The sequence below is a fragment of the Triticum dicoccoides genome, chromosome 4A (assembly GCF_002162155.2).
Source record: "Triticum dicoccoides isolate Atlit2015 ecotype Zavitan chromosome 4A, WEW_v2.0, whole genome shotgun sequence".
In the NCBI taxonomy this organism is placed as follows: Eukaryota; Viridiplantae; Streptophyta; class Magnoliopsida; order Poales; family Poaceae; genus Triticum; species Triticum dicoccoides.
The window spans coordinates 511699344-511771432 of record NC_041386.1 but is presented as its reverse complement, the minus strand read 5'-3'; positions in this window follow the sequence as shown (position 1 = coordinate 511771432).

The following is a 72089-nucleotide window of genomic DNA, read 5'->3' as shown; positions in this document are numbered from 1 at the left end:
GTACACGTAATGTCGGTCTGAGCCGCTTGATCCAACAATACCGCTGAATCAAGAATCAATTAGTGACGGCAAGCAATATGTATATACCCACGCCCACAACTCCTTTGTGTTCTACTCGTGCATATAACTTCTGCGCATAGACCTGACTCGGATGCCACTGTTGGGGAACGCAGTAATTTCAAAGAAATCCTACGCACACGCAAGATCTATCATGGTGATGCATAGCAACGAGAGGGGAAGAGTGTTGTCCATGTACCCTCGTAGACCGTAAGCAGAAGCATTATGACAACGCGGTTGATGTAGTCGTACGTCTTCACGATATGACCGATCCTAGTACCGAAAGTATGACACCTCCGCGATCTGCACACATTTGGCTCGGTGACGTCCCACAAAATCTTGATCCAGCTGAGTGTCAAGAGAGAGCTTCGTCAGCACGACGTCGTGATGACGGTGATGATGATGCTACCTACGGAGGGCTTCGCCTAAGCACTATGACGATATGACCGAGGTGGATTATGGTGGAGGGGGGCACCACACATGGCTAAGACAGATGTCTATTGTGTGTTCTAGGGTGCCTCTGCCCCCGTATATAAAGGAGCAAGGGGGAGGCCGGCCGGCCCTAGGGCGCGCCAAGGAGGGGAGGAATCCTCCTCCTAGTCTCTACTCCTAATGGAGCAGTTGGTAGTCTCGCTTCCAGGTTTTTTTGTCCCACCTCCCATGGTTTTTTGGTACCTCCTCCCACCTCACACTGAGCCGCCACGAATCAAAAAAACCTCGTACCGAGGCCCCCACACGCCCCCACGCACTCTAGGGCCTAACCTCCGACCGCACCCAAGACAGATGAAGTAAATAAAATCTACGAAAAAAACCAACGAAAATTAACGGGCGAAAAAACCTAAACCAATCGCCCGCACGAGAGGCCACCCATCCCATCGTTTGTACTTTGTTTCATTCGCTCGTACCCTCCCCCTCCCATCAAACGAGAGGCCACCCCTTGATCCCATCCCACTTCCACCGATTTTTTTGATTTTTTATTAACCAAGACAATCCCCAAATAAACCCCACAAAGGCCAAACAATATTAACCGATGGCATAATTTCCAAACAATATTATCCTTTCAAAATAATACTTTCCATACACAACAGGAATCAAATATTAACCGATAGCATCCTTTACAAATAATACTTTCCATAGACAATAGGAATCAAATCGCATCGCAATCGCAAACAGATATACAACACCAATCAATATTTCTGTTCTTTCCATCTTACACCTCCCTTGCACAAAAAAAAACTTCCATACAATATGATCCTTTCCATCTCACACCTCCATGCCCAAAAATAGCTTCCATAGCGGATCCCTTCGCCGCCACCGAGGTCCTAGAGGAGTCACCACCGCCTTCATTGCGGACCTCCAGGTTGCCGTTGTCCGCCGAGGTCCGAGAGGGGGCTGCCGCCACCTTCATTCCAGACATGGAGGTCTGCGCCAAACCCCAGGGAGATTTGCATGTCCATACATCCATTAACCCCAGGCAAAGCGGCGTTAGGTATTTTCACGCACGCGTAGGTTTCTCGCTGCCTTCATTATGTGATCCATCAGCCATTAACCACAGTACATCTGGAACATCTGAAACTGGCTGGGTGCTGATGTGTTGTGTTGTGAGACCTGCTGGCTATTGTGTCGACCATTTTGTCCACTTGATCCATTCTCAATCTGATAAGTCTACCTGGAGATGAGAGTACCAAAAACTGTATCAGTAGGTAATACACTCTTTTTGTAAATAGCATAAAGTCTGTTGGGGACTTTAATTTGCAACAAAGAGCATGTATCAATCCATTAGGGTACAACTTTATTTTGTTTCATATATCAAGCAATGTTTTTTGGTCTCATGGAGCTTCAATTGATAGGTAGGTATGGGGAATTCAAAAGGCAAGGCAACTGAACATACAACATCCTCAGATATACCTACAGGTATATGTTCCGCTATCAGATTTTGCTATACATGGCAAACATCATGCCCTTCTCACAATGGCATTGTGTATACATAATGTGTTGCAGGCCATATGGATGGGACAAATGTTGGCGAATACAACACAGAGATTATACCCGTAGCTGGCAATGTTGACAAGAGTTACCCAATGGTCCAGGTATAAGTCTCTATAAATATTGTCAACATACTTTTTTACCTGTATCAAAGACTTTGTATGTGATCAATCATACCTTGCAGACTTGGAGGGGGGCAACAACACATCAGATGGATCAAGCGTGCTACATGTAGGAATGCATAGTACTGAAGGAAATATGCCCCAGAGGTAATAATAAAGTTATTATTTATTTCCTTATATCATGATAAATGTTTATTATTCATGCTAGAATTGTATTAACCGGAAACATGATACATGTGTGAATACATAGACAAAGAGAGTGTCACTAGTATGCCTCTACTTGACTAGCTCGTTGATCAAAGATGGTTATGTTTCCTAACCATAGACATGAGTTGTCATTTGATAAACAGGATCACATCATTAGGAGAATGATGTGTTTGACTTGACCCATTTCGTCAGCTTAGCACTTGATCGTTTTAGTTTACTGCTATTGCTTTCTTCATGACTTATAAATGTTCCTATGACTATGAGATTATGTAACTACCGATTACAGGAGGAACACTTTGTGTGCTACCAAACATCACAACGTAACTGGGTGATTATAAAGGTGATCTACAGGTGTCTCCGATGGTACTTGTTGAGTTGACATAGATCAAGATTAGGATTTGTCACTCCGATTGTCAGAGAGGTATCTCTGGGCCCACTCAGTAAAGCACATCACTATAAGCCTTGCAAGCATTGTAACTAATGAGTTAGTTGCGGGATGATGCATTACAGAACGAGTAAAGAGACTTGCCGGTAACGAGATTGAACTAGGTATTGAGACACCGACGATCGATTCTCGGGCAAGTAACATACCGATGACAAAGGGAACAACGTATGCTGTTATGCGGTTTGACCGATAAAGATCTTCATAGAATATGTGGGAGCCAATATGAACATCCAGGTTCCGCCATTGGTTATTGACCGGAGACGTGTCTCGGTCATGTCTACATAGTTCTCGAACCCGTAGGGTCCGCACGCTTAAAGTTCGGTGACGATCAGTATTATGATTTTTTGTGTTTTGATGTACCGAAGGTGGTTTGGAGTCCCGGATATGATCACGAACATGACGATGAGTCTCGAAATGGTCTAGACATAAATATCAATATATTGGACGACTATGTTCGGACACCGGGAGTGTTCCGGGTGATTTCGGAGAAAACCGGAGTGCTGGAGGGTTACCGAAACCCCCGGGAGAAATAATGGGCCTTATGGGCCTTAGTGGAGAGAGAGAGAGGGCTGGTGAGGGAGTCCTGGATTAGGGGGTGTTCGGGTAGCCGGACTATACCTTCAGCCGGACTCCTGGACTACGAAGATACAAGGTTGAAGACTTCGTCCCGTGTCCGGATGGCACTTTCCTTGGCGTGGAAGGCAAGCTTGGCGATGCAGATATTCAAGATCTCCTACCATTGTAACCGACTTTATGTAACCCTAACCCTATCCAGTGTCTATATAAACTGGAGGGTTGTAGTCCGTAGGCAATCAACTCCATACACAACAATCATACCATAGGCTAGCTTCTAGGGTTTAGCCTCCTTGATCTCGTGGTAGATCTACTCTTGTACTACCCATATCATCAATATTAATCAAGCAGGAGTAGGGTATTACCTCCATCGAGAGGGCCCAAACCTGGGTAAAAAACATCTTGTCCCTTGTCTCCTGTTACCATCCGGCCTTGACGCATAGTTCGGGACCCCCTACTCGAGATCCGCCGGTTTTGACACCGACATTGGTGCTTTCATTGAGAGTTCCTCTGTGTCATCGCCTTTAGGCCCGATGGCTCCTTTGATCATCAACGACGATACGGTCCAGGGTGAAACTTTTCTTCCCGAACAGATTTTCGTCTTCGGCGGCTTCGCTCTGCGGGCCAATTCACTCGGCCACCTGGAGCAGATCGAAAGCTACGCCCCTGGCCATCAGGTCAGGTTTGGAAGCCTAAACTACACGGCTGACATCCACGGGGACTTGATCTTCGACGGATTCGAGCCACAACCAAGCGTGCCACACTGTCTCGATGGGCATGATATAGCTCTGCCGCCGAACAGCGCCTTGGAGGCCGCATACGCATCAGTTTCGACCATTGATTCGGAGCATATTGCGCCGATCGAGGATCAGCGGTTAGACGCTGCCTCAGGGGCTGCAATCTCAGAGGCGATCAAGCCGAACTCCAGCCCCGCACTCCGCATGGCCCGTGACTCCGAGGATCCGGACTCCTCCCCGGACTCCGAACCCCCCGCGCTCCTGCCAATCGAATCCGATTGGGCGCCGATAATGGAGTTCACCGCCGCAGACATCTTTCAGCATTCGCCTTTTGGTGACATCCTGAACTCTCTTAAGACTCTCTCTTTATCAGGAGAGCCCTGGCCGGACTACGGTCAGCGAGGGTGGGATACGGACGATAAGGAAATTCAAAGCCCACCCACCACCCACTTTGTAGCCACTGTCGATGATCTAACCGACATGCTTGACTTCAGCTCCGAAGACATCGACGGCATGGACGACGATGTAGGAGACAAACAGGAACCAGCACCTGTAGGGCGCTGGAAGGCCACCTCGTCATATGATATATATATGGTGGATACTCCAAAAGATGGAGATGGCGATGGAATAGTGGGGGATGACGCCCCCAAGAAACAGCCGAAGCGCCGGCGTCAGCGGCGCCGCTCTAAATCCCGCCAAAGCAAAAATGGTGATTCCGGCACGGGAGATAATACTACCCCGGATAACGCCGAAGAACACCCACCTCAGCAAGATTCGGCACAGGAAGATGGAGAAGCCAGCCCTCATGAGAGAGCGGCAGACCGAGAGGTCGAGGATGATAACTATACGCCTCCCTCCGAAGACGAGGCAAGCCACGATGATGACGAATTCGTCATACCATCAGACCCCGCCGAACAAGAGCGTTTTAAACGCAGGCTTTTAGCCACGACAAGCAACCTCAAGAAAAAGCAGCAACAACTTAAAGCTGCCCAAGATTTGCTAGCTGACAGATGGACTGAAGTCCTTACGGCCGAAGAGTATGAACTCGAACGCCCCTCCAAGAGTTACCCGAAGCGCAGGCCGCTACCCCGATCAGAGGAGGAAGCACCTACATCACCAGCGCATGACATGGTAGACCGGCCACCTCGCGGCCGCGACAGAGAGGCCTCTCGGCCCTCCACCCAAGCCATGCCCCGAAGCCGCTCAACTAAGGCACGGGAAAATGCGCCCGACCTGCGAGACATACTGGAGGATAAGGCAAGACAAACAAGATCGATCTACGGATCGCGCAGGCGCCCTACGGCATGTGACAATGACCTTCACTCTGGATACAACAAATCCGGCCGGGCCGAACACAACAGACATAGCGCTTCCGAGCTACGTCGTGATATAGCCCAGTACAGAGGCGCCGCACACCCGCTATGTTTCACGAATGATGTAATGGATCATAAAATCCCAGAGGGTTTCAAACCCGTAAACATCGAATCATACGATGGCACAATAGACCCGGCGGTATGGATCGAGGATTATCTCCTTCACATCCACATGGCACGCGGCGATGATCTACACGGCATCAAATACCTCCCGCTCAAACTTAAAGGACCGCCCCGGCATTGGCTTAACAGCTTGCCAGCAGACTCAATCGGTTCTTGGGAGGACCTGGAAGCCGCATTCCTCGACAACTTCAAGGGCACTTACGTGCGAGCGCCGGATGTCGACGACTTAAGCCACATAATTCAGCAGCCAGAGGAATCGGCCAGACAATTCTGGACACGGTTCCTAACAAAGAAAAACCAAATAGTCGACTGTCCGGACGCAGAGGCCCTAGCAGCCTTCAAGCATAACATCCGCGACGAGTGGCTTGCCCGGCACCTGGGACAGGAAAAGCCGAAATCCATGGCAGCCCTCACGACACTCATGACCCGCTTTTGCGCGGGAGAAGACAGCTGGCTAGCTCACAGTAACAACTTATCAAAGAACCCTGGTAATTCAGATACCAAGGACAAAAGTGGCAGGACACGTCGGAATAAGCAAAAACGCCACGTTAACAGCGATAACAATGAAGACACGACAGTCAATGCCGGATTCAAAGGCTATAAATCCGGTCAGCGGAAAAAGCCATTAAAAAAGAATACTCAGGGCCCGTCCAGTTTGGACCGAATACTCGATCGCTTGTGCCAGATACATGGCACCCCCGAAAGGCCAGCCAATTGCACTAATAGGGATTGTTGGGTGTTCAAGTAGGCAGGCAAGTTAAGGGCCGAAAACAGAGACAAGGGGCTGCATAGCGACGACGAGGAGCCCAAGCCGCCGAACAACAATGGACAGAAGGGCTTTCCTCCACAAGTGCGGACGGTGAACATGATATACGCAACCCACATTCCCAAGCGGGAGCGGAAGCGTGGGCTACGGGACGTATACGCGATAGAGCCAGTCGCCCCAAAGTTCAACCCATGGTCCTCCTGCCCAATCACTTTTGATCGAAGGGACCATCCCACTAGCATCCGCCATGGAGGCTTCGCCGCATTGGTTCTCGACCCAATCATCGACGGATTTCATCTCACAAGAGTCCTCATGGATGGCGGCAGTAGCCTGAACCTGCTTTATCAGGATACAGTGCAGAAAATGGGCATAGATCCCTCAAGGATTAAGCCCACAAGAACGACCTTTAAAGGCGTTATACCAGGTGTAGAAGCCAACTGTACAGGCTCAGTAACACTTGACGTGGTCTTCGGATCCCCGGTCAATTTCCGAAGCGAAGAGTTAATCTTCGATATAGTCCCGTTTCGCAGTGGCTATCATGCCCTGCTCGGACGAACCGCATTTGCAAAGTTCAATGCGGTGCCGCACTACGCATATCTCAAGCTCAAGATGCCAGGCCCTCAAGGAGTAATTACGGTCAACGGAACCACCGAACGCTCCCTCCGTATGGAGGAGCATATGGCGGCTCTCGCAGCGGAGGTACGAAGTAGCCTTCTCAGGCAATTCTCCAGTCCGGCCATTAAAAAGCCAGACACTGCCAAGCGCGCCCGGAGTAACCCACAACAGGACCACCTGGCACACTCTGAGCAAGCGTAGCAATGCGGCCCCAACCCCAGCTGTCGTGACATAGCGAAACCAGTACCTCACGTACATAACTACGCCCTTGAAATACCATGGGCACAGGGGAAGGGGCACAATAACGGCACGCCCGGAATACGACTTAAAACGTACTAGGGGCTGCCGGATTCTCTTTTTAATTTTTCCTTACCTTCAGGACTCCATACTTCGGACGACCTGTTCGGCAATTTGACTGCCGCACAAACGATGCAAGATCCAGGGAGGCAGACAAGCCATGCTGCACTATGGAACTCCCAGGTGGTCTTTGTTACGAGCGGTATACCTGTTTTAAATACAATTCCGTGGCCTGCCCCCGGTCAGGACATACTGAATAGTCCAATATCTTTTGCTTACCGCACTATTTGTATCATTCGGCTTTGATAAATAGCCTTTATATAAACAATGCATAGCTTTTGTCTATTTTCTGCATTACTATCTTTTATATATGTTCATTAATGACATGTTTCACCCGTACACTGTGGTACGACAAGTACGCCAGGGGCTTCAGTACCCTTTAATATGGTGTGAGAAGTCCGTACACTTTCACAAGTGCGGCACCCCGAACTTATAACACTATATGCATCGGCTCCGAATCATGATTTGGGTCAATAGTTGGGTTTGCCCGGCTCCTATGTTTTGGTGCCTTACGTTCCGCTATATCGGCTAAGGTAGCACTAGGAGGACCACTGCGATTGTGCCCCGGTTGAGCTGGGTTAAGCACCTCAGTGGAGAAAGCTAAAACTGACTGTCATGATGAGGCGAGAGACCGGTCGCTGTTCGAGAGGTTTTTTTGAGTCCCTAATGACTTATGCCGCTTCGAGCGAGGAGCCGGATTTGTCCGGCCAAGGCGTGGATAGCGCCCCGAACTCGGTCTTCCGAACTAGGGGCTTCTCCGAAATTTAAAATTATAAAGTTCTATGGCTAAGTGAGAGTGTTCAAGCATTATAGTCCGATTGCCTGGTTCGTTGTGCTGAGCGCCTCCCTCGAAGGACCCAACTATGGGAAAAAGAGCGCTCAGGTTTATCCCGAACACCCCAGCACTAATGGCGTGGGGGCAGAAGCCGACGACTGGCCATCTCTCAATTTTTTGATAAACGGCCGCATAGAAAATAATATTTTAAATTCAACAAGCATTGATTAAGCGCCTATGCACAAGTTTTCAGCGCACAGGATAAAAACGAGCGAGTTTATTCAAAAATTACATCCTTGGTACATTCATCCGCCACAAGGCGGGAACCCGCAATAACATCCTTGTAATAGTTCTCGGGCTTGCGATGCTCCTTCCCCGGCGGCGGCCCGTCCTTCACAAGCTTCTCACCGTCCAGCTTACCCCAGTGCACCTTTGCACGGGCAAGGGCCCGACGGGCACCTTCGACGCAGAGGGAGCGCTTGATGACCTCGAGCCTTGGACAGGCCTCCACCAGCCGTCGCACCAGCCCGAAGTAGCTCCCAAGCAGGGCCTCTCTGGGCCACAGCCGAACTATGAAGCCCTCATGGCCTGTTCGGCCGCCTTGTGGAGCTCGACCGGCTGTTTCAGCTGGTCGCTCAAGGGCACAGGGTGTCCGGCCTCAGCATACTGAGACCAGAACACCTTCTCCGTCGAGCTGCCCTCTTCAGCTTGATAGAATGCGGCGGCGGCGGATACGCTGTGGGGAAGATCTGCGAATGCCCCTGGAGAACTCCAGATTCGGGTAAGTAACAAGTAGTTTACTTTTATATTTCTGCTTTGCACAAAGAATGCCTTACCCGCTGCTATCTTCTTAATCTCCTCCAACTCTTGGAGGGCCTTTTGGGCTTCGGCCTTGGCAGACTTGGCAGTCTCAAGGGCCGCCGCGAGCTCGGACGCTTGGGTCTTTGACTCAAGCTCCAAACTCTCATGTTTTTTCATGAGAGCCTGAAGCTCTTGCTGCACCTCGCCGACCTGAGCCCCAAGTTTCTCTCGCTCGGTGCGCTCCGCGACCGTTTTCTTTACGGCCTCGGACAGCGCCTGCTTGAGGGTCGCCACCTCAGTCGTGGCCCCTATAATAAGAAGTGCAATCCTGTTATTTTTTGCAATCACGCCTCTCTATAGGAACTTTTTCTGTAAGGTATTTCCTACCTTCTTTTTCCTTGAGCTGCCGCTTGGCAAGGCCGAGCTCTTGCTCGGTCCGCTTGAGGTCCTGTTTCAGGACACCCACCTCCACAGTCAGTGCGGCGGTGGATAGCAGCGAAGCCTGCACACGCATATTGACTCTTTATTGTTAGACTCCTGCGAAATTTACTAGATCCTCTATTCGGCTTTTCTTTCCGGACGCCAAACAGAGCATCAGGGACTACTATCTATGCGGTTATATTTTTACATATTTTTACTTACCTCGAAGCCCGTTAGGAGGCTAGCGCAAGCTTCACTCAGTCCGTTCTTGGTGGACTGAACCTTCTGGATCACCGTACTCATAATAGTATGGTGCTCCTCATCGATGGAGGCGCCGTCAAGCACCTCGAGCAGATTGTCCGGCACCTCCGGTTGGACGGAGGCCACCGACTCAGAAGGCTTGCTCCTCTTGGAAGGAGTTCACCTACCGCGGTCTGGAACTGTTGAAGATTCCAGCGCGGTGTCCGGCAAAAAGCCGGACTTGGAGCCCTGGGGGGTCTTGTCCCCTTTACTCCTGGGGTCCGGGAGGTCGCCCTGCGGCTCCTCCAGGACCACCTCCTCCTGCCCCAGAGCTTGTTGCGACGCCACTTCGGCGTCGTCCGCAGTGCGGGGGGAGACAGCAGGCGGAACTGAGTTCACGTCCGATGAATCCAGGGAGCCGCTCGACGACTCATTGAGTTCGGCCCGGGGCGGGCTGCATAATTATGTTCGACATCAGGGAAAGCTGTGCAACAAAGGAACATCATGAGTTATTCTGATATCCGACCTTACGATTTCGCCGGACGCTTGGCCCTGTTTGGCCACTCCTCTTTTCCCTCTTCGGTGTTGGGGGCGTAGTCCGGCGGAGGGGTCTTCCTTTTCCTAGACCGCTCGGCCTCCCCCGTTGGGGCGGCCTTCCTCTTCTCTCCTCCCCCCGCTGGGGGGGAAGAGATTTCTTCTTCCTCCTCCTCGTCTTCACGGGGGGAGTGCGTCTCGGACTCGTCGGACGACGAGTCCGACACCACCATATGCCGGGAACTCTTTCGAGTCCCCGTGGCCTTCTTCTTCTTGGCCTTCTTCTTAGGCACCACATAAGGTGCCGGAACCAGCAGCTTCGCTAGTAGAGCATGGGCTGGGTCTTCGGGCAAGGGAGCCGGACAGTTAATCGATCCGGACTTCGCCCGCCAAGCCTGTCAAAGGTAAGGGAGCTTAGATCCCGCATAGAGTCAAACTATGAAAAAACTTAACATCCTGTAAAAGGTGAAAATAGCTTACCTCGCTAGCGTGACGCTGCGAGCTGTATCCGCGGTCCTCAGAAGCGGATGTGGGAGCCTCGGCGCCTTTGGTTAGCACCTTCCAGACATCTTCATACGTAGTGTCGAAGAGCCTGTTAAGGTTTGGTGCTGCGCCGGGTTGAACTCCCACAGATTAAAGCCCCGTTGTTGACACGGGAGGATCCAGCGGACGAGCATAACCTGGACTACATTGACGAGCTTGATCGGCTTGCTCACCAGGGACTGGATGCATGTCTGCAGTCCGGTCACCTCTTTTTCGTCACCCCACGACAGGCCCGTCTCTTTCCAGGACATAAGCCGCGTGGGGGGTCCGGATCGGAACTCGGGGTTTGCGATCCCTTTCGGATCGCGCGGCTCGGTGATGTAAAACCACCACGATTGCCACCCCTTCAGGGTCTCCACGAAGGAGATCTCGAGCCATAGGACATTGGCCATTTTGCCCGCCATGGCGCCTCCGCATTCCGCCTGGCTGCCGCGCACCACCTTTGGCTTGACGTTGAAGGTCTTGAGCCAGAGGCCGAAATGGGGGCGGATGCGGAGGAAGGCCTCGCACACGACGATAAACGCCAAGATGTTGAGGACGAAGTTTGGGGCCAGATCGTGGAAATCCAGGCCATAGTAAAACATGAGCCCCCGGACAAATGGGTGGAGTGGAAAACCCAGTCCGCGGAGGAAGTGGGGAACGAATACTACCCTCTCATGGGGCCTTTGTGTGGGGAGAAGCTGCCCCTCCTCGGGAAGCCGGTGCGCGATGTCTTTGGACAAGTATCCGGCCTTCCTTAACTTTTTGACATGGCCCTCCGTGACGGAGGAGACCATCCACTTGCCTCCCGCTCCGGACATTGCTGGAGAAGGTTGAGGTGGGAAGTGCGGGCTTGGGAGCTGGAGCTCGAGTGCGCAGGAGATGGATAGGCAAAAGAGGAAGAAGGCGTAGGTAAAAGGGTGGATCCTTATCCCCTTATATGAGCGGATGCGGTTGTGCGTCCCCACCAGCCTAGTAAAACTCGCTTGCCCCCCAAGCGCCATGGTAAATGGCGTGGTTGGGTTACCCACGTCCGTATTGATGAGAATCCCGTAAAGGTGGTACACGATCTCTGCTTTAACAAGACGTGCCAAGGAAACCGCCTCGCAAAACATGCTGAGGTGGAAAAGTAAAAACGATTCGAGTAAAGGACTTGGCCGTAGTGTGATGACGCACTGCGGAATACGTCGACATATTTGATTTGTGTCAATATTATTCTCTCTATGGCAATATGTGGAAACTTATTTTGCAGAGCCGGACACTACTCTTGGTGTTTACAATCTTCTACAAAGTACTTGGAGGAGGAACCCGCCTTGCAATGCCGAAGACAATTTGCGCACCAGACTCATCGTCATTGAAGCCTGGTTCAGGGGCTACTGAGGGAGTCCTGGATTAGGGGGTGTTCGGGTAGTCGGACTATACCTTCAGCCGGACTGCTGGACTACGAAGATACAAGATTGAAGACATCGTCCTGTGTCCGGATGGGACTTTCCTTGGCATGGAAGGTAAGCTTGGCGATGCGGATATTCAAGATCTCCTACCATTGTAACCGACTTTATGTAACCCTAACCCTATCCGGTGTCTATATAAACCGGAGGGTTGTAGTCCGTAGGCAATCAACTCCATACACAACAATCATACCATAGGCTAGCTTCTAGGGTTTAGCCTCCTTGATCTCGTGGTAGATCTACTCTTGTACTACCCATATCATCAATATTAATCAAGCAGGAGTAGGGTATTACCTCCATTGAGAGGGCCTGAACCTGGGTAAAAAAACATCTTGTCCCTTATCTCCTGTTACCATCCGGCCTTGACGCACAGTTCGGGACCCCCTACCCGATATCCGCTGGTTTTGACACCGACAGCTGGCGTAGGGCAGGCCGCACGCCCCTCCCCCTCTGGTTCGAATTGGACTAGGAGAGGGGGGCGGCGCCCCCCTTTCCTTCTCCCTCTCCCCCTTCCTTTCCCCCTCCTAGTAGGAGTAGGAAAGAGGGGAGTCCTACTCCTACTAGGAGGAGGACTCCTCCTCCTGGCGCACCATAGAGGGCCGGCCGGCCTCCCCCTTGCTCCTTTATATACGGGGGCAGGGGGGCACCTCTAGACACACAAGTTGATCATTGATCCCTTAGCCGTGTGCGGTGCCCCCCTCCACCATAATCCACCTTGATCATATCGTAGCGGTGCTTAGGCGAAGCCCTGCGTCGGTAGCAACATCATCACCGTCAACATGCCGTCGTGCTGACGGAACCCTCCCGTGGAGCTCTGCTGGATCGGAGTTCGTGGGACGTCGTCGAGCTGAACGTGTGCTGAACTCGGAGGTGCCGTACATTCGGTACTTGGATCGGTCGGATCGTGAAGACGTTCGACTACATCAACCGCGTTCTCATAACGCTTCCGCTTACGGTCTACGAGGGTACGTGGACGATACTCTTCCCTCTCGTTGCTATGCATCACCATGATCTTGCGTGTGCGTAGGATTTTTTTTGAAATTACTACATTCCCCAACAGTGGCATCCGAGGCAGGTTTATGCGTAGATGTTATATGCACGAGTAGAACACAAGTGAGTTGTGGGCAATACAAGTCATACTGCTTACCAACATGTCATACTTTGGTTCGACAGTATTGTTGGATGAAGCGGCCCGGACCAACATTACGCGCACGCTTACGCGAGACTGGTTCTACAAACGTGCTTTGCACACGGGTGGCTGGCGGGTGTCAGTTCCTCCAACTTTAGTTGAACCAAGTGTGGCTACGCCCGCTCCCTGAGAAGGTTAAAACAACACTAACTTGACAAACTATCGTTGTGGTGATCGGACATGGTTTAGTTGATATGGATCACATGATCACTTAGATGATTAGAGGGATGTCTATCTAAGTGGGAGTTCTTTAATAATTTTATTAACTGAACCTTAATTTATCATGAACTTAGTACCTGATAGTATTTTGCATGTCTATGTTGTTGTAGATAGATGGCCCGTGCTGTTGTTCCGTTGAATTTTAATGTGTTCCTTGAGAAAGCAAAGTTGAAAGATGATGGTAGCAATTACACGGACTGGGTCCGTAACTTGAGGATTATCCTCATTGTTGCACAGAAGAATTACGTCCTGGAAGAACCGCTAAGTGCCAAACCTGCTGTAGGAGCAACACCAGATGTTATGAACGTCTGGCAGGGCAAAGCTGATGACTACTCGATAGTTCAGTGCGCCATGCTTTACGTCTTAGAACCAGGACTTCAATGACGTTTTGAACGTCATGGAGCATATGATATGTTCCAGGAGTTGAAGTTAATATTTCAAGCAAATGCCTGGATTGAGAGATATGAAGTCTCCAATAAGTTCTACAGCTGCAAGATGGAGGAGAATAGTTCTGTCAGTGAACATATACTCAGAATGTCTGGGTACCATAACCACTTGACTCAACTGGGAGTTAATCTTCCTGTTGATAGTGTCATTGACAGAGTTCTTTAATCACTGCCACCAAGCTACAAGAGCTTTGTGATGAACTATAACATGCAAGGGATGAATAAAACAATTCCCGAGCTCTTCGCAGTGCTAAAGGCTGCGGAGGTAGAAATCAAAAAGGAGACTCAAGTGTTGATGGTTAACAAGACCACCAGTTTCAAGAAAAAGGGTAAAGGGAAGAAGAAAGGGAACTTCAAGAAGAATAGCAAACAAGTTGTTGCTCAAGAGAAGAAACCCAAGTCTGGACCTAAGCTTGAGACTGAGTGCTTCTACTACAAACAGACTGGTCACTGGAAGCAGAACTGTCCCAAGTATTTGGCGGATAAGAAGGATGGCAAGGTGGACAAAGGTATATGTGATATACATGTTATTGATGTGTACCTTACTAATTCCCGCAGTAGTGCCTGGGTATTTGATACTGGTTCTGTTGCTAATATTTGAAACTCGAAACAGGGACTATAGATTAAGCGAAGATTGGCAAAGGACGAGGTGACGATGCGCGTGGGAAATGGTTCCAAAGTCGATGTGATCGCAGTCGGCACACTACCTCTACATCTACCTTCGGGATTAGTATTAGACCTGAATAATTGTTATTTGGTGCCAACGTTAAGCATGAACATTATATCTGGATCTTGTTTGATGCGAGACGGTTATTCATTTAAATCAGAGAATATTTGTTGTTCTATTTATATGAATAATATCTTTTATGGTCATGCACCCTTAAAGAGTGGTCTATTCTTTTTGAATCTCGATAGTGGAGATACACATATTCATAATATTGAAGCTAAAAGATGCATAGTTGATAATGATAGTGCAACTTATTTGTGGCACTGCAGTTTAGGTCATATTGGTATAAAGCGCATGAAGAAACTCCATTCTGATGGACTTTTGGAATCACTTGATTATGAATCACTTGGTACCTATGAACTGTGCCTCATGGGCAAGATGACTAGAACGCCGTTCTCCGGAACTATGGAGCAAGCAATAGATTTGTTGGAAATCATACATACTGATGTATGTGGTCCGATGAATATTGAGGCTCATGGCGGGTATCATTATTTTCTCACCTTCACAGATGATTTGAGCAGATATGGGTATATCTACTTGATGAAACATAAGTCTGAAACATTTGAAAAGTTCAAAGAATTTCAGAGTGAAGTGGAAAATCATCGTAACAAGAAAATAAAGTTTCTACGATCTGATCGTGGAGGAGAATATTTGAGTTAAGAGTTTGGTCTTGATGACCCACAAGTATAGGGGATCTATCGTAGTCCTTTTGATAAGTAAGAGTGTCGAACCCAACGAGGAGCAGAAGGAAATGATAAGTAGTTTTCAGCAAGGTATTCTCTGCAAGTACTGAAATAAGTGGTAACATATAGTTTTGTGATAAGATAAATTGTAACGAGCAACAAGTAACAGAAGTAAATAAAGTGCAGCAAGGTGGCACAATCCTTTTTTTAGCAAAGGACAAGCCGGAACAAACTCTTATAATAGGAAAAGCGCTCCCAAGGACACATGGGAATATCGTCAAGCTAGTTTTCATCACGTTCATATGATTCGCGTTCGATACTTTGATAATTTGATATGTGGGTGGACCGGTGCTTGGGTGCTGTTCTTACTTGAACAAGCATCCCACTTATGATTAACCTCTATTGCAAGCATCCACAACTACAACAAAAGTACTAAGGTAAACCTAACCATAGCATGAAACACGTGGATCCAAATCAGCCCCTTACGAAGCAACGCATAAACTAGGGTTTAAGCTTCTGTCACTCTAGCAACCCATCATCTACTTATTACTTCCCAATGCCTTCCTCTAGGCCCAAATAATGGTGAAGTGTTATGTAGTCGACGTTCACATAACACCACTAGAGGCTAGACAACATACATCTTATCAAAATATCAAACGAATACCAAATTCACATGACTACTAATAGCAAGACTTCTCCCTTGTCCTCAAAAACAAACGTAATTACTCACAAAGCATATTCATGTTCATAATTAGAGGGGTAATAATATGCATATAGGATCTGAACATATGATCTTCCACCAAATAAACCAACTAGCATCAACTACAAGGAGTAATCAACACTACTAGCAACCTACTAGCACCAATCCCAGACTTTGAGACAAGAACTGGATACAAGAGAGGAACTAGGGTTTGGAGATGAGATGGTGCTGGTGAAGATGTTGATGGAGATTGCCCTCTCCCGATGAGAGGAGCGTTGGTGATGACGATGGTGATGATTTCCCCCTCCTGGAGGGAAGTATCCCCGGCAGAACAGCTCTGCCGGTGCTCTAGATTGGTTCCGCCAAGGTTCCGCCTCGTGGCGACGGAGTCTCGTCCCGAAAGGTTCCCTCTTGATTTTTTTCTCACCGAAAGACTTCATATAGCAGCAGATGGACGTCGGAGAGCCACCAAGGGCGCATGAGGTAGGGGGGCGCGCCCCCACCCTCGTGAGCTGGGTGTGGGCCCCCTAGCCTTCATCTTTGGCGAGGATTTTTCTTTATTTATTTGAAGATGTTCCGTGGAGTTTCAGGACTTTTGGAGTTGCGCAGAATAGGTCTCTAATATTTGCTCCTTTTCCAGCCTAGAATTCCAGCTGCCGGCATTCTCCCTCCTTATGTAAACCTTGTAAAATAAGAGAGAATAGCCATAAGTATTGTGACATAAAGTGAAATAACAGTCCATAATGCAATAAATATCGATATAAAAGCATGATGCAAAATGGACGTATCAACTCCCCCAAGCTTAGACCTCGCTTGTCCTCAAGCGAAAAGCGGATAACAATAAATATGTCCTCATGTTTAGAGGTAGAGGCGTTGATAAAAATAAAATACGGACATGAAGGCATCATGATTAATCTCATAACATCAACATATATAGATTTTGTCATATGATTACTTATGTTCAAGTGATGATCTATTCACAATGCAAAAGTATAAATTATAAACCTTATTGGGCTTCGACAAAATATAATCTCAGTCATTGATGCAATTGCAATTTATTATAACATCAGAAAGAGTCTATGTTAGAGCTAAAAAGCAAGTCCACATACTCAACTATCATTTAGTCCTCCATAATTGCTAACACTCATGCAATACTTGTGGTTACGGAGTTTTAATCAGACACAGAGAAAGATAGGGGCTTATAGTTTTGCCCCACAACCTTTTACCTCAAGGATAATGTCAACAATAATGGTTCATGCTCCCCTACATCGAATTAGATATATATCATGTTCTTTCCAACATGCTGAGCTTGCCAAAGGATAAAATGAAAAATAAAAGGTGAAGATCACCACGACTCTTGCATAAGGTAGAAGATAATAATAAAAGATAGGCCCTTCGCAGAGGGAAGCAGAGGTTGCCATGCGCTTTTATGGTTGGATGCACAAATTCTCAATCCGAAAGAACGTCACTTTATATTGCCCCTTGTGATATGAACCTTTATTATGCAGTCCGTCGCTTTTATTACTTCCACATCACAAGATCGTATAAAGCTTATTTCTCCCACACCAATCAATCATACATATTTAGAGCATTTTTTATTGCTTTGAACCGATGACAACTTATTTGAAGGATCTTACTCAATCCATAGGTAGATATGGTGGACTCTCATGGCAAAACTGGTTTAAGGGTATTTGGAAGCACAAGTAGTATTTCTACTTGGTGCTGAGAATTTGGCTAGCATGAGGGGGAAAGGCAAGCTCAACAAGTTAGAGGATCCATGACAACATACTTTATCTCAGATATAAGAAAGACATAACTCATTACGTTGTCTTCCTTGTCCAACATCAACTCTTTAGCATGTCATATTTTAATGAGTGCTCTCAATCATAAAAGATGTCAATGATAATATATCTATATGTGAAAACCTCTCTTTCCTTATTACTTCCTATTAATTGCAACAATGACCAAAGCTATGTGTGCCAACTCCCAACAACTTTTAATCATCATACTCTTTCTATGTGAAGTCATTACTCTCAATAAGATCAATATGAACTCTTTGTTTCTTTTTATTTTTTTTCTCTTTTCTTTTATTCACCCAAGATCATGGAAAAATAATCAAGCCCTTGACTCAACACTAATCTTTATTATATATAACTCACGGACTTGATTACATAGAGAGATCAAAAAGCAAAACTCAAAACTAGATCATGCCATAAACTTTATTCTACTAGATCAAGATACTACTAATAGGATCAAACTAAGAAAAAAACCGGTAAAGATAGGAGTTGTGATTATGATACGATACCGGGGAACCTCCCCCAAGCTTGGCAGTTGCCAAGGGGAGTGCCCATACCCATGTGATCATATCTCCTTTGTCGATGAAGAAGGTGGTGGTGATGTTGGTGATCCGGGCCTTGCGTCCATCTTCCAAGGCATAGGTTCTCCATCATAGAAAGATGATCGAGTCTCCGGGATCCTCAAATCTACAGCCAAACTCATCCTTTTGAATCTATATTCATACTCACAGTTTTGGTTTTGCAGGTCATAGATTTGGGCTTGGATGTGCTCGATCTTCTCATGAAGCTTGAAGATAGTCTCCCCGATGTTGTCAGCATCCAACTTGTGGTTGATAGTAAACTCCGCGATCATCATGTGGTTAGAGTTGAGTCCATGTTCCACCATCCCTTGGCACTTGAAAACTTGTTGCTCCATTGCTTCGAGCCTCGTCTCCATGCTTCCGGTCCCCTTTGGTCCCTCTTCATCACGGATGTGCAGCAACCCATCATGCAACTCAATGGTTTGAGGGTGTCGCAACACCTCCGTGAGGTAAGGGTTGATGACCTTCTTGAAGAACTTGTCCTTGGAGGCGCTTGGGGCCGTCATGATAACCTAGATCTGTCAGAAAACAGCTCGAAACAAGAACAGAGGAGGTTTGCGTGATACAGGAGTCAAAACCTTCCGGAGGTTATATAATGAATTTCTACTAACCAAAATACGTATTGTGCAAGAAAACGGAGTCCAGAAGGCACACGGGGTGCCCATGAGGTAGGGGGGCGCGCCCAGAGGGGTAGGGCGCGCCCACCACCCTCGTGGGGCCCTCGTGTCCTTCCCGGACTGCTACTTTTTTTCTATTTTTCTAAATATTCCAAAACAGAGAGATATTGGCTTAAAAATTGTTTTGGAGTCGGTTTACTTACCGTACCACATACCTATTCTTTTCGAAGTCTGAAACGGTCTGGAAGGTGTCCCTTATGTATTCCTCCGGGGTTACGGTTTCAATAATATTAGTTTCAACATTTATGGGATTACCCAAGATATATTGTTTGATTCTTTGACCATTTACCACCTTCGGATTTGTGCCCTCGAAGTTGTTGATTTTTATGGCACCGGAACGATAGACCTCCTCGATAACATAGGGGCTTGCCCATTTAGAGAGAAGTTTCCCTACAAAAAAAATCTTAAACGAGAGTTGTATAGAAATACATAATCACCTACATTAAACTCATGCTTTTGTATACTTTTGTCATGCCATCTTTTAACTTTTTCTTTAAACAACTTGGTATTTTCATAAGCTTGGGTTCTCCATTCATCAAGTGAGCTAATATCAAATAACCACTTTTCACCGGCAAGTTTGAAATCATAGTTGAGCTCTTTAATAGCCCAATTTGCCTTATGTTCTAGTTCGAGAGGTAAGTGACATGTTTTTCCATAAACCATTTTATACGGAGACATACCCATAGGATTTTAATATGCAGTTCTATAAGCCCATAATGCATCATCAAGTTTCTTGGACCAATTCTTTCTAGACCTATTAACAGTCTTTTGCAAAATTAATTTGAGCTCTCTATTGCTCAACTCTACTTGACCACTAGACTGTGGGTGATAAGGAGATGCAATTCTATGATTAACATCATACTTAGCAAGCACTTTACGGAAAGCACCATGAATAAAGTGTGAACCACCATCAGTCATTAAATATCTAGGGACTCCAAACCTCGGAAAAATAACTTCCTTAAGAATTTTAATAGAAGTGTCATGATCAGCACTACTAGTTGGAATAGCTTCTACCCACTTAGTAACGTAATCAACAGCCACTAGAATATGTGTGTATCCATTAGAGGTAGGAAAAGGTCCCATATAATCAAAGCCCCAAACATCAAACGGTTCAATAACAAGAGAATAATTCATAGGCATTTCTTGACGTCTACTAATATTACCAATTCTTTGACATTCATCACAAGACAAGACAAACTTACGGGCATCCTTAAAGAGAGTAGGCCAATAAAAACCAGATTGCAATACCTTATGTGCAGTTCTATCTCTAGCGTGGTGTCCTCCATATAAGCCTCGGATTGACACTTGCGTAGGATCTGTTCCTGTTCATGCTTAGGTACACAACGTCTAATAACACCATCTACTCCTTCTTTCTAAAGATGTGGGTCATCCCAAAAGTAATGTCTCAAGTCATAGAAAAACTTTTCTTTTGTTGGTATGTGAAGCTAGGTGGTATAAATTTAGCAACAATATAATTAGCATAATTAGCATACCAAGGAGTACTATGAGAGGTACTTATAACATTTAATTGTTCATCAGGAAAGCTATCATCAATAGGTTGTGGGTCATCAAGAATATTTTCTAACCTAGACAAGTTGTCTGCAACGGGGTTCTCAGCTCCTTTTCTATCAGCAATATGCAAATCAAATTCTTGTAGCAAGAGAACCCATCTAATAAGTCTAGGTGTAGAACTTTCTTTTCCATAAGGTATTTAATAGCAGCATGATCAGTTTGAATAGTTACTTTAGAATCAACAATATAAGGTCTGAACTTATCACAAGCAAATACAACTGCTAAAAGCTCTTTTTCACTAGTAGCATAATTTCTTTGAGCATTGTCTAGAGTCTTACTAGCATAATGAATAACATTTAATTTCTTATCAACTCTTTGCCCTAGAACAACACCTACAGCATAATCACTAGCATCACACATAATTTCAAAGGGTAAATTCCAATCAGGTGGCTGAACAACAGGTGCAGAGACTAATGCTTTCTTAAGTATTTCAAATGGTTCTACACAATCATCATCAAAGCAAATGGTATATCTTTTTGCAATAAATTAGTCAGAGGCCGGGAAATTTTTGAGAAGTCCTTAATGAACCTCCTGTAAAATCCATCGTGACCAAGGAAACTTCTTATACCTTTGATGTCCTTGGGACATGGCATCTTTTCAATAGCCTCGACCTTGGCTTTATCAACTTCAATACCTCTTTTAGAAACTTTATGCCCCAAGCCAATATCTTCATTAACCATAAAGTGGCACTTTTCCCAATTCAAGACAAGATTAGTTTCTTCACATCTCTGCAAAACTCGATCAAGATTGCTCAAGCAATCATCAAAAGAGGAACCATAGACGGAAAAATCGTCCATGAAAACCTCACAAATCTTTTCACAAAAGTCAGAGAATATAGCCATCATGCATCTTTGAAAGGTAGCAGGTGCATTACATAAACCAAAAGGCATACGTCTATAAGCAAAAGTACCAAAAGGGCATGTAAAAGTAGTCTTTGATTGATCTCTAGCCGACACAGGTATTTGAGAGAAACCAGAATAACCATCTAGAAAGCAATAGTGTGTATGTTTGCATAATCTTTCTAGCATTTGATCAATAAAAGGTAAGGGGTAATGATCTTTCTTAGTAGCTTTATTTAATTTGCGGAAATCAATTACCATCCTATAACCTGTAATAATTCTTTGTGGAATCAATTCATCTTTATCATTAGGAACAACAGTAATACCTCCCTTCTTAGGGACACAATGGACAAGACTTACCCACTGACTATCAGCAACGAGATAAATTATACCTGCCTCTAGAAGCTTGAGTATTTCTTTTCTTAGCACTTCTTTCATTTTAGGATTTAGACGTCGTTGAGGATCACGAACTGGTTTGGCATCTGCTTCCAGATTTATTTTATGTTGACATAGTGGGACTAATGCCCTTAAGATCATCAAGAGTATATCCAATAGCAGCACGATGCTTCTTTAGAGTTTTCAATAATCTTTCTTCTTCATGCTCTAAAAGGTTAGCACTAATAATAACAGGATATATCTTCTTTTCATCAAGATAATCATATTTAAGATTACCAGGCAAGAGTTTAAGCTCAAACACGGGATCACCCTTGGGTGGAGGAGGATCCCCTAAAATTTCAACAGGCAAATTGTGTTGCAGAATAGGTTCCTGTTTAAAGAATACTTCATCTATTTCCCTTCTTTCATTCATGAACATATCATTTTCATGGTCTAGCAAATAATGTTCTAAAGGATCACTAGGAGGTACGGCAATAGAAGCAAGACCAATAATTTCATCCTTACTAGGTAATTCTTCCTCACGATGTTATTTACTAAATTTAGAGAAATTAAACTCATGAACCATATCACCTAAGCCAATAGTAACAACATTCTTTTTGCAATCTATCCTAGCATTAACAGTGTTCAAGAAGGGTCAACCAAATATAATGGGACAAAAGCTATCTTGCGGAGAAGTAAGAACAAGAAAATGAGCAGGATATTTAGTTTTCCCACACGAGACTTCAACATCTCTAACAATTCCAATTGGTGAAATAGTATCTCTATTGGCAAGTTTAATTGTGACATCAATACCTTCTAACTCAGCAGGTGCAATTTCATTCTTAATTTCTTCGTATAAAGTATGCGGTATAACACTAGCACTCGCACCCATATCACATAAGCCATGATAACAATGATCTCCTATTTTAACAGAAATAACAGGCACGCCTACCACAGGTCTATGTTTATCTTTAGCACAAGCTTTAGCAATTCTAGCAGTTTCACCTTCGAACTGAATAACATGCCCATCAATATTATCAGACAAGAGATCTTTAACAATAGCAATATTAGGTTCTACTTTAACTTGCTCAGGAGGTGTATAAGTTCTAATATTGCTTTTATGAACAACAGTTGAAGCTTTAGCAGGATCCTTTATTCTAACAGGGAAAGGTGGTTTCTCAATATAAGAAGTAGGAACAATAGGATCATTATAAGTGACAGTCTTTTCTTCAACTTTAATAGGTGCAACTACTTTTACTTCTATGGGAGGATGATATTTAAACCACTTCTCCTTAGGGAGATCAACATAAGTAGCAAAAGATTCACAGAAAGAAGCTACTATCTCAGAGTCAAGTCCATATTTAGTGCTAAACTTACGGAAAATATTGGTATCCATAAAAGATTTAACACAATCAAACTTAGGTGTCATACCTGACTCCTTACCTTCGTCGAGGTCCCAATCTTTAGAGTTGCGTTTAATTCTATCCAATAAATTCCATCTGATTTCAATAGTCTTCATCATAAAAGAGCCAGCACAAGAAGTATCGAGCATGGTTTGATTATTATGAGAAAGCTGAGCATAAAAACTTTGCACAATTATTTCTCTCGAGAGCTCATGATTGGGGCATGAATATAACATTGATTTAAGACTCCCCCAAGCTTGAGCGATGCTTTCTCCTTCGCGAGGCCAGAAATTATATATATATAATTGCGACCACGATGAACAAGATGCATAGGGTAATACTTTTGATGAAATTCCAACTTCAATCTTTTATAGTTCCATGATCTCATATCATCACATAGCCTATACCATATCAATGCGTCTCCCTTCAAAGATAAAGGGAAGACCTTCTTCTTAGAAACATCATCGGGTATACCTACAAGCTTAAATAATCCACAAACTTCATCCACATATATCAAGTGCTCATTAGGATGCTTTGTTCCATCTCCTGTAAAAGGGTTAGCTAGCAGTTTTTCCATCATACCCGAAGGAAATTCAAAAGGAGTTTCATTTTCAATAGGTTCAGTAGGTTGAGGAGCAAGTCTTTGCTTTACTGGACGGGGTGAAGATACCCCGAACAAGCCCCTCAGAGAATTACTTTACATAGTAACAAGTGACAGTAAATTTCAGCACACTATATAAATTTTTCCTTACCAAATTCCACCTACCAAAGGCGCTACACTCCCCGGCAACGACGCCAGAAAAGAGTCTTGATGACCCACAAGTATAGGGGATCTATCGTAGTCCTTTCGATAAGTAAGAGTGTCGAACCCAACGAGGAGCAGAAAGAAATGATAAGCGCTTTTCAGCAAGGTATTCTCGGCAAGTACTGAAATAAGTGGTAACATATAGTTTTGTGATAAGATAAATTGTAACGAGCAACAAGTAACAAAAGTAAATAAAGTGCAGCAAGGTGGCCCAATCCTTTTTGTAGCAAAGGACAAGCCAGAACAAACTCTTATAATAGGAAAAGCGCTCCCGAGGACACATGGGAATATCGTCAAGCTAGTTTTCATCACGTTCATATGATTCACGTTCGATACTTTGATAATTTGATATGTGGGTGGACTAGTGCTTGGGTGCTGTTCTTACTTGAACAAGCATCCCACTTATGATTAACCTCTATTGCAAGCATCCACAACTACAACAAAAGTATTAAGGTAAACCTAACCATAGCATGAAACATGTGGATCCAAATCAGCCCCTTACGAAGCAACGCATAAACTAGGGTTTAAGCTTCTGTCACTCTAGCAACCCATCATCTACTTATTACTTCCCAATGCCTTCCTCTAGGCCCAAATAATGGTGAAGTGTTATGTAGTCAACGTTCACATAACACCACTAGAGGCTAGACAACATACATCTTATCAAAATATCAAACGAATACCAAATTCACATGACTACTAATAGCAAGACTTCTCCCTTGTCCTCAGGAACAAACGTAATTACTCACAAAGCATATTCATGTTCATAATCAGAGGGGTAATAATATGCATATAGGATCTGAACATATGATCTTCCACCAAATAAAGCAACTAGCATCAACTACAAGGAGTAATCAACACTACTAGCAACCTACTAGCACCAATCCCGGACTTTGAGACAAGAACTGGATACAAGAGATGAACTAGGGTTTGGAGATGAGATGGTGCTGGTGAAGATGTTGATGGAGATTGCCCTCTCCCAATGAGAGGAGCGTTGGTGATGACGATGGTGATGATTTCCCCCTCCTGGAGGGAAGTATCCCCGGCAGAACAGCTCTGCTGGAGCTCTAGATTGGTTCCGCCAAGGTTCCGCCTCGTGGCGGCGGAGTCTCGTCCCGAAAGGTTCCCTCGTGATTTTTTTCTCACCGAAAGACTTCATATAGCAGAAGATGGACGTCGGAGAGCCACCAAGGGCCCATGAGGTAGGGGGGCGCGCCCCCACCCTCGTGAGCTGGGTGTGGGCCCCCTGGCCTTCATCTTTGGCGAGGATTTTTATTTATTTATTTGAAGATGTTCCGTGGAGTTTCAGGACTTTTGGAGTTGCGCAGAATAGGTATCTAATATTTGATCCTTTTCCAGCCCAGAATTCCAGCTGCCAACATTCTCCCTCCTTATGTAAACCTTGTAAAATAAGAGAGAATAGCCATAAGTATTGTGACATAAAGTGAAATAACAGTCCATAATGCAATAAATATCGATATAAAAGCATGATGCAAAATGGACGTATCAGGTCTTCATTTGAAACAATGCGGAATAGTTTCGCAACTCACGCCACCCGGAACACCACAGCGTAATGGTGTGTCTGAACGTCGTAATCGTACTTTACTCGATATGGTGCGATCTATGATGTCTCTTACTGATTTACTGCTATCGTTTTGGGGTTATGCTTTAGAGACGACTGCATTCACGTTAAATAGGGCACCATCTAAATCCGTTGAGACGACTCCTTATGAACCGTGGTTTGCCAAGAAACCAAAGTTGTTGTTTCTTAAAGTTTGGGGTTGCGATGCTTATGTGAAAAAGCTTCAACCTGATAAGCTCGAACCCAAATCGGAGAAATGTGTCTTCATAGGATACCCAAAAGAGACAGTTGGGTACACCTTCTATCACAGATCGGAAGGCAAGATTTTTGTTGCTAAGAATGGATCCTTTCTAGAGAAGGAGTTTCTCTCGAAAGAAGTGAGTCGGAGGAAAGTAGAACTTGATGAGGTAACTGTACCTGCTCCCTTATTGGAAAGTAGTTCATCACAAAAACCGGTTCCTGTGACACCTACACCAATTAGTGAGGAAGCTAATGATGATGATCATGAAACTTCAGATCAAGTTACTACCGAAACTCGTAGGTCAACCAGAGTAAGATCCGCACTAGAATGGTAGGGTAATCCTATTCTGGAGGTAATGTTACTAGACCATGACGAACCTACGAACTATGAGGAAGCAATGATGAGCCCAGATTCCGCAACATAGCTTGAGGCCATGAAATCTAAGATGGGATCCATGTATGAGAACAAAGTATGGACTTTGGTTGACTTGCCCGATGATCGGCAAGCCATCGAGAATAAACGGATCTTCAAGAAGAAGATAGATGCTGATGGTAATGTTACTATCTACAAAGCTCGACTTGCTACGAAAGGTTTTCAACAAGTTCAAGGAGTTGACTACGATGAGACCTTCTCACCCGTAGCGATGCTTAAGTCCGTCCGAATCATGTTAGCTATTGCCGCATTTTATGATTATGAAATTTGGCAAATGGATGTAAAGACTGCATTCCTGAATGGATTTCTAGAAGAAGAGTTGTATATGCTGCAACTTGAAGGTTTTATCGATCCAAAGGGTGCTAACAAAGTGTGCAAGCTCCAGCGGTCCATTTATGGACTGGTGCAAGCCTCTCGGAGTTGGAATAAATGTTTTGATAGTGTGATCAAAGCATATGGTTTTATACAGACTTTTGGAGAAGCCTGTATTTACAAGAAAGTGAGTGGGAGGTCTGTAGCATTTCTAATATTATATGTGGATGACATATTGTTGATTGGAAATGATATAGAATTTCTGGATAGCATAAAAGGATACTTGAATACGAGTTTTTCAATTAAAGACCTCGGTGAAGCTGCTTACATATTGGGCATCAAGATCTATAGAGATAGATCAAGACGCTTAATTGGACTTGCACAAAGCACATACTATAACGCCTTCGATGCGGCTATATCTCCCACGTGTCGAAGCACGACTTAGAGGCATAACCGCATTGAAAGCAATGTCGCAAGTGAGGTAATCTTCACAAACAACCCATGTAATACAATAGGGTAAAAGATACATAGTTGGCTTACAATCGCCACTTCACACAATTACATGAATAAAGCATTACAACATAAAAAAAACAATCAAGGTCCGACTACTGAACCAAAATAAAATAAGAACCCCAAATGCGACAAGGTCCCCGATCGACCCCAACTGGGCTCCACTACTGATCAACTAGAACGAAACAACACAAAGGACAAGATATTCATCGAGCTCCTCTTGAGCTTGGTTGCGTCATCTGCACGGACTCATCGGCACCTGCAAGCTGGTTTTGGAAGTATCTGTGAGTCACGGGGACTCAGCAATCTCACACCCTCGCGATCAAGACTAATTTAAGCTTATGGGTAAGGTAAAGGTATGAGGTGGAGTTGCAGCAAGCGACTAGCTTATATGGTGGCTAACTTATTCACAAAAGAGAGCGAGAAGAGAAGGCAAAAGCACGATCAAACAACTATGATCAAGAAGTGATCCTAGAACAACCTACGTCAATCATAACTCCAACACCGTGTTCACTTCCCGGACTCCGCCGAGAAGAGACCATCACGGTAACACACGCGGTTGATGTATTTTAATTAAGGTTAACTTCAGGTTTTCTACAACCGGACATTAACAAATTCCCATCTACCCATAACCGCGGGCACGACTTTCGAAAGTTCAAATCCCTGCAGGGGTGTCCCAACTTAGCCCATCACAAGCTCTCACGGTCAACGAAGGATATTCCTTCTAGCGGGAAGACCCGATCAGGCTCGGAATGCCGGTTACAAGACATTTTGACAGGTAAAAACAAGACCAGCAAGACCGCCCGATGCGCCGACATCCTGATAGGAGCTGCACATATCTCATTCTCAGGGAAACGCCGGATGAGCGCTCCGTACAACTAAAACTAGCCCTCAAGTTTCCCTGAGGTGGCGCTGCAAAGGACTCTAGTTCGGACCAACACTTAGACAAGCACTGGCCCGGAGGGGGGTTAAAATAAAGATGACCGTTAGGATGCGCGACTCCCAAGGGAAAAAGGCTAGGTGGCGAATGGTAAAACCAAGGTTGGGCCTTGCTGGAGGAGTTTTATTCAAGGCGAACTGTCAAGGGGTTCCCATTATTACCCAACCGCGTAAGGAACGCAAAATCCGGGAACATAACACCGATATGACGAAAACTAGGGCGGGAAGAGTGGAACAAAACACCAGGCATAAGGACGAGCCTTCCACCCTTTACCAAGTATATAGATGCATTAATTAAAATAAGAGATATTGTGATATCCCAACAAATATCCATGTTCCAACAAGGAACAACATCTCCATGTTCCAACAAGGAACAAACTTCAATCTTCACCTGCAACTAACAACGCTATAAGAGGGGCTGAGCAAAGCGGTAACATAGCCAAACAATGGTTTGCTAGGACAAGGTGGGTTAGAGGCTTGGTTTAACAATATGGGAGGCATGATAAGCAAGTGGTAGGTATCGCAGCATAGGCATAGCAAAAGAGCGAGCAACTAGCAAGCAAAGATAGAAGTGATTTCGAGGGTATGGTCATCTTGCCTGAAATCCCGCAAGGAACAAGAACGAGTCCATGAAGAAGATACACAGACGTAGTCGAACGGATCCTCACACACACGACGTTATCAGAACCAACCCGAAGAAGCAACACCGGAAAGAAGCAAACAACATAGTAAACAACCAACACATCAACATGTCATGATGCACAATCGAGTATGATGCATGTCCGGTTTAATGAAGCATGGCATGGCAAAGTGCACAAACAATCCTACAAATTAAGTGGAGCTCATTATGCAACGGAGTTGCATATTAAAGAAAACACCACATGACTTATTTAGTTCGATCTTGTTTATGTACCCAACAATATTAAATGTTGTTAAACATGGCAAGAGGGTGAAGCAAATGAAAACTACCTATCTAGGCAAGTTTAAATGAGGCCGGAACAACAAGCAACAAGTCCGGAAAAATCCTCATGTGCATATTTTGGTTATGGTACTGTTCTGCCCTAAACCATATTTTAGAGTTGTTTAACATGCAAAGTGATGCCACCAAGTTAAACTAGGCATTTTTCTACCCCATTTACATATAAAGTTCATTAGATTCCGAGCTACGGTTGCTTAGTTATGAAGTAAAGCATTTTAACATGGCATAGGGGCAAATTTTAAAAAAACAGCATTTTAAACATTTCAAACATGCATGAAAGTTGCATATTATGAAACTAGACGAAAATCTAAGCAACTTTCATGTTAAGTTTGTCTTAATCCGATGCACGGTTATTGAGTTATTATATGCATGATCTACAAGGTTTTTTTTTGCAAATCTGCATTCTCTAAAAAAATAGCTAAAACGTTCTGCGAAAAAAACACATCTTGGACCGAATCTGGCTGGCCCGATAAAGAGAAAAGGCTGCTGCTTACATGGGCCAAGCCCAGTCGGTGGAGATGCTGGTTGCTGGAGCCGGACAGGGACGAGGCCAACAAGGCCGGGTCAACGGGTGCAGGGACTTGGCGCTGCGTGCGTTCCAGGAAGGCGAGCTGGCGAAGCAGGGGACGACAGCCAGCGAACAGGAGGGCACCAGCGGTGGGGATGGGGCCCCGCCGGCGGCATCCGGCCGTGAACGGGCAAGGGCAGCGGAGGCCGGCCGGATCTGGTGGGTGGCCGTGGTGGGACTTGGCGAGGAAGCGACCCGCCGGAGCTTCTGCGAGGCTTCCATGGTGGCGCTGCTTCCAAGAAAAGAGAGATCAGGGAAGGAGAGAAATGAGGCAGGAGGGAAGGAAGGATAGGGGAGGCGCGGTGGGGCTCATCTTGCTAGCTGGTTCGATCGGTGGCGAGGACGGGCTTGGGGGGAGTTGGGCCGGATCGAGGCAAAGAGGCAGGCCATCGCAGCGCTCCGGTCAACGCAGGCGAGAGGAGGCGCTGGCTGCGTGCGTTCCTCTCCTGCTCGATGCAGGATGCAGGGGAGGCCGGCGATGGCGCGAAGACCGGCGAGGGCTCCGACGAGGACCGGCCGGAAGGGACTGGGACGGCGGGATCCGACGGATCTGGGCAGGGGAATGGAGCTCCAGCGGCACGGCAGGGAGCTCGGCGGGGCGCAGAATCCTGGCGGACGATGACGAGCGGCATTGGGCATTCAGATCCACAGGATCAAGACGAGGAAAGTGGCTCATCCTCGTCCTCGAGGTCTCGCATAACCAGGGGAGATGGAGGCGGGATGAGGCTGGAGATTCCAGCAGAGGAGGCCGGCAATGGGGACGAGCTTGAGGCCGTCCATGGCGTCGGACGACGTCCTCCTCGTTCCCTACAGGCAGACGACGATGGAAGAGCGGGTGAGCACGGGGAAGGAGAAAGGGAAAGAGACGACCGAGGAGAAGGGAGACAAGGCCGGCCTGGGGGTGCTGGTCACCGGCGGCGACGTCTGGTTGAGGGAGAGGCGAGGAGAAGGATAAGTCGATCGATGGGGTGGGTGGGACAGAGAGGATCGGGAGAAGCTCTGGTTGGTGGGTGCGCTGTGGGATCCAAGGAGGAGCACTGGTTGGTTGGATCGGGCAGGGGGAGGTTTCGAGGGGGATTTGGAATGTGGCGGCGGCTGAATTGGACTGATGGGACACGCCTCCTAATTTCTAGGGTTTGCCCAAAATAGGCTATTGGTTGATCTATATATAGCAAAAAAGGCTAAGTTTAGGGGCATTTGATCCCTCCGATCTTAATCGGACGGTCGAGAAAAATATATGCTAGGAAGTCCAATTAACAAAACGGAGACATTTTGTAGATGTTTGGGGATGATCCGGACCCAAGGGTGATGACTACCCGGGTCGGGTTCGGGACAATTTTCGGACGCGTGTGAGGAGGGCCACAGGCTGACAAGAGAGCTTCGGCTAAGCCTGGCAGTAGGTAGTGGACTGTGCAGAAGGCCTCAGGCTGAGAGAAGAGAAGAGAGAGGCCCGGCGACTGTTTCCGGAGACCGAAAACGTCCGATGATAGACCGACTATATTGTCGCTATAGTTAACGGTTGGGCTATCAAACGAACTCCGAATGCGATGAAACTTGACAGGCGGTCTATCTACACTGTAATAAGACCACACGCCAACTTTCATCCCATTCCGAGAACATTTTCCGGCCACTTATAAAATACTATTTCGGACATGCCGCGGGCGCGTGCAAGTGTGGTTGGGCTCAGAACGGACAACAGACGGAACTGGGGGAACCCGGACGGATGCAGGTTTTAAAACATGATGATGCAATGCACATGATGACATGATAAGATGCAACACGCAAGCAAAAGACATGACAACGGCAGTGAATAACTGGAAGACACTTGGCACAACGGTCTCGGGGCATCACACATACCTTGACAAAGTTTTGAAGAAGTTGAAAATGGATAAGGCAAAGAAAGGATTCTTACCTGTGTTACAAGGTGTGAAGTTGAGTAAGACTCAATGCCCGACCACTGCAGAAGATAGAGAGAAAATGAAAGATGTTCCCTATTCTTCGACAATAGGCTCTATAATGTGTTGTGTACCAGACCTGATGTGTGCCTTGCTATTAGTTTAGCAGGGAGGTACCAAAGTAATCCAGGAGTGGATAACTGGACATCGGTCAAGAATATCCTGAAATACCTGAAAAGGAATAAGGATATGTTTCTCATTTATGGAGGTGACAAAGAGCTCATCATAAATGGTTACGTTGATGCAAGCTTTGACACCGATCCGGACGATTCTAAATTGCAAACCGGATACGTGTTTATATTGAACGGTGGAGCTGTCAGTTGGAGCAGTTCTAAACAAAGCGTCATGGTGAGATCTACGTGTGAAGCGGAGTACATTGCTGCTTCAGAAGCAGCAAATGAAGGAGTCTGGATGAAGGAGTTCATATCCGATCTAGGTGTCATACCTAGTGCATCGGGTCCAATGAAAATGTTTTGTGACAATACTGGTGCAATTGCCTTGGCAAAGGAATCCAGATTTCACAAGAGAACCAAGCACATCAAGAGACGCTTCAATTCCATGCGCGATCAAGTCCAGGTGGGAGACATAGAGATTTGCAAGATACATATGGATCTGAATGTTACAGACCCGTTGACTAAGCCTCTCTCACGAGTAAAACATGATCAACATGAAGACTCCATGGGTGTTAGAATCATTACTATGTAATATAGATTATTGACTCTAGTGCAAGTGGAAGACTGAAGGAAATATGTCCTAGAGGAAATAATAAAGTTATTATTTATTTCCTTATATCATGATAAATGTTTATTATTCATGCTAGAATTGTATTAACCGGTAACATGATACATGTGTGAATACATAGACAAACAGAGTGTCACTAGTATGCCTCTACTTGACTAGCTCGTTGATCAAAGATGGTTATGTTTCCTAACCATAGACACGAGTTGTCATTTGATAAACGGGATCATATCATTAGGTGAATGATGTGATTGACTTGACCCATTTCGTCATCTTAGCACTTGATCGTTTTAGTTTACTGCTATTGCTTTCTTCGTGAGTTATACATGTTCCTATGACTATGAGATTATGTAACTCCCGATTACCGGAGGAGCACTTTGTGTGCTACTAAACGTCACACCGTAACTGGGTGATTATAAAGGTGCTCTAAAGGTGTCTCCGATGGTACTTGTTGAGTTGACATAGATCAAGATTACGATTTGTCACTCTGGTTGTCGGAGAGGTATCTCTGGGCCCACTCGGTAATGCACATCACTATAAGCTTTGCAAGCATTGTATCTAATGAGTTAGTTGCGGGATGATGCATTACAGAACGAGTAAAGAGACTTGCCGGTAACGAGATTGAACTAGGTATTGAGATACCGACGATCGAATCTCGGGCAAGTAACATACCGATGACAAAGGGAACAACGTATGCTCTTATGCGGTTTGACCGATAAAGATCTTCATAGAATATGTGGGAGCCAATATGAACATCCAGGTTCCGCTATTGGTTATTGACCGGTGATGTGTCTCGGTCATGTCTACATAGTTCTCGAACCCGTAGGGTCCGCATGCTTAAAGTTTGGTGATGATACGTCTCCAACGTATCTATAATTTTTGATTGCTCCATGCTATATTATCTACTATTTTGGACATTATTGGGCTTTATTACCCACTTCTATATTATTTTTGGGACTAACCTATTAACCAGAGGCCCAGACTAGAATTGCTGTTTTTTGCCTATTTTAGGGTTTCGAAGAAAAGAAATATCAAACAGAGTCCAAACGGAATGAAACCTTCGGGAACGTGATCTTCTCACCGAACATGATCCAAGAAACTTGGACCCTACGTCAAGAAATAAAGGAGGAGGCCACGAGGTAGGGGGGTGCGCCTACCCCCCAGGCGCGCCCTCCACCCTCGTGCCCCCTGTTGCTCCACCGACGTACTCCTTCCTCTTATATATACCTACGTACCCCCAAACGATCATATACGGAGCAAAAACCCTAATTCCACCACCGTAACTTTCTGTATCCACGAGATCCCATCTTGGGGCATGTTCCGGAGCTCCGCCGGAGGGGGCATCCATCACGGAGGGCTTCTACATCAACATCATAGCCCCTCCGATGAAGTGTGAGTAGTTTACCTCAGACCTTCGGGTCCATAGTTATTAGCTAGATGTCTTCTTCTCTCTTTTTGGATCTCAATACAATGTTCTCCCCCTCTCTTGTGGAGATCTATTCGATGTAATCTTCTTTTTGCAGAGTGTTTGTTGAGATCGATGAATCGTGGGTCTATGATCAAGATTATCTATGAACAATATTTGAATCTTCTCTGAATTCTTTTATGTATGATTGGTTATCTTTGCAAGTCTCTTCGAATTATCAGTTTGGTTTGGCCTACTAGATTGATCTTTCTTGCAATGGGAGAAGTGCTTAGTTTTGGGTTCAATCTTGTGGTGTCCTTTCCCAGTGATAGTAGGGGCAACAAGGCACGTATTGTATTGTTGCCATCGAGGATAACAAGATGGTTTTTTATCATATTGCATGAATTTATCCCTCTACATCATGTCATCTTGCTTAAGGCGTTTCTTTGTTTTCATGAACTTAATACTCTAGATGCATGCTAGATAGCGGTCGATGAGTGGAGTAATAGTAGTAGATACAAGCAGTAGTCGGTCTACTTGTCTCGGACGTGATGCCTATATACATGATCATACCTAGATATTCTCATAACTATGCTCAATTCTGTCAAATGCTCAACAGTAATTCGTTCACCCACTGTAAAATACTTATGCTCTTGAGAGAAGCCACTAGTGAAACCTATGGCCCCCGGGTCTATCTTCATCATATTAATCTTCCAATACTTAGTTATTTCCTTTGCCTTTTACTTTGCTTTTATTTTACTTTGCATCTTTATCACAAAAACACCAAAAATATTATCCTATCATATCTATCAGATCTCACTCTTGTAAGTGACCGTGAAGGGATTGACAACCCCTTATCGCGTTGGTTGCGAGAAGTTATTTGCTTTGTGTAGGTACGAGGGACTCATGTGTAGCCTCCTGGATTGATACCTTGGTTCTCAAAAACTGAGGGAAATACTTACGCTACTTTGCTGCATCATCCTTTCCTCTTCAAGGAAATCAAACGCAGTGCTCAAGAGGTAGCAAGAAGATTTCTGGCGCCGTTGCCGGGGAGTCTACGCAAAAGTCAACATACCAAGTACCCATCACAACCCTTATCTTCCGCATTATAATTGCCATTTGCCTCTTGTTTTCCTCTCCCCACTTCACCCTTGTCGTTTTATTCGCCCTCCCTCTCTCTATCCTCCCTCTCTTTCTCTATTCGCCTCTTTTCAGTTTGCTTGTCGCTATGGCTAGTCCCTTGTCCACTCCGTTGTCCCCTAAGTTTGAAGTCTTTCACTTCAAACAAAGACAAGGAGAAAACTTAAAAGATGTCTGGTTGAGGATAATGGAGTCTTATCGTAATTGTACCTTTGAAGTGAACCTGAGAATTTTGCTTCGCAATTTCTATGTTGGATAAAATATGTCTCATAGACAACTCTTGGATTGTGTTGCCGAAGGCAATTTTGTTGAAATTGATCCCCATATTGCACTTGAAATTATAGAAGGTATAGTGGGAACACTACCTCAACAAAAGGGGCCTCATCCTACCCAGGAAGAGACACAACTTTTTGAATTTTTTTGTGAAGTTACTAAGATTTTACAGAAGTCTCTTGAACCTCTTAAGAACGTTAGCGGAAATATTCACCACATGAATATGTTGATTACTCCTTGCAATAAGTGGTTGGATTCTTTAGATCTAAAAATTTCAGAATATGAAGGGAAACGTAAAGAACCTCCTGGATTCAAGCTTGATTCCGCTAAAAAGTTGAAAATCAAAGATGGCAATACCTAGATCTATCCTCGTTTTTATGCCTAGCTAGGGGCGTTAAACGATAGCGCTTGTTGGGAGGCAACCCAATTTTGTTTTTATTCCTTGCTTTTGCTCCTGTTTAGTAATAAATAATTTACCTAGCCTCTGTTTTGGTAGTGTTTTTTTGTGTTTAATTAGTGTTTGTGCCAAGTAGAACCGTTGGGAAGACTTGGGGAAAGTCTTGATATCTTGCTGTAAAAAACAGAAACTTTAGCACTCACGAGAAATGCTGCCATTTTTATTTGGGAAGTGCTATTTAGTTGATTCTTTTTGAATATGATTAATAGATAAATTCCTCATGTCCAGCAATTTATTTTAGAATTTTTGGGGGTCCAGATCTTGCGCTAGATACAGATTACTACAGACTGTTCTGTTTTTGACAGATTCTGTTTTTCATGTGTTGTTTGCTTATTTTGATGAATCTATGGCCAGTAAAATAGTTTATAAACCATAGAGAAGTTGGAATACACTAGGTTTAACACCAATATAAATAAGTAATTAGTTCATTACAGTACCTTGAAGTGGTCTTTTGTTTTCTTTCGCTAACGGAGCTCACGAGATTTTCTACTTTAAGTTTTGTGTTGTGAAGTTTTCAAGTTTTGGGTAAAGATTTGATGGATTATGGAACAAGGAGTGGCAAGAGCCTAAGCTTGGGGATGCCAATGGAACCCCCAATATAATCTAAGGACACCTAAAAGCCAAATCTTGGGGATGCCCCGGAAGGCATCCCCTCTTTCGTCTACTTCTATCGGTAACTTTACTTGGAGCTATATTTTTATTCGACCACATGGTATGTGTTTTGTTTGGAGCGTCTTGTATGATTTGAGTCTTTGCTTTTTAGTTTACCACAATCATCCTTGCTGTACACACCTTCTTAGAGAGCCATACATGATTTGGAATTTGTTAGAATACTCTATGTGCTTCACTTATATCTTTTGAGTTATATAGTTTTGCTCTAGTACTTCACTTATATCTTTTAGAGCACGATGGTGGATTTGTTTTATAGAAACTATTGATCTCTCATGATTCACTTAGATTATTTTGAGAGTCTTAAATAGCATGGTAATTTGCTTAAACAATCCTAATATGCTAGGTATTCAAGATTAGTAAAAAAATTCTTATGAGTGTTTTGAATACTAAGAGAAGTTTGATGCTTGATGATTGTTTTGAGATATGGAGGTAATAATATCAAAGTCGTGCTAGTTGAGTAGTTGTGAATTTGAGAAATGCTTGTGTTGAAGTTTGCAAGTCCCGTAGCATGCACGTATGGTAAACGTTATGTAACAAATTTGAAACATGAGGTGTTCTTTGATTGTCCTCCTTATGAGTGGCGGTCGGGGACGAGCGATGGTCTTTTCCTACCAATCTATCCCCCTAGGAGCATGCACGTAGTGCTTGGTTTTTGATGACTTGTAGATTTTTGCAATAAGTATGTGAGTTCTTTATGACTAATGTTGAGTCCATGGATTATATGCACTCTCACCCTTCCATCATTGCTAGCCTCTTCGGTACCGTGCATTGCCCTTTCTCACATTGAGAGTTGGTGCAAACTTCGCCGGTGCATCCAAACCCCATGATATGATACACTCTTTCACACATAAACCTCCTTATATCTTCCTCAAAACATCCACCATACCTACCTATTATGGCATTTCCATAGCCATTCCGAGATATATTGCCATGCAACTTTCCACCGTTCCGTTTATCATGACACATTCATCATTGTCATATTTCTTAGCATGATCATGTAGTTGACATAGTATTTGTGGCAAAGCCACCATTCATAATTCTTTCATACATGTCACTCTTGGTTCATTGCATATCTCGGTACACCGCCGGAGGCATTCATATAGAGTCATATTTTGTTCTAGCATTGAGTTGTAATCATTGAGTTGTAAATAAATAGAAGTGTGATGATCATCATTTTCTAGAGCATTGTCCCAAGTGAGGAATTAAAAAAAAAGAAAAAGAGAGAAGGGACAATGTTACTATCATTTGCCACACTTGTGCTTCAAAGTAGCACCATAATCTTCATGATAGAGAGTCTTTTGTTTTGTCACTTTCATATACTAGTGGGAATTTTTCATTATAGAACGTGGCTTGTATATTCCAACAATGGGCCTCCTCAAGTGCCCTAGGTCTTCGTGAGCAAGCAAGTTGGATGCACACCCACTTAGTTTCTTTTGAGCTTTCATACATTTATAGCTCTAGTACATCCGTTGCATGGCAATCCCTATTCCTTGCATTAACATCAATCGATGGGCATCTCCATAGCCCATTGATTAGCCTCGTTGATGTGAGACATTCTCTTTTTTGTCTTCTCCACATAACCCCCATCATCATATTCTATTCCACCCATAGTGCTATGTCCATGGCTCGCGCTCATATATTGCGTGAAAGTTTATAGGTTTGAGATTACTAAAGTATAAAACAATTGCTTGGCTTGTCATCGGGGTTGTGCATGATGAGAGCATTCTTGTGTGACAAAAATGGAGCATGACTAAACTATATGATTTTGTAGGGATGAACTTTCTTTGGCCATGTTATTTCGAGAAGACATAATTTTTTAGTTAGTATGCTTGAAGTATTATTATTTTTATGTCAATATGAACTTTTATCTTGAATCTTTAGGATCTGAATATTCATACCACAGTTAAGAAGAATTACATTTAAATTATGCCAAGTAGCACTCCGCATCAAAAATTCCGTTTTTATCATTTACCTACTTGAGGACGAGCAGGAATTAAGCTTGGGGATGTTTGATACGTCTCCAACGTATCTATAATTTTTGATTGCTCCATGCTATATTATCTACTGTTTTGGACATTATTGGGCTTTATTATCCACTTTTATATTATTTTTGGGACTAACCTATTAACCGAAGGCCCAACCCAGAATTGCTGTTTTTTTTGCCTATTATAGGGTTTAACCTTCGGGAACGTGATTTTCTCACCGAACATGATCCAGGAGACTTGGACCCTACGTCAAGAAATAAAGGAGGAGGCCATGAGGTAGGGGGCGCGCCTACCCCCCAGGCGCGCCCTCCACCCTCGTGGGCCCCCTGTTGCTCCACCGACATTGTTGGAGTAACTGGACACGAATACCCCGAAGACGGTGAGACGATATTTCAAGACATCGGGGCTAGCAAAGCCCCTCAGTCCGACTGCCCGGCCGCTTCTGCCGACTCCCCATCTGACTGCTCTGCCCAACCAGCTGCCGACTGCAGCCCGAACCAACATCGACAAGACACCGACGAGACGATCGTACCCGAGCACTATTCACATGTCATCTCAGCCATCATGTATAGTGTCACTTGTCCCCTAGCACTATTTATGAAGTGACCCAAGGGACAAGGATGACATGCACCATGCCTTATCCATGCCCACTACAAGGCTTACATCCTAAGCTACCCTCTCCTATATAAAGGGGCATCCATCCATCCATCCAGGGGATGGACTCTCACGCACACACACAAGCAACTAGCTAGCAAGCTAGCTAGCTATCCATCCATCCATCCATCCACATGAGCACACATGCTCACGGACATGAGCATGGCCGGCCACTAGCATGCCTCATATAGGCATATACAAAGCCAGATGCTGATGGCACTGAGCTCAGATACAGGTCCAGGAACACTCTGTACCAGATATACTCGGACATGCAGGAGTAGGAGTGTTATCTCTCCGGAGAGCCCCGAACCTGGGTAAACTAGCGCGTGCTACTCGCATACCCACTCCCGGGCCTATCAGCAGCAGTCTTACCCTCACACTAAGCCCTTGTGGCATCTGTCGACTCGCAAGCCCCCTGTGAGAATACCACGACAGTTGGCGCCCACCATAGGGCGGTACTATGCTACCGCGCTGCTGCTGGTTTCGCTGTCCGGGCGGGACCCTTTTTTCTTCATCGCCTCCACCGCGGCGTCGCGCCATCTCTCCGGTAGCGCTCGGGGGCTCGACATCGACCCGCCCCTGGAGCGGCCGCGAGGGGTGGCGCATCCTCGCTGTCAGCCTCTTCTTCACCACCACCGCAACGCCGACCGTCCGTCCGCGCGCGTGCCGTGCGCGGGGCCTCGTTTCGGTCGGCCGTAGCCACCCACGCGCCGCTCGCGTTTGCTCCTCTCTGTGCTACGCCTTGCTCTCGTCGGAACGCGCATTAGCTTCTCCACATGCCATCTTTGCGAACTAGCTAGATGCTAGTCAACAATGGTCAAACCATTAGCCATACCACTACCCAGATACTAACCATACATTAGCCATACACTACGTCGTACACTAGTCAGATAATGCCCATAATCTGCCTGTACAGTTGCCGGATGCATTTGCCAAATGCAAGTCGGACGCTGCCCGGACACTAGCCATGCAGAGGCTCTCTCCGGCCAGCGGCTCTGCCTTCGCGAGCTCCGTCACGGCCATGGCGTCCGCCCTGAGCTCCCTCCATGCTGCTCCACCCGCCGCTACGGCTCCGTCCTCTCGCAACTCCTCACCATCTTCGCCTCATCATGCTGCTGCTGCAGTCCATGGCGTGCCTCGTCCACACCAACGCCGGGTGGCTCCTCCGCCCGCCGGCTCTGGCCTCCCGCTCACTACGTTGGCTCCTCTCGCGAGCACGCCCGCGCCGGCTACGCCCGGGGCGCTCTCCCGCTCCGCTCCGCGCCGCCTCCCCCGCACATCCAGGTGTGCCCCGACGCGGGTTGGCTCCCCTACTTCGACCGCGAAGACACCAAAGATCGCCTGCACGGACCTACCTCATCTGGCTGCCCGTCTGCCTCATCGCCGCTCTGGACCGCCCCCGAGCCCGGCCTCTTCCTGCGCATGCCGGCTCCCGCCCGCTCGACCGGCTCCCGCAAGCCGGCTTCGCCTCGCCTCGGCCTCCTTCGCGCCGACCCGGCCCCCGTTCCGGGCCTCCTCGGCCGCGCAGTCATGCACCGACCTGGCGCCTGCTTCCCCGCCACCTGCTCCCCCCGCGCGCCCGCCGGCTCGCCGTCGTCCCGCCTGTCCGGCTCGTCGCTGGCCGGGTCCTCTACACCGGCTCCAACACGCGTCGGGTCCCCCAGGACGGGTCCTCCGCCCCGGCTGACCGCACGCTGGTCCTCCGCTCCGGCTCGCCGCTGGCCGGCCCGCCCGGTCGTCGGGTGAGCCGTCCCGCAGCCCGGACTCCGCGCGTCTGCGCCCCCGCGTCAAGCCGCCGTCTCCGCGCAACTCCCTGTGCCGTCCTCGCAATCCCGTCCCTCTCTGCCTCCGCCCGTGGCCAGGTCGCGCCTGCCGGGTCCGGCCCTGCATCGGCTCCCCGTGCCCATGCGCGTCCCGGCGCCACCTGCTTCCCCGCTGCCGGCCTCCCCTGCCTGGCCGCGTCCGACCTCATCCGGCTTCCCCGCCGTCCCGGCCGGCCTCTGCTGCCTCGCCCCTGGCCGGCTTCGTCCAGCGTGTCGCGACCCGGCCGCCGGCACCCAGTGCCCATCCGGCTCGCCTTTTGCCGTGCCCCGGCCGCTGTCTTGCCCGCAACCCGGCTGCCGGCTTGCCCGCAACTCGGCCGCCGGTTTCTGCCGCGACCCGGCCGCCGGCTTCTGCCGCGTCCCACTCCTGCCTGCTGCTCGTGCAGAGAAGGAAAGAGAAAGAACCCGGCTGGTCAAGCCGGATGTGTAAAAAAAGGGTGACCGGTTGAGATGGCCGGCTACCCGAGAGTCGGCTGCCCGAGAGTCGGCTGGAATAAAAGAAAATATGAAAGAAATGTGTATCTGACTGTCAGATGTGTGTTCGACCGCTGGCTGCCTGGCCGGCTGTAAAAATTCTGACTGCTGTGTTGGAGTCCACCTGCCCAGCCGGCTGAAGAAGAAAAAGAAGAAGACAAAGTAGTCGCCGGGAGATCCGGCCCGACTGCTCAGCAGTCGGCCCGAATCTCGGGGGCTACACCCAGCGGGTGCGCTGGCGCGCCCCCGCGAAGATTGCAGACAAGAGAAGAGTTTTTTCCGGCTGTCAGCAGCCAGCAGAAGAGAAAAAGAAGAAAAAGGGCGTTGCAAGCCGCCTCGCCACCTAGCCGGTCGAGCCTGATCGACCGGGACCCCTTCGAGCACCCTGAGGCTCGAAGACTACACCCAGCGGGTGTGCCGGCGCACTCAGCAAGCGTTGAGCCGCGCTGGCTGTCTTCGGCAAACTCCGCCTCGGCTACACGAAAATCAATGTGAGCTATTCACCCGCATATTTTTGCACTGCGCAAGCACGGATAACCCCGAGCGATGCTCGGGGAACTATCTCCGCATTTTATTACACTTGCATCACTGTTCGCCCCGGCGCCAGCCAGAGTTGGCCCTGGGGCTGGCCGCTTGGCCTGAGTTTGTTCCCGCAGACGGCTTAGTAGCGTGCGCAGTACCAAAGGCCCACTCTTAGCCACAGACCGCAGAGCGGCTGTCCGGCTAGCAAGAGTGAACGCTGGAGGGCACCCACGCGAAAAAACGTCCGGGAAGAAAAACGGTTCGGGCGACCCGGCCGTTTTCCTTTACAAGTATCTACTCGGTTGAATCTTCTCCAAGACTCTGAGTACTGTACACTCCGCTTCACGGCCACTCTCAGCCACAGACCGTAGAGCGGCTGTCCGGCGAGCGAGAGCACAAGCCAAAAAGCGGAGGGAACATGAAAAAGATTAAGGGGGCTCGGACGAAACCGAGTCGGTACCCTCCGCATAAAACTTGCAATGCTAAAAGCAAACATTTGATATATCTGCATGGACTAACTTTGTCTTTTTTCATGATCATTTCCATGAACACTCGCCTAAAAAACCTCCGCCCAAATTTGCCAAGTTGCCCGGAGGCTTGGGGCCTACTATCGGAGTAATTGGACACGGATACCCCGAAGACGGTGAGACGATATTTCAAGACATCGGGGCTAGCAAAGCCCCTCAGTCCGACTGCTCGGCCGCTTCTGCCGACTCCCCATCCGACTGCTCTGCCCAGCCGGCTGCCGACTGCAGCCCGAAGTGACATCGACAAGACACCGATGCGACAATTGTACCCGAGCACTATTCACGTGTCATCTCAGCCATCATGTATAGTGTCACTTGTCCCCTGGCACTATTTATGAAGTGACCCAGGGGACAAGGATGACATGCACCATGCCTTACCCATGCCCACTGCCAAGCTTAGATCCTAAGCTACCCTCTCCTATATAAAGGGGCATCCATCCATCCATCCAGGGGATGGACTCTCACACACACACACACAAGCAACTAGCTAGCAAGCTAGCTAGCTATCCATCCATCCACATGAGCACACATGCTCACAGCTATGAGCATGGCCGGCCACTAGCATGCCTCATATAGGCATATAGAAAGCCAGATGCTGATGGCACTAAGCTCAGATACAACTCCAGGAGCACTCTGTACCAGATATACCAAATATACTCGGACATGCAGGAGTAGGGGTGTTATCTCTCTGGAGAGCCCCGAACCTGGGTAAACTAGCGCGTGCTACTCGCATACCCGCTCCCGGGCCTATCAGCAGCAGTCTTACCCTCACACTAAGCCCTTGTGGCATCTGTCGACTCGCAAGCCCCCTGCGAGAATACCACGACAGACGTACTCCTTCCTCCTATATATACCTATGTACCCCCAAACGATCAGATACGGAGCCAAAAGCCTAATTCCACTGTCGTAACTTTCTGTATCCACGAGATCCCATCTTGGGGCCTGTTCCGGAGCTCCGCCGAAGGGGGCATCCATCACGAAGGGCTTCTACATCAACATCATAGCCCCTCCGATGAAGTGTGAGTAGTTTACCTCAGACCTTCGGGTCTATAGTTATTAGCTAGATGGCTTCTTCTCTCTTTTTGGATCTCACTACAATGTTCTCCCCCTCTCTTGTGGAGATCTATTCGATGTAATCTTCTATTTGCGGTGTGTTTGTTGAGACCGATGAATTGTGGGTTTATGATGAAGATTATCTATTAACAATATTTGAATCTTCTCTGAATTCTTTTATGTATGATTGGTTATCTTTGCAAGTCTCTTCGAATTATCAGTTTGGTTTGGCCTACTAGATTGATCTTTCTTGCAATGAGAGAAGTGCTTAGCTTTGGGTTCAATCTTGCGGTGTCCTTTCTCAGTGATAGTAGGGGCAACAAGGCACGTATTGTATTGTTGCCATCGAGGATAACAAGATGGTTTTTTTTATCATATTGCATGAATTTATCCCTCTACATCATGTCATCTTGCTTAAGGCGTTACTCTGTTTTCATGAACTTAATACTCTAGATGCATGCTGGATAGCGGTCCATGAGTGGAGTAATAGTAGTAGATGCAGGCAGGACTCGGTCTACTTGTCTCGGACGTGATGCCTATATACATGATAATACATAGATATTCTCATAACTATGCTCAATTCTGTCAATTTCTCAACAGTAATTCATTCACCCACCGTAAAATACTTAGCTCTTGAGAGAAGCCACTAGTGAAACCTATGGCCCCCAGGTCTATCTTCATCATATTAATCTTCCAATACTTAGTTATTTCCTTTGCTTTTATTTTAATTTGCATATTTATCACAAAAACACCAAAAATGTTATCCTATCATATATATCAGATCTTACTCTCGTAAGTGACCGTGAAGGGATTGACAACCCCTTATCGCGTTGGTTGCGAGGAGTTATTTGCTTTGTGCAGGTACGAGGGACTCGCCCGTAGCCTCCTACTGGATTGATACCTTGGTTCTCAAAAACTGAGGGAAATACTTACGCTACTTTGCTGCATCATCCTTTCCTCTTCAAGGAAATCCAACGCAGTGGTGACGATCAATATTATGAGTTTTTATGTTTTGATGTACCGAAGGTAGTTCGGAGTCCTGGATATGATCACGAACATGAGGAGGAGTCTCGAAATGGTCGAGACGTAAAGATCGATATATTGGACGACTATATTCGGATACCAGAAGTGTTCCGGGTGATTTCGGAGAAAACGTGAGTGCCGGAGGGTTACCGAAATCCCCCGGGAAAAATAATGGGCCTTATGGGCATTAGTGGAGAGAGAGAGGGCTGGCCTAGGGCAGGCCGCGCGCCCCTCCCCCTCTGGTACGAATTGGACTAGGAGAGGGGGCAGCGCCTCCCTTTCCTTCTCCCTCTCCCCTTCCTTTCCCCCTCCTAGTAGGAGTAGGAAAGAGGGGAGTCCTACTCCTACTAGGAGGAGGACTCCTCCTCCTGGCACGCCATAGAGGGCCAGACGGCCTCCCCCTTGCTCCTTTATATACGGGGCTGGGGGGCACCTCTAGACACACAAGTTGATCATTGATCCCTTAGCCGTGTGCGGTGCCCCCCTCCACCATAATCCACCTCGATCATATCGTAGCGGTGCTTAGGCGAAGCCCTGCGTCGGTATCAACATCATCACCGGCAACACGCCGTCATGCTGACGGAACTCTTCCATGAAGCTCTGCTGGATCGGAGTTCGTGGGACGTCATCGAGCTGAACATGTGCTAAACTCGGAGGTGCCGTGCGTTCGGTACTTGGATCGGTCGGATCGTGAAGATGTTCGACTACATCAACCGCATTCTCATAACGCTTCCGCTTATGGTCTACGAGGGTACGTGGACGATACTCTTCCCTCTCGTTGTTATGCATCACCATGATCTTGCGTGTGCGTAGGAATTTTTTTGAAATTACTATGTTCCCCAAAAAGTACTCCCTTAGAACGGATGCTAATTGGACAGACCAAACAGGCAAATCTACCCCGACACACAAATTTACATCAACCTTCACATCTGCTTTCAGGTAAATATGTTTTGTTTTTTACATCATTGTCAAATGTATGAATATTAAGGAATAAAGTGCCTCATTTGGTCCAATCTCCTTCATACATAATGATGTTTTGTGGTTATTCTGGTTTGTATTAAGTTGGTTTAGCGTTAAACTGCCTCATTTGTCCAAGATTTGTTATTTTTACATGATGCAGACAACCAGGGAATCTCATTCATGCATGATGATGCTTCGTTGTCGGCTCCCAGTAATCTCACACTGGTTTATGCCACAACTGTACCACAAAGTTCAAATGGTATTACCTGATCCTCTTTCATATGAACTAACTTGTGCTTATGGGGGTTCATCTTCATATATTTAGATAGCTTATGGCTTTTCTGTTGTCGCATTAGCTGTAGAATATCCCATATCGATGTGGGAAACCACGTAGGGCCTAATGCTCGTGCTCATGAATGTTCAGTGTCTATCCCAGCATACGAGCACCAGACAACAGGAGCTATCTTGACTTACGAAAAAAGGTTGCAGGTAAACGCCCAGAGGCGAGCTGATTATCAGAGGAAAATAGAGGGTATAGTCAAGCTCCAAGATGAAAATCATCATTCCCTTATGATGTCTGGTAAGGTGGTTTAATGTTTAAGTGCTAAGATGAATAATGAATACATATAAAGTAATTTTTACATAAATTAAATTGATTTCACAGACTTCATTATTGTTTAACAATTATGTAGAGAATATGTTTGAACATTATTGTTGAACTAGCCAACCCAACTACATCCCGCTAGACATCCTTCTCACATGATGATTCATACTTTTCCTGCTTCAACTACTCTCTAGGTAGGGTTTAATGCGTATAATTAGTATTACCTCTGTAGACTAATATAAGAGGTTTGCTAAGACATTTTAGATCACTAAACGTCTGATACGTCTCCAATGTATCTATAATTTTTGATTGTTCCATGCTATTATATTATCTGTTTTGGATGTTAATGGGCTTATTTATACACTTTCATATTATTTTTGGGACTAACCTACTAACCCAAGGCCCAGTGCAAATTGCTGTTTTTTTGCCTATTTCAGTGTTTCGCAGAAAAGGAATATCAAACGGAATCCAAACGGAATAAAACCTTCGGGAGAGTTACTTTTGGAACAAACGTGATCCAGGGGACTTAGAGTGGACGTCAAGTAATCAACGAGGAGGCCACGAGGCAGGGAGGCACGCCTACCCCCTGGGTGCACCCTCCACCCTCGTGGGCCCCTCGTGGCTCCACCGACCTACTTCTTCCTCCTATATATACCCATATACCCCGAAAACATCCAGGAGCACCACGAAACCCTATCTCCACCACTGAAACCTTCTGTATCCAAGAGATCCCATCTTGCGGCCTTTTCCGGAGCTCCGCCAGAGGGGGAATCAATCACGGCGGGCTTCTACATCAACACCATAGCCTCTCCGATGATGTGTGAGTAGTTTACCTCAGACCTTCGGGTCCATAGTTATTAGCTAGATGACTTCTTATCTCTCTTTGGATCTCAATACAATGTTCTCCTTGATCTTCTTGGAGATCTATTTGATGCAACTCTTTTTGTGGTGTGTTTGTTGAGATCCGATGAATTGTGGGTTTATGATCAAGTTTATCTATGAACAATATTTGATTCTTCTCTGAAATCTTTTATGTACGATTGGTTTATCTTTGCAAGTCTCTTCAAATTATCAGTTTGGTTTGGCCTACTAGATTGATCTTTCTTGCAATGGGAGAAGTGCTTAGCTTTGGTTTCAATCTTCCGGTGTCCTTACCCAGTGACAGCAGGGGCAGCAAGGCACGTATTTATTGTTGCCATCGAGGATAAAAAGATGGGGTTTATATCATATTGCTTGAGTTTATCCCTCTACATCATGCCATCTTGCCTAAAGCATTACTTTGTTCTTATGAACTTAATACTCTAGATGCATGCTGGATAGCGGTCGATGTGTGGAGTAATAGTAGTAGATGCAAAATCGTTTCGGTCTACTTGTCACGGACGTGATGCCTATATACATGATCATGCCTAGATATTCTCATAATTATGCACTTTTCTATCAATTGCTCGACAGTAATTTGCTCACCCACCGTAATACTTATGCTATCTTGAGAGAAGCCACTAGTGAAACCTATGGCCCCTGGGTCTATCTTTTATCATATACGTTTCCAATCTACTTTATTTTGCAATCTTTATTTTCCTATGTATATCATAAAAATACCAAAAATATTTATATTATCATTATCTCTATCAGATCTCACTCTCGTAAGTGACCGTGAAGGGATTGACAACCCCTTTATCGCGTTGGTTGCGAGGTTCTTATTTGTTTGTGTAGGTACGAGGGACTTGCGTGTAGTCTCCTACTGGATTGATACCTCGGTTCTAAAAAACTTAGGGAAATACTTACGCTACTTTGCTGCATCACCCTTTCCTCTTCAAGGGAAAACCAATGCAGTGCTCAAGAGGTAGCAACGTCTTAAAGTTGTTTACAGATGGAGTATATTTTAATTTGTGCCATACCATCAAACACTACCTCGTGTACTTAGGCAATTATATAACCATTGAAGCGAAGGAGCAGAAGTTGTTTCATATGCCAATGTTCACTTGATTGTAAAGTGTCCACATATTTTAACTGCTTAGTTGATGTCGTATGCACAAAATTCTAATCATTTTCTTTGTTGCCAGATCAAATCTAAATCTACATGCAAAAGACATCTTGACCACATAATGTATAATCACTAAATTAAGTAGTTCAGCTTGAAGATATATGTTCGTATGGTGTGTGTAGGACCCAACTCCAGCAACTTTGTAGCTCAGAGACATAATAAAATTAAGGTGATGAGATGGCGAAAAAAAATGAAAGAAAGGACAGTCTGCTGACCTTATAGCCTTGTGGTGGTGAAATCAGGCAATTAAAGCGACTCTCATAAGTAGGGAAATGATGCTCATGATGCTCCATCAGTTTTAAATCCATCTTCAACCTTGTCTGATAATCAAATTCCTATCCAAGCAGGGGATTAGCTCGGAATGCCCGTCGTTGCATACCTTCACAAGGAAGGAAAAGAAAAACATTTAGAAAAATAATCATACATATTGACTGTTAACAATCAACTGATTGTTTGTTCTGAACTCACAGGTAAGCCCATGATCTTAACATCATTTGTATATATTTCTCTCAAATTATGTTTCAAAATTAGGTTGCTCAAGTTAAGTTACCAAAAATATCACCCACCATATACATAAACTCATGGACCTCTGATTTTCCTAAAGAGAAGAAGGCATGTGATTAAAGCATATCATTCAGAAACAAATATAGATGTCTCCCTTTACAAAGAAGGCCTTGGCAAAACAAAGAAAATGATAAATAGGCCCCTGTGGCAGTTGCCTCTTTCCCATCATGTTGCTACCCCTCCGGGTCACACGCGCGGGCGACCCCAGGGGGACGAAACCCTAGCTAGCAAACCCTACCCTAGATCCACCCGGCCGCTGCCGTTGACACCGCTAGCCCTGGCGGTGGTGGCGGCCTCCTAGCCGCCAAAGGCGGCAGGGAGGAGAGCATGCCAGGTGGTGATGACTTCGCGCCGAGGATGCTTCATCGGGCGGCGCGTGACGATAGTGCTAAGAGGCGGCAGGTGGCGAGAGGAGGGTCGTGGTGGAGCAGCGTGCTGGCTGGCGGAGGATCCAGAGCTCGGAAGGGGGAGCAATGGCAGTGGTGTGAACAACGTGGACGGTGGTCCCATTCCGATGGGCGAGGAGGATGGTGTGCGACACAAACGAAAGTCTTTGCCCGTCTTCGGTTGGAGCCGGTGACGGCGGCGTCCGTGGGTGTTGTTCCCCTCCTTGGAGGCGTCGCTGAGGTGTGTCGACACCGTACTCGCTTCATTATGGTTTGGTCGGGTCGATGTCTCCAGGTGAAAGCCTAGGTTTGGAGTTGGATCGGCGTGATAGCAGCGTCCTTGACGCCGTCCCTCTGTTGAGAGTATCGTGTTTGGAGACACGGCTTGGTGGTTGTCGGTGTCAAGACCGGCGGATCTCGGGTAGGGGGTCCTGAACTGTGCGTCTAAGGCGGATGGTAATAGGAGGCAGGGGACACGATGTTTTACCCAGGTTCGGGCCCTCTTGATGGAGGTAAAACCCTACGTCCTGCTTGATTTATTCTTGATGATATGAGTATTACAAGAGTTGATCTACCACGACATCGGAGAGGCTAAACCCTAGAAGCTAGCCTATGGTATGATTGTATGTTGTCTATATCGACTAGCCTTGCCTCAATTTATATAATGCACCAGAGGCCTAGGATAACAAGAGTCCTAGCCGAATATGCCGGTGGGGAGGAGTCCTTGTCTTGATCACCAAGTCTTGTGGAATCTTCCATGTATGCGACAGCTGTCCGAACTGGCCCATGAGTATACGGCCATGGGGGTCCTTGGCCCAATCTAACAGATCGGGAGACGACGTGGTGAGTACCCCCTAGTCCAGGACACCATCAGTAGCCCCCTGAACTGGTCTTCAAGTTAGGGACGCTCCTCGATTCTTCCAAACTGTTCTTCATCTTCGGTTGTCGGTCTTGAAAACTAGTTCAATAAATCTTCTCATCTTCGATCTTGAGGATCGCCGAAATGCATTCAACGAGTTTACACGTCGGGTATCCGAGGAGCCCCTTTAAGTTTCCGGCCTTTATCAATGCCTTGTTATTTTTATGCCCCACCTCGGGTTTGAAGTTGTTCCCGGGAGGCAGTGTCCTCTTGCATCCGAGCTCTAACGCCGGACTGCATTCGAGGTATCTTTTGTAGCCGAGCACCAATGCTGGACTGCTTCTGAGCTCTAACGCCAAAATGTATCCAAGCTCCAACTCCGGACTGTGTCCAAGCTCCAATGCCGGACTATATCCAAGATGTCATAGATCATCTTGGTCCAAAAAAGTTGAAGGAGTTTAGCCGAGCTTTATGCTGGAAATGCCCTCTATGGAGCCAGCCACTAGCGCCTGAGCTTTATGCCGGACTGCTTCCGAGGTGGTGCACCACCCCGACTGTGGGCCGATTTTTTTTCAATATTTTTTATCGGTGCAATTTATTCTCTGCCGAGATATACAACCAGTAGCCCTCAAGGCGTGTATCGGTCTAAAACTCGAGATGCACCTGAAGGATGACGCAAGACCACTGATCCTAGTAGCCGCTGAGACTCAGGTTGATTTGTAAAATCGGCCTGAGGATCAAGTCCTAGCTCGGCAGAATACTTCGGGACACAAAAAGCAGTGTGCTCAGTCCTCGAGACTCAGGTTGGGTGCGGCCGACCAACCTGAGGATCAAAATCTCCTCGGAAACTATATTGCACATAAAATTTTCTGCATTGGACAGGCAATGCAGTAGCCCCCGAGACACTGGTCGGGTGGCAACACCAGATCAGGGGATCGATGTGCCCCTTTAATATTTGTAAATAATAAGCCCGAAGCCCAGTAGCCCCCGAGCCTTAATGCGGGCATGGGTGGCCGAATTAAGGATCGATATCCATAGTAAAATCACAAATTATGTGTAATGACTCTATGTATCCAAGTACTTTACATCATGAATGCTCGGATCCGCATTGTACAAAACTTTGTTGACCGACCATCGGCTTCCACCTCCTCGGCCAGTAGCCAAGGAGTGTTTGTCCTACTTTATAAAGCCTTTATGAGGGCAAAGATTTACGACAAACAAGGCAATCTGGCCATACAGTTTTATAAACAAAGGTACGCAGAGAGATATGTTATATTACTGTTTAACATAAGAAATGTCTTCCAAAGAAAATAGTCCCGCTATTGGTTCCTTTCTTTGGATTGTCATGCTAAGCATGATCATGAAACATCAGCTCTAATGTAAGAGCAAAGTATCGAGGATTTAGTTTGGGAGGCCAGTTAATAGCCCCCGGTAGTGTTCGGCGACAGTCGAGGTCAAGCCGTAAACACTTCGGCCATTGTTATGAATGGACTGTCATTTAACACAGTCATGGGATCGCTGACCATTTTACGCTTATTGTGACAGTCAGTTTTCGGCTTTCTCCACTGAGGTGCTTAACCATGTGAGCTGGAAGCACAATCGCAGTGGTTCTCCCTTTGCACGCCTAGCCGAACAAAGCGGAATGTAGGAAGCAAGTGCAGGAGCCGGGCAACCCAACTATTGACTGAAGACACAATTCGAAACCGATGCATATATAGCAATATCCGAGAATGTTTTTGCCGAATCTCTAAGGTGTCCGGCGTTGCACTGCGAGACTTGTGCTGAAAATACACAAACAGTTTAAAAGTGCCAAAAAGCTTGGAAAACCAAAAAACATCAGTAAAAACATGACGTCCGAACAAGATCAAGTGTTCGGTGCCAATCTGAAAATTGGAAGAGAAAGAAAAAATTGTGCTTCTGTCGTGTTTTGACAACAACCAAGAAGAAAACACATTTACAACTCATATATAAATTTTAAGAGCCCCCAAGTGACTTGGGTAAGAATTTTATGTATAATGATTGTATGTACCGAAGAACTTATATCATATCTTTGTTCACCCGAACTTTAAATGCGTCTTAACCGACCATCGGCTTCTCCCTCTTCGGTCAAGGACCAAAAAGTGTTATGTACTCCACCTGTCGAGAATATCGATAGTGTTTCTGATAACCAGGCAACCGAGCCATAAGGCTGTAATAGACAAAGCGCGCTCAGGGAACTTATGCTATATTACAGACGAAGTGTAAGAAGCATCTTTGAAGAAAATAGTACCCCCACCGATACCTTTCTTCGGTGCTCATTATTGCTATGAGACTTGTGCAATAGATTTTTTGTACTCATGAGTTCCGTTGTGTGCCGACCATGATTGAAAATAATAAGAGCGCTAGCTTTCGGCTTCACCCAGTCTGAGGTCAGAGCTCGGAGGACTCGGTCGTGACAATCACAGAGGTGCTCCCTTTACTCCCTAGCCGAACAATCGGGAACGTAGGGGTAAGCATAGGAGCCAGGCAACCCAGCTTGCAAATTGCTTAAGTTAATATGGTGCATATTGTGGCGTAATACACAAACAGGGAACGAAGCTGTACAAGTATAATCATATGCAAGAGGAAAAGCTTCATAAAGGAAGCCCCCAAATAAACAGGGTATTTGAATATGTGTGTCACAAACAAAGTTTGGACAAGGAAATTTTTTACAAGCAACTTTTTTCCAAAAAGGTATAATGCTTGGTCGAACCGAACACAAGTTAAAAATTAAAACTTTGAGCATGAAAGCGACTTAGCTGGTTAATGTGTTTGGCATTGATGACGCGGTCCGAGCTTGATGTAGGACAAGGTTCCATCCCCCAAGCCGGTCCCGAGGTGGCAGAGCGAAGAGTTCGACAAGCCGAAGTGGTGACATAGCACGGTCAATGCAGACCGGCAGAGTGACGACGAAGTCCCCGGATCATTTTCCTGTGCACAAAAAATAGTGCAAACCGGAGATAATAATAATAAGAATAAATCGTTGCATAATAAATAATTTATGCAAAGTGAGTAATAAAAGAAATATGGCCTGGCGGCGAAGTCAATGTCGATGCAGGGCGTCGGTGTGATGCGGTAAAGGCGTGGCAAAGCCTGAATTCACAGGTCGGTCCGAGTTCCGGATGCGGCGTTTGCCGGACTATGTACGGAAACTGACCGAACCACCACGCGATCGTCCTTAATGCAGCCATCATTTGATAGACCTGTGTACAGATGATGGACAAAACAGAGTAATAATTATTTGGGAAAAATAAACCCAAACAAGCAAAAAAATACTAGGATTAATAACACCTGGTTTATTTGTTGTAGCAATCCGAAGAAAGGTGATTCCCAAAATTGGGACTCGATCCGCACACCCATTGCCCTTTGGGCGATAAAGCGGCGGTATGGCGATTGAGGGAGTGCTGGATTAGGGGGTGTCCGGATGGCCGGACTATACCTTCAGCCGGACTCCTGGACTATGAAGATACAAGATTGAAGACTTCATCCCGTGTCCGGAAGGGACTTTCCTTGACGTGGAAGGCAAGCTTGGCGATACGGATATGTGGATCTCCTACCATTGTAACCGACTTTGTGTAACCCTAACCCTCTCTGGTGTTTATATAAACTGGAGGGTTTTAGTCCATAGGACAACATACAAAACAACAATTATACCATAGGCTAGCTTCTAGGGTTTAGCCTCTCCGATCTCGTGGTAGATCTACTCTTGTACTACCCATATCATCAATATTAATCAAGCAGGACGTAGGGTTTTACCTCCATCAAGAGGGCCCGAACCTGGGTAAAACTTTGTGTCCCTTGCCTCCTGTTACCATCCGGCCTAGACGCATAGTTCGGGACCCCCTAGCCGAGATCCGCCGGTTTTGACACCGACATTGGTGCTTTCATTGAGAGTTCCTCCGTGTCGTCGCCGTCAGGCTTGATGGCTCCTACTATCATCGATAGTGATGCGATCCAGGGTGAAACTTGTCTCCCCGGACAGATCTCTGTCTTCGGTGGCTTCGCACTGCGGGCCAATTCACTTGGCCATCTGGAGCAGATCGAAAGCTATGCCCCTGGCCGTCAAGTCAGATTTGGAAGTTTAAACTACACGTCTGACATCCGCGGGGACTTGATCCTCGATGTATTCGAGCCACTGCCGAGTGCACCGCACTGTCACGACGAGCATGATCTAGCTCTGCCGCCGAACAGTGCCCTGGAGGCCGCACCCGCATCGGCTTCGACCCTTAATTCGGAGCCAACCGCGCCGATCGAGGATGGGTGGTTGGACGCCACCTCGGGGGCTGCGATCCCAATGGCGATCGAGCCTAACACCAGCCCCGCACTCCGCGAGACTCGTGACTCCAAGGAGCCGGACTCCTCCCCGGACTCCGAACCTTCCGCGCCCCTGCCGATCGAATCCGATTGGGCGCCGATCATGGAGTTTACCGCCACGGACATCTTTCAGCACTCGCCCTTCGGCGATATTATGAAATCACTAAAGTCTCTCTCTTTGTCAAGAGAGCCCTGCCCGGATCATGGCCAGCAGGATTGGGATGCGGAAGACGAAGAAATTTGATGCCCACCCACCACCCACTTTGTAGCCACTGTCGACGATTTAACCGACATGCTCGACTTCGACTCTGAAAACATCGACGGTATGGACGACGATGCAGGAGGCGTAGAAGAACCACCGCCCATAGGGCGCTGGACGCCCACCTCATCATATGATGTATACATGGTGGACGCACCAAAAGATGACGACGAGGAGCGGAAGGACGCACCGAAGGCTTGTTCCCTCGAGAAGCAGTCAAAGCGGCGACGCAAGCGCCGCCCCAAATCCCGCCTCGACAGAAATAACGATCACACAGACCCAGCACTGGAGCAGGGCAAACCGCTGCCAGACAACGGCAATCCGGATAATCAAACCGAACAAACAAATTCTATCAAGGATAATTGTCCGGACGTAACGCCGGACAGGCACCCAGAGCAGCAGAATGCCCGTAAAAGGCTTGTTGCCACCACGAGGAGTCTTAAAAAGCAGAAGCAAAGGCTCAAGGCTGCGCAAGACACACTCCAAATCAGATGGAGTAAAATACTCAACACAGCAGCGAGGTACGGCGACAATCGCCCCTCCAAGAGCTACCCAAAGCGGAAGCTGCTACCTGAATTCGATGAGGAGGCCTTAGACCCCCCACAACCAAACATCAAAGCAGCCACCTTGCCGGATAGACGACCCCCTACCAACACAGAGCGGCATACAACGCCACTCACAATACAACACGCGACCCATGCGAGGGCTCGCACCCAAAGGACGGCGCAACAAGATCCATCTATGGACCGCGCAAGCGCGCCCCAGCATATAATGCAAGACAACAAAAATCCGAACAACGCGGTACACCCAGCTACAGGGGTGCCGCACACCCCCTATGTTTCACCGATGAGGTGCTGGACCATGCATTTCCAGAGGGATTCAAACCCGTAAACATAGAGACATACGACGGAACAACAGACCCTGAGGTCTGGATTGAGGACTACATCCTTCATATCCATATGGTTCGAGGAGATGATCTCCACGTCATCAAGTACTTACCCCTCAAGCTCAAAGGGCCAGCTCGTCACTGGCTAAAAGGCCTCCCCGAAAGCTCCATTGGAAGTTGGGAAGATCTCGAAGACGCCTTTCGGGCAAATTTTTAAGGGACTTATGTCCGACCTCCGGATGCGGACGATTTGAGTCATATAACTCAACAACCCTGGAAGTCAGCCTGAAAGCTTTGGAACAGGTTTCTTACTAAAAAGAACCAGATTGTTGACTGTCCGGACGCTGAAGCCTTGGCAGCTTTTAAGCATAGCATCCATGACGAATGGCTCGCCAGACACCTCAGCCAAAATAAGCCGGGAACGATGGTCACATTAACAAACCTCATGACCCGCTTTTGCACGGGCGAGGACAGCTAGCTAGCCAGATGCAGCACCAGCGACCCCAGCACATCTGAAGTTAGAGATGGAAACGGGAAGTCACGGCGCAACAACAATAACAAACGCGGAATAAAGAAGACAGCACGAAGGGCATGGCAGTAAACGCCGGATTCAAAAGCTCTCGGCCAGGTCAGCAAAAGCCGCCCTCAAAAGGCACCAGGGATGAACTGTCCAGCCTCAATAAAATTCTGGACCAAGTATGTCAGATCCATAGTACCCCTGGTAAACCCGCTAATTATACCCACAGAGAATGCTGGGTCTTCAAGCAGTCCGGCAAGCTCAACGCCATACACAAGGGGGAGGATACACCAAGTGAAGACGAGGACGAGCCTCCCAAACAAGACACTGGGGAACAAAAGAAATTTCCACCAAAAGTCAAAACAGTAAACGTGTTACACGTGATAAAGGGAAAAAACAACGCGGCACTCCCAGGAAAATATACACAAGTGCCTGTCACCATGAAGTCCTGCCACTGGTCGTCTCAGCCGATCACTTTCGACCATCGCGGTTACTCAGCAAGTATCCGACGCGTAGGATGGGCTGCCCTGGTATTAGACCCAGTAATTGGCGGATATCACTTCACACGAGTCTTGATGGACGGTGGCAGCAATCTAAACCTAATATATCAGGATTCAATCCGCGGGATGGGGTTAGACCCAATAAAAATTCGCCATAGCAATACTACCTTTAAAGGAGTAACGCCAGGCCCAGGGGCTCGTTGTACGGGCTCCCTCCTACTACAAGTTATATTCGGCTCCCCCGATAACTTCCGTCGCGAGCACTTAACCTTCCACATTGCTCCGTTCCAAAGTGGCTATCAAGCACCGCTCGGACGCGAAGCTTTCACTCGCTTTAATGCAATACCACACTACGCCTCCCTCACACTCAAGATGCCTGGTCCACGTGGCATCATTTCAGTGAACAGAAATATCAAGCGATCTCTGTGCGCCGAAGAGAGTGCGGCTGCCTTGACAGCCGCACACTAAAGGCGCCCAGACCAGCAAAAGCATCCAATAGGTCGTCAAGACCTCAGACACAACTAATCAAGCCCGGCGCCGCTATTTATACCGAATAAATGGTCACACCCCTATTTTTCAATACAAGGGCTCAACTCATGCAGACAAGTGGCAATTTTTTCTCATCTTGAAATTGTACATGGTTTCTTTAAAAACTATCTCTTTGCACGACAACTTTTTCACCTAAATTACTCTCTTTTACAGACGATCATCGTGCTACACCCGTCCAGGATACGGCACAACGGAGACACAAGCACAGACATGCAGCAGGGACCCGCTCCAAGGATTCTTTTTAGATTAAGACCCTGCGTAAACCTTTTTTACTGTCTCTTGTTGATACAAATCCACCGTTGCGAAGGATGCTGACGTCTTGGCATGTGGCCACGCCAGAACAATGCACGTACGTGGACATAAGGGGCTTCTTACAAAGGCCATTATTTAGGCCCGGTTTATACCGCAAAGACTGAATACCTTAGGGAGTGTTCGGCGTCGCGAGTTTGGCCCTATATGCATCAGCTCCGAATCATTGTCTTTGGACAAATGTTGGGTTTGCCCAGCTCCTGTGTTTTGGTGCCTTACGTTCCGCTTTACCGGCTAAGGTAGCACCAGGAGAACTACTGCGGTTGTGCCCTGGTTCATCCGGACGAGCACCTCAGTAGAGAAAGCCGAAAACTGACTGTCATGATATAGCGTGAGACTGGTCAACCACTCGATGACCTGTTGGAATGTTAGAATTCCTCCGCCTTAACGAAGGGCCGTTTTCTGTCTAGGCATGTATGCACCCCGGGATCGGGAGAGTGCGGAGCCACTAGGGGCTATCTAGTAGCCCCACTGTCAAACTCCTATGGCTAAGTGAAAGTGCTAAAGCATTATAGTCCGGTTGCCTCGCTCGCTCCGCTATCACCTCCTTAATAGGACCAAGACGTTGGGTTAAGTGTGAACGTGTGTTTTTTGCGAGCACCTCCGCATTATATGCGTGGGGGTTGAAGCCGACAGCTGCAATCTTTCAGGTTATACACATGTATACATAAACGGCCTCCTAGGAGGCATCATATTACTTTCAGGCAAAAGTATAAAAATGGCCTTATAAAAATTTATAAAAGCATTTTTCTTACAATGAGATTACATATCACGCAAACATAATATTTTTTAATCACTGGGTCTCTATCAAATGAGCACCCTCAAGAACTTCTTCAAAGTAGCGCTCAGTAGCCATTCGGCCTATGGCCGAATCCCGCGTTGCAACAGTGGTAGCATCCATCTCCGCCGAGTATGCTTTAACACGGGCAAAGGCCATCCGTGAGCCCTCTATGCACGCCGACCTCTTCATCGCATTAATGCGCGGCACCACGTCAAGGAACTACTGCACCAAGCTAAAATAGTTGTTCGGTTTTGGCCTTTCCGGCCATAACTGATCCACAACAGACCTCATGGCGAGTCCGGACAACCTATTCAGTTCGGCCCATTCGGCTAATTGGTCAGTCAATGAAAGCAGACGCTCAGGAGAATGGAATTGTGTCCAAAACAGCTGGTCCACTTCATGGTCCGTCTGACCCTGGAAGTACTTGGCCGCATCGGCAGCGCTCGCCGCCAAATCCATATACACATCCTCCGAACTCCACAGCCGATCCAGAGGGGCATACCGTGGATCTCCGAACTTCCTCCGCAACATAAAGGATTTCCTAGCTACAATATCCCCGGCTTCCCGCAGCTCCTCCTTCTTCGCCCTCATAGCAGAGCGGATGTCTTTCCTAATTGCAGCAGCCTTCTCAAGGTCCGATGCCTTCGCTAGGTTTTCCTTCCCAAGAACCCGGCAACGGTCGGCGGCGGATTTTAATTCTATGGCCATCTTGGCCATCTTATCTCGGCTCTCGCCATGCGCGGCCTTCTCGGCCTTCAACTCTTCGGCCGCCTTCAAAGCAGCCGCATTACCAAACCTCGCTTGTTCCTTGGCTCGGGCAAGTTTTGCCCGCAAGGCTTCAACAGTGGTAGCTCCATCTGCAGTCACAACATATTAAAGATACTGGCATCATGCTGCTCTTACTATGTGGCATTTACCAGATAATGACACTTACCCTGTGCCTTGTCAAGCCTTTTGTTAACAAGCTCGGTGTCGGCGTCTGCCGCATCCAACTGCCGTTTTAAATGGGCAAACTCGCTAGTCCGGCTAGCCACCGGAGCTTCCGTCACCTGCACATAGAGGCAGTATGGTTATTACCTGGGAATATGATCCTCTGTTTGTCGTCGTTTTTGACAACAACCAGAGTCTCAGGGGCTACTATCTACACAGGGCACACCTAGCATGTGCAGGACTATCATACATTATTTTACGTACCTCAAAGCCTATTAGTAGACTCATAAAAGCTTCATGCAATCCGCTTTCGGCGGACGAGATTCTCCACATCACCGTATTCATCAGCATACGGTGTTCATCTGAGATGGCCGCTCATCCCCCCAACTCCCTCAGAACATCCGATCGCACACCAGACGGTGCCGGACTCTTTTGTCTGCTCTCTTCGAGAGCCGGACATTGGGAGCTTCGGGGGTCAATGGGATTATCTTCTGGCCTCACCGGACTCGGAGAGGCCCTCCGCGACGACACTTCGGGGTCGCCCGCTTCCGGAGCGGAGGAGTCCGGAGGAGGCGTTTCGCTCTCCATCATCTCTGGAAGAAGATCCCCCGAAGACGAGCTCATTTGAGAGGGGCTAAGGCCCGAACTGCAAAGATATATGCGGTGGTTATTTTCTCAGAAGAAAAAGATGGCATACCTGTACTATTAAAGTGTTTCGGGTCACTTACGACTCGCTGGAGAATTGATCCCCCCGCGGACTTTGTGCAGCAAAAGCACCCCCCAAGGTAGGACCCTCTGTGGGAGACTTCTTCTCCTGTTTGGAAGCTTCGGCTTCCGAATCCCCGGGCGCAGTCCTTTTCCTCCTCCAGTCGTCTTCCTTCATGGAAACGCTCGCTCCCTCGGTTAGAATGGGCAACGTTGGGGGACCGCGTCCGCCCATATTATCCTCCCCAGTATCTTCCTTCAAGGGCTCCAGGCAAGGTGCGACCTGGAGCATCTTTTCCAATACCGGATTGTCCAAACCCTCAGGGAGGGGGGGCCGAACACCGAATCAACTTCGCCTTTGTTAGCCAGTCCTGGTTAAAAAGCAAACTCTCAGAAATAACTTCGTAACAAATGAGAGATAGTATGTTCGGCCGGAAGATTCCTTACCTGTTCGGCGACATGGTTACTACTCAGGCCCACGTCCTTGGTGATTTCCGGACACTCTACCTGAGGTCTGAAGAATGACTTGTACATCTCCTCATGCGTCAGGCCGAGGAAATTTTGAATGACACACGGTCCCTCGGGATTGAACTCCCATAAGCGAAGGGGCCGGCGTTTGCAAGGCTGGACTTGACGAACCAACATAACTTGTATTACCGCAACCAAACCAAAATCTCCATTGAAGAGATCTCGAATGCGGCTTTGCAGTATAGGCACGTCCTTGGCTGGACCCTAGCTCAGACCTCTGCTGATCCATGACATCAGTTGTGGTGGACGACCCGAGCGGAAAACAGGGCGGCCACCCACTTGGCACTTCTGGGAGCTGTGATGTAGAACCACTCCTGTTGCCACAATTCAGACACCTCTGGAATGGAACCTTTGGGCCATGGAGCTCCCGTCATCTTGCATATTGAGGCACCTCCGCACGCTGCATGTTGCCCCTCGATCATCTTCGGCTTTACTTCAAAGGTCTTGAGCCACAGGCCAAAGTGAGGGGTAACCCAGAGGAAGGCCTCACACACGACAATAAATGTCGTGATATGAAGAAAGGAGTCTAGAGCTAGATCATGGAAATCTAGCCCGTAATAAAATATCAAACCCCCGACGAAAGGATCTAGAGCAAGGCCTAGACCTCGGAGGAAGTGGGAGACGAACACGACGTTCTCGTTGGGTTCGGCGGAGGGGACGGCCTGCCCTCAGGCAGGCAGCCGATGCGAAACCTCGACGGTCAGATATCTGGCCTCCCTCAACTTTTTGATGTCTTCTTCCGTGACGGAGGAAGGCATCCATCGGCCTGGAAGGCTAGATCCGGACATGATTGAAGGTTCGGAGCGCCTGACCTGAACTTTGGGTGTTTGAGCTTGAGATGGGGGAAGGATTCGATTGAGCATGGGAGGGAAAAAATAAAAGTCTTGTCCCTTTATAAAGAGGGTGAATATCAAGCATCCTCTCCGTGGCCGTTTGGGCTTACCTATAGTCTAGGAGTCCTAGAAGCGGTTGGGTTACCCACGCCCGTATTGATGAGAATCCCGGAATAAGGGGACACGATCTGTGCTTCGACGAGACGTGCCAAGGAAACCGCCTCGCATGACACGCTGAGGTGGGACAATAAAACGATTCGAATAAAGGCTTGGCCGTGGTGCGATGTCACACTACGGAATACGTCAGCAGATTAGATTTGTGTAAATATTATTCTCTCTATGGCAATATGTGGAAACTTATTTTGCAGAGCCGGACACTATCTTTGTGTTCAAAATCTTCTATGAAGTACTTGGAGGAGGAACCCACCTTGCAATGCCGAAGACAATCTGTGCGCCGGACTCGTCGTCATTGAAGCCTGGTTCAGGGGCTACTGAGGGAGTCCTGGATTAGGGGGTGTCCGGATGGCCGGACTATACCTTCAGCCGGACTCCTGGACTATGAACATACAAGATTGAAGACTTCGTCCCGTGTCCGGAAGGGACTTTCCTTGACGTGGAAGGAAAGCTTGGCGATACGGATATGTAGATCTCCTACCATTGTAACCGACTTTGTGTAACCCTAACCCTCTCCGGTGTCTATATAAACCAGAGGGTTTTAGTCCATAGGACAACATACAGAACAACAATCATACCATAGGCTAGCTTCTAGGGTTTAGCCTCTCTGATCTCGTGGTAGATCTACTCTTGTACTACCCATATCATCAATATTAATCAAGCAGGACGTAGGGTTTTACCTCCATCAAGAGGGCTCTCTTGATGGAGGTAAAACCTTACGTCATGCTTGATTTATTCTTGATGATATGAGTATTAGAAGAGTTGATCTACCACGACATCGGAGAGGCTAAACCCTAGAAGCTACCCTATGGTATGATTGTATGTTGTCTATATCGACTAGCCTGGCCTCAGTTTATATAATGCACCAGAGGCCTAGGATAACAAGAGTTCTAGCCGAATATGCCGGTGGGGAGGAGTCCTTGTCTTGATCACCAAGTCTTGTGGAATCTTCCATGTATGCGGCAGCTGTCCGAACTGGCCCATGAGTATACGGCCATCGGGGTCCTTGGCCAAATCTAACAGATCGGGAGACGACGTGATGAGTACCCCCTAGTCTAGGACACCATCAGTGGTCCTAAGTTGCTTTCCTCCAACACTCGCTACTATCCAAGATTGTTCTGTAGGGGCGCTATGCACGCCATGGCTAGTGTGTCCAAGACGATGCCTTTCTCGGGACGGACCAAATTCCGCCATCCACCTCCTTTAGGATGGCGCGTCAACGAGGAAAGTCAAGATGAAGCTATTCTTCTTGGAGGCGGCAGCATTGGTTGAGACGCGGCCTGTCTGCTCAGTTTAGGATAGGCTTTTGTTGTCTTGTGTGTGTGGTGATGTCTTCGGACTACCGGTGTTGAGTGTTGTGACAGGGTTGTGCGCAACGGACTGTCATTTCCTTGTACTCAAACCCCTTCCTTCTATAAAACTAAGGTACACATTTTGCGTACTCTCAAAAAAAACCTGTCGCTTATGTTTTCATATTGGCTAAAATAGGAAGCATCTCATGAAATAATTATTTTTGGTACCATTGCAAAATTTGTTAGTTTGTATTTCTAAAATGCAGTGAAAATACTGACGGCCTTGGTAAAAATGCTATTAGAGGAAATCATTTCTACTACATTTATCAGTAATACTGCCCCATGTACTACTATACAAGCTCGAGCCCCTGAATAAGCTGTCCTATATCAGTCTACTTCCTAGTTATGTGGTCTATTTTATTCTTCAGCTAAGTGGAAAACCACGTCAAGTTTTGTTTTAATACTCTATTTCTCAATGCATGCAATTGGTTTCATCTGGACTACATCATAGAACCACTAATAAAGGACAGTGAAAAAATATAGAGAAGCGTACGGTTCCTATCCTTGAGTAGCATGATTAGAGATGAGTAGATCTCCTAAAGGTGTCCTAAGCACCTGCTGTTACTCTTGGAAGCAATGCAAACATGTAAAAGTTATTACTGTTGACAATACTACTCAAATATCCAACTAATTAGTACACTAACTGCAGCCCAAATACTATTGGATATTTGTGCCGGAGCTTGATAAATTGAAAAAACATGGCAATAGTAAGACAAAATCATTGTGTATCTAGCTTATGGTCTGGAAGTTTGCATTGTATACCCGAGACAAAGTTGCTCACCTATTATTCTAAACATAGCAATTATAGATGGTTTTTTTAGGCAAGGCCATGAGCTCCAACACTCTTTATAAGTAGAAGAAACTTGTTTGGTTATTTATAAATAAATGGACAAAAACCATTTTAGATAAACATCGGGGAAAAATACATGCAAGAGGTTGTAGACAGAGTTAGTCTAGGAAGAAAGAAAAATCAAGGGGCATTATTCGTCAGCGCAATTACAATTTTACAAATAGCATCAGTAAAACAAATAAACTCAAATTATGAGGCGAGATAAAGCTGCATAGGTATGAAAAGAAGTAGTCTGCATTGTCAAAATTCAGAGACTAATTACTGTTAGACACATCAGCTATTTCGGTGTCACTAGGTTCAACAGTAATGTCATATTTAATCATATCACTAGATTTAACAATAGCAGGTCCACTCCCTTGAGATTATCTTTTCACTTGAGTACTTCCAAATGACAGGGATTTGACAATTCTAGAAAACTTCTCAAAACAAACCTGAATTTGATGAACTCAATCTTGAAAATGATAGGGATTTGACAATTCTAGAAGACTTGTCTTCCTCTTGATATCTTGGAACTAGAAACTCACAAACATCTTTAAAGCCTGTATTTTTTTCTGAATGAACTCTTCCGTTGCAGCCTCCAACTTAAGCCAAACAGCCATGTCAGTCTCATCTAGCTCCATACCACACCGGTCATCAACTGACAGCATAACAAAATCTTCACTGATTTCAATATCTACGATCCTCACTTTAGAAGTGCCAAAATTACTAAAGAATGAATACTAATGGTTGTGTTGATATGGGTCAAATGTACAGCCTTGGTTGAAATTTAGATTACCTTTGATTCTACCATAGGCATGCTGTGCAGCGATACGGTGAGCAGAAGGTCGTGTCGCTGGTGTGGTCGCCCTCCGCGCAACGGTATGCACACCTTCACACCGGGAATCGGCCTGGAATGGCCTCATCATGCAGATCGACCACGCGACAGCGCGACTATGCTCCGGTGCTCAGATGGGTAGAAGACCGGAGCCAACGACGAGGGCGGCATTTCTCTTCCCCGCCGCGCTGCAAAGCTGTGCCCGAGGTCGTCCCGCCCACATCCGAACGGGCCAGCTGCGTATCCGGCACGAACGGAGAGCGGCGAACCCTTCTGCACCGACCGGCCAGATCTGGCTACACAGGATGCCATACCGGCGGGCGCGTGGGCTCACTACCGAGGTGGGGATAGGAGGGGTCGGTCAACGCCGTGGCGGGAAGAGGAGGGGCCGGACGACGTCGAGGGAAGGGCAGGCGCCATGAAGAGGAGTGGCTGAGAGCCTGAGGGAGAGAGGAGTGGCTGTGAGGGGAGAAAACGAGAGCAGTAGCTGCGGTGGACATCCAACAAGAGCAGTAGCTCAGTTGACTTGCCTTGTGTAACATGCGCCTATACATCCAACATTCATTCCATATCCAAGGGACAACAAAGATTCAAGGCCAAAACTGCCAAGACTTAGGCCAACTCCATCGCACGACTACAAACAGAGGTCTGCTTTGTCTGGATTTTGTCCATTTGAGTTGCGAAAACAGACCGGTCAATAGACTGAATGTGGTTTGTGCATCCAACGTGGTCGGAGCATCTCCAAATTTGCGACCAAAAGAATGTTAAAAACCAAAATAAAATTTAAAATAGATAAACTTAATAATTTAAATGTCCCCAAAGTCCACTTACATTAATAATAACTTAAAATAGAAACAAAAAATACAGCGGACGACAGATCTAGGGTGCATCTAGGCATCGTCATCCTCGTTGGTGAGGTCGACGTACTCCGGCGCTTGTGCCCATAGAAAGGCTTCTCGGTACTCATCCAGAGCCTCCACCTGCTAGGACGCCTGAGCCGTCGGTGTCCGTGCCGTCACCACCCTTTGGGTCGCCTCCTGCTCGAGCTCGTGGCGCTCGGCCTCTGCGTCAAGCTCTAACTAGCCTCCACCTGCATCATGCGCTCGCGCTCCGCCCGCTCCGCCTCCATTGTCCATGACTCCCATTCCAGGAGGTGTTGGCGCAGCACCTCCTCTGGCATGCCCAGCCAAACAAGCGGAGCAGCCACATACACGGGCACACTAGACGGAGCCCACATGTACGTTTGGCCCTCCGCCCAAGGAGGGGGTGGAGGCGGTGGCCTCCATGCTTGGCACGGGAGGCATCGGCAATGCATTGTCCCCAACGTTGGCAACGCTATCGGCCATCGCCTGCGCCATGTGAGGCCAGTATGACTCCTCCAAGCATTCGGACTCCTCGATCTGGCATCGGCTGGCTTCCTGAAGAGTGGCCACTTGCGCTACTTGCTCCCTTTCCTCCTCCTTCACGACCACCGGCGGTGCTGGCGTAGACGATGCAACAGGAGGACCCAAGCTTTGTCGCTGCCAGGCCTCGTTTATAATTTATATGTTTCACATTTGTGGAATGGAGATAAAACTAATGGATTTTTATCTCATGGATTCAAATGATGATTCGATAATGTCGACTAAGATAGGCACTAATTGATGACATAGACTCACCTAAGATTCTTTGTACATTACCGCTTCTATCACAGTGCAAGTAACATGGGTTTCAATTATTACCCGATTATTACTCTCTATTTTTATACATACGAATTTTAATATGCATTATGTTTATATGTAACTTTAACAAATTATTGTAAATGCCCGTGGCAACGCACGGGCATTCTACTAGTAGGAGTAGGATTCCTCCTTTCCTAGTCCTACTAGGAGGGGGAAGGAAGGAGTGGGAGAGGGGAAGGAAAGGGGGGGCGCCACCCCCTCCTAGTCTAATTCGGACTCAAGGTGGACGACTGATGACCCACAAGTGTAGGGGATCTATCGTAGCCTTTTCGATAAGTAAGAGTGTCGAACCCAACGAGGAGTAGAAGGAAATGATAAGCGGTTTTCAGCAAGGTATTCTCTGCAAGCATTGAAATTATTGGTAACAGATAGTTTTGTGATAAAATAAATTGTAACGAGCAACAAGTAATAAAAGTAAATAAGGTGCAGCAAGATGGCCCAATCCTTTTTGTAGCAACGGACAAGTCTGGGCAAACTCTTATATGAAGGAAAGCGCTCCCGAGGACACATGGGAATTATCGTCAAGCTAGTTTTCATCACGTTCATATGATTCGCGTTCGGTACTTTGATAATTTGATATGTGGGTGGACCGGTGCTTGGGTGCTGTCCTTACTTGGACAAGCATCCCACTTATGATTAACCCCCATTGCAAGCATCCGCAACTACAACAAAAGTATTAAGGTAAACCTAACCATAGCATGAAACATATGGATCCAAATCAGCCCCTTACGAAGCAACGCATAAACTAGGGTTTAAGCTTCTGTCACTCTAGCAACCCATCATCTACTTATTACTTCCAAATGGCTCCCTCTAGGCCCAAACAATGGTTAAGTCTCATGTAGTCGATGTTCACATCACACCACTAGAGGGATGACAACATACATCTCATCAAAATATCGAACGAATACCAAATTCACATGACTACTAATAGCAAGACTTCTCCCATGTCCCCAGGAACAAACGTAACTACTCACAAAGCATATTCATGTTCATAATCATAGGGGTATTAATATGCATAATGGATCTGAACATATGATCTTCCACCAATTAAACCAACTAGCATCAACTACAAGGAGTAATCAACACTACTAGCAACCCACAGGTACCAATCTGAGGTTTGGATACAAAGATTGGATACAAGAGATGAACTAGGATTTGAGATGAGATGGTGCTGGTGAAGATGTTGATGGAGATTGACCCCCTCCCGATGAGAGGATCGTTGGTAATGATGATGGAGATGATTTCCCCCTCCCGGAGGGAAGTTTCCCCAGCAGAACAGCTCCGCCGGAGCCCTAGATTGGTTCCGCCTCGTGGCGGCGGAGTTTCGTCCTGTGAGCTTGCTTATGATTTTTTTCTCGGACGAAAGACTCCATATAGCCAAACATGGGCATCGGAGGGCCACCAGGGGGGCCACGAGGCAGGGGGCGCGCACAGGGTGGTAGGGCGCGCCCCCACCCTCGTGGCTGGTGGGTGGCCCCCCTCTGGTACTTCTTGCGCCCAATATTTTTTATATATTCTGAAAAGTGCTCCCGTGGAGTTTCAAGACTTTTGGAGACGTGCAGAATAGGTCTCGAATATTTGCTCCTTTTCCAGCCCAGAATTCCAGCTGTCGGCATTCCCCCTCTTCATGTAAACCTTGTAAAATTAGAGAGAATAGGCATAAGTATTGTGACATAATGTGTAATAACAGCCCATAATGCAATAAATATCGATATAAAATCATGATGCAAAATGGACGTATCAACTCCCCCAAGCTTAGACCTCGCTTGTCCTCAAGCGAAAGCCGATATCGAAGAATATGTCCATATGTTTAGAGACAGAGGTGTCGATAAAATAAAATACGGACATGAGGGCATCATGATCATTCTTAGAACATCAACATATATATATATATTGTCATATGATCTCTTATGCTAAAGTAACAATTCAATCACAATTTCAAGTATGAATCATAAACTTCATTGAGAACCAACAAACTCTAATCTCAGTCATTGAGGCAATTGCAATTTATCATAACATAGAAAAGAGTCAATATAAGAGCTTTTCAGCAAGTCCACATACTCAACTATTATTTAGTCTTTCACAATTGCTAACACTCACACAATATTTATGGGTATAAAGTTTTAATCGGACACAGAGAAAGATAGGGGCTTATAGTTTTGTGTCCCAACTCTTTACCTCAAGGGTAACATCAACAATAATAGTTCATGCAAACCCACATCTAATTAGCCATATATATCAGGATCTTTCCAACACACTGTGCTTGCCAAAGGATAAAATGTAAAAAGGAAAGGTGAAGATCACCGTCACTCTTATATAAGGTAGAAGATAAAAGTAAAAGATAGGCCCTTCGCAGAGGGAAGCAGAGGTTGTCATGCGCTTTTATGGTTGGATGCACAAAATCTTGATGCAAAAGAATGTCACTTTATATTGCCACTTGTGATATGGACCTTTATTATGCAGTCCGTCTCTTTTATTTCTTCCATATCACAAGATCGTATAAAGCTTATTTTCTCCACATTAATAAATCATACATATTTAGAAGGCAATTTTTATTGCATGCACCGATGACAACTTACTTGAAGGATCTTACTCAATCCATAGGTAAGTATGGTGGACTCTCATGGCAAAACTGTGTTTAAGGATATTTGGAAGCACAAGTAGTATTTATACTTGGTGCAAAGAACTTAGCTAGCATGAGAGGGAAAGGCAAGCTCAACATGTTGGATGATCCATGCCAATATAATTTTTCTCAGATGTAAGAAAACATAACCCATTATGTTGTCTTCCTTGTCCAATGTCAACTCTTTAGCATATCATACTTTAATGAGTGCTCACAATCATAAAATATGTCCGAGATAGTATATTTATATGTGAAGACCTCTCTTTCTTTATTACTTCCTATTAAATGCAACAATGACCAAAACTATGTTTGCCAACTCTCAACAACTTTTATTCATCATACTCTTTATATGTGAGCTCATTACTCTCCATAAGATCCATATGATCTCTTTATTTCTTTTTATTTCTTATCTTTTATTTTATTCCCTCAATATCATAGCAAAATAATCAAGCCCTTGACTCAACACTAATTTTTATTATATATAGCTCACGGACTCGATTACATAAGAAGATCATAAAGCAAAACTCACAACTAGATCATACTAAAACTTTATTATACTAGATCAAGATATTATCAAAAGGATCGAACTAAGAAAAACAGTAAAGATAAAAGTGATGGTGATACGATACTGGGGCACTCCCCTAAGCTTGGAAGTTGCCAAGGGAAGTGCCCATACCCATGTCTTTATGCTTCCTTCCTCGGAGGTGGTGATGAAAGAGTTGTTGATGATGTAGGCTTGTCGTCCATCTTCCAAGGCATAGGCTCACTGTGGGAGTCCTGGATTAGGGGTGTTCGGATAGCCGGACTATACCTTCGGCCGGACTCCTGGACTATGAAGATACAAGATTGAAGACTTCGTCCCATGTCCGGAAGGGACTTTCCTTGGCGTGGAAGGCAAGCTTGGCGATACGGATATTTAGATCTCCTACCATTGTAACCGACTTTGTGTAACCCTAACCCTCTCCGGTGTCTATATAAACCGGAGGGTTTTAGTCCGTAGGACAACATAGACAACAACAATCATACCATAGGCTAGCTTCTAGTGTTTAGCCTATCTGATCTCGTGGTAGATCTACTCTTTTACTACGCATATCATCAATATTAATCAAGCAGGACGTAGGGTTTTACCTCCATTAAGAGGGCCCGAACCTGGGTAAAACTTCGTGTCCCTTGCCTCCTGTTACCATCTGGCCTAGACGCACAGTTCGGGACCCCCTACCCGAGATCCTCCGGTTTTGACACCGACACTCACCATCATAGAAGGAAGATCGAGTATCCCGGATCCTCAAATCTGCAGCCAAACTCATCCTCTTGAATCTATATTCATACTCACAGTTTTAGTTTTGCAGGTCATAGATCTGGGCTTGGAGGCGCTCGATTTTCTCATGAAGCTTGAGGATGGCCTCCCCAATGTCCTTGGCGTCCACCTTGTGGTTGTTGGTGAAATCCGTGATCATTATGTGATTGGAGTCGAGTCCACGCTCCACCATCTCCTGACACTTGAAAACTTGTTACTCCATTGCCTTGAGCCTTGTCTCCACGCTTCCGGTCCTCCGTGGTCCCTCAACATCATGGATGTGCAACAACCCCTCATGCATCTCAATGGCTTGAGGGTTTTGCAGCACCTCCGCGAGGTAAGGGTTGACGACCTTCTCGAAGACATTGTCCTTGGGGGCACTTGAAGACGACATGGCGACCTAGATTTGTCAGAAAAACAGCTCGAAACAAAGACAAGAGATATTTGCGTGATATGGTAGTCAAAACCTTCGGGGGATTATATAATGAATTTTTACCGACCAAAAGAAGTATCATGCAAGAAAACGGAGTCCGGAGGGCACACGGGGTGCCCACGAGGCAGGGGGCGCACGCAGGGGGGTAGGGCGCACCCTCCACCCTTGTGGAAGCCCCGTATCCTTTCCAGTCTGCTTCTTATTTTCCTATTTTCTTAAATATTCCAAAACGGAGAAAAATTGCCATTAGAACTGTTTTGGAGTCGGTTTACTTACCATACCACATACCTATTCCTTTTTGGAGTCTGAAACACTCTGAAAAGTGTCTCTTATGTATTCCTCCGGGTTTACGGTTTCAATAATATTAGTTTCAACATTTATAGGATTACCTGAGATATAATGTTTGATTCTTTGACCGTTCACCACCTTCGGATTTGTGCCTTCGAAGTTGTCGATTTTTATGGCACCGGAACAATAGACCTCCTCGATAACGTAAGGACCTTCCCATTTGGAGAGAAGTTTTCCTGCAAAAAATCTTAAATGAGAGTTGTATAACAATACATAATCACCTACATTGAACTCACGTTTTTGTATCCTTTTATCATGCCATCTTTTAACTTTTTCTTTAAACAGTTTGGCATTCTCATAGGCCCGGGTTCTCCATTCATCAAGTGGGCTAATGTCAAATAGCCTCTTTTCACCGGGAAGTTTGAAGTCATAGTTGATCTCTTTGATAGCCCAATATGCCTTCTGTTCTAGTTACAGAGGTAAGTGACATGCTTTACCATAAACCATTTTATACGGAGACATACCCATAGGGTTTTATATGCAGTTCTATAGGCCCATAATGCATCATCAAGTTTCTTGGACCAATTCTTTCTAGATCTATTAACAGTCTTTTGCAAAATTAATTTGAGCTCTCTATTACTCAATTCTACTTGACCACTAGACTGTGGGTGATAAGGGGATGCAATTCTATGATTAACATCATGCTTAGCAAGCATTTTACGAAAGGCACCATGAATAAAATGTGAACCACCATCAGTCATTAAATATCTAGGAACTCTAAACCTCGGGAAAATGACTTCTTTAAGCATCTTAATAGAGGTGTTATGATCAACACTACTAGTTGGAATAGCTTCTACCCACTTAGTAACGTAATCAACATCAACTAAAATATGTGTATACCCATTAGAGGAAGGAAAAGGTCCCATATAATCAAATCCCCAAGCATCAAATGGTTCAAAACAAGTGAATAATTCATAGGCATTTCTTGACGTCTACTATTATTACCGATTATTTGACATTCATCACAAGACAAGACAAACTTACGGGCATCCTTGAAGACAGTAGGCCAATAAAAACCGGATTGCAATACCTTATGCGCAGTTCTATCTCCAGCGTGGTGGCCTCCATAAGCCTCGGAGTGACACTTGCGTAGGATCTATTCCTGTTCATGCTCAGGTACACAACGTCTAATAATACCATCTACTCCTTTATAAAGATGTGGGTCATCCCAAAATTATTGTCTCAAATCATAGAAAAACTTTTTCTTTTGCTGGTATGTGAAACTAGGTGGTATGAATTTAGCAATAATGTAATTAGCATAATTAGCATACCATGGAGTAGTATGAGAAGCATTTATGACAGCTAATTGTTCATTAGGAAAGCTATCATCAATAGGTAGTGGGTCATCAAGAACATTCTCTAACCTAGACAAGTTGTCTGCAATGGGGTTCTCGGCTCCCTTTCTATCAATAATATGCAAATCAAATTCTTGTAGCAAGAGAACCCATCTAATAAGTCTAGGTTTATGTTGGGGATATAGCTACCAGGTATGACCCGCCCATGAGGGGCCGGGTCAACCCCAATGGCGGGTTACAAAAGAAGCCCAGTAATATTCAA